General features: G+C 44.7%; 1 protein-coding gene across 1 annotated transcript; it reads right to left on the bottom strand.

Moving 5' to 3' along the window:
• Window positions 1-27,731: 27,731 nt before the first annotated feature.
• On the bottom strand, window positions 27,732-57,975 carry WNT11 (Wnt family member 11). The gene is given in 8 exon segments (XM_062578278.1): window positions 27,732-30,393; window positions 40,651-40,943; window positions 42,475-42,752; window positions 43,463-43,698; window positions 54,246-54,364; window positions 57,634-57,783; window positions 57,786-57,818; window positions 57,937-57,975. Coding segments are annotated over 8 exon segments (1,323 nt in total). The 3' UTR covers window positions 27,732-30,218.
• Between the last annotated feature and the right edge of the window lie 14,114 nt (window positions 57,976-72,089).

Raw genomic sequence — 72,089 nt, 5'->3', positions numbered from 1 at the left:
CCACTGCCAAATTATACAAAATTTGTAATGGGAATGAAAGATGTGGGAGTCTGAATGAAAATGCTCACTTGAGTTACCAACTGTCAGTGTTTTCTCTGGCCTATGCAGTCTTATTATTTCTCCCCAACATGTAGAATTTGGACAGAAATGTGTTTCTGAAATATAAATAGCAGGGGAAGAAGCTGAGGCCACCACCGGACTGAGAGAGGAACAAGTTACCCTCAGCACTGCACCCAGGCCAGGCTATCTGACAGGCATTGCGGCATAACTGAATTTGTCCTGAGCAATGCTAAGCACTGAATCAAAGCACATAGGAGTGCATTGCCTGGAGGATCCCCTTTATGGTCTATGAAAAGAAAGAGTTATTTCCAGAAGTGGACTGAGATGCCTTCTGAAGTTGTCTCCACTGGTTGCAGTGAGTTGAGGGTGGTCTTGACCTCGATACCTTAGGTAACCTAAGCTTAGGCAAAATGAATCCAAGTCTAAAACTCTACATGTTAAGAATTTAGAGGATGTATGGAGGAAGAGTAGAGAAGGTGGAGGTGGGCACTGGGTAGCTGGAGGAAGTGGAGGTCATAAGTGGAAGACAGGATAGAAGAGGTCAAAGGCACAAAAATAAAAGGGTTGGGGAGTGAAGGAGGGAGGAAGTCAAGTTCCTCTGGTGAATTATTTCTGTATAAAGAGAAGAGCAATTCTTTACAGCCATCCCCACTTGCCCAAAGCTGTAAATTGTCAACCCTTGTGCTCCCACAGGAACTCTACCTAGAGCTGTGAGTATAGGGGAAGCTATGTGAGAGAAAGTGCAGATAGACATAACTTTCTCCAGATATCACAAAAAAAAATATGGAAAAGCATGCAGAGAAAAGCATACTCTACCAGCTGGAAATACAGAGATGAGTGAGTTGCATGAGACATAATCAGACAGAAATGCAGCTGAATCGTAACACCCATATTTTAAGGAACAGATGCACTCCCAAGAATATACCAGAAAACTAGAGGTGCCTCATACTGGCCAAACGTGATCAAGGATGTCTGAGGTCTGGTGAGCAGATGTTATATATGCAAGGAAATGCTGGCCAAGCAACAAACAGAGACAGTGAAAATATACAGCGTCCCTAGTAGACTTTGGAACAAACTAGGAAAGGACATTTTCATCGCAAACCACACAAACTACTTCATCACTGCAGACAAGTGTTCAGACTTGAGCGAGGTAGATGAGCTGTCAGATGAAATGCAATAAAGCAAAGAAGCATTGCAGCAGGCACCTTGTTTGACTTGCAGCAACTTTGCATGATTTACCCAGGAAAAGAGATCTCCTCACAGCATGTCGCCCTCTGACCATGACTAAATGGCAGAGCTGGACTAGCAGTTTTATTTGCTAAGACTTTACTGAAGGAAGCAAAGACAGTGCCTGGCAAGTCGTTCTCAAGGGGAGAAATACTTTCACTGAAAGCCAGCAAAATGCTCTGATTCAAGCATCATTGTCCAAATATTTACCCAGCATGACAGAAGCAAAAGGAATAGAAAAAAATGAGATGAGAAGGAAGACAGCCAAAGACTGAATTTAACTTGTTCATAATCTGAAGATCTTTTAGACCACCTTTCTGGGGTCTTTTTCAGGACTGGATTATTTCCCTAGAACAAAATATGAACTTGGAAGAGATCTCCATATACTGAGGAGTCAAGGGCATGTAAGAGTGCATTTCCTTGAAACCACAAATGTATTTGCCCGTTACAGACATGAGCTATGCATACAGATGTAAGAGATTATAATTCCACTGAGACTTGACCAATGGGACACTGAACAAACACAGGCCATGAGCTAGTAAAAGATACTGGAATATATGCAAAATATCACATACCCCCAGAAGAAACATATTCTGGATCTTTTCCTATTCTAAAAACACAGGTCAGCCCAGGTTCCCTGCAAGAGATACATGAGAGTTGAGAAATACTGAAGGCCTTTGGGGCAAAGGATGAGGTCTAGTCTAGACACCTGCTAGACCTTATCTCCGTTCTTACTGTGTAGATCAACTGTGGGCCTTGCGTTACCTACAAATTCAGTAGCTATGTTATAGAGTAAGATGAGAAAGAGAAACCTCTATGAATTAGACACTTCATCCCATAATTCCCCAAAACAAATAAATATTTGGTCATTCTTCCTCCAAAAGGTGTTACTATTAAACTATGGTAAATTATGCATAGCATAAACGCAGATATTAAAAGGAGCATGCTGGAATATTAAATATGGAAAGAGATTTATTACTATTACATATTTGTGTTTTAAATTTTCTTGCTTCAGAAAAACACACGGCCAAGGAGACTTACCAAAGGTAGCATCCCCACAGGGGAAGAGTAACACGATAGTGTGCTTACCAGAGGAGGACTGCAGTGTAAAAGAAAGGGATCAAACCTGAGTATTGAATCTCTCTGTTTGTGCTTGAACTCTGGCATCTGGCACTGCAGATTTGCTGGAGGGTAAATTAAGAGGACTGTGGCACAAAAACAGAGGAAAAATATATGGTCTGGGAGTAATTTCTAGGTATTGTTTAAAGTTCAAGGAGACAGGGCAAATTCGTTCCCTTTTTCCTAGAATCAAATGAAGGTTTTTGGAGGTTAATGTAAGAAAAAGACCCAACTATCCAACTTCCTTCTTTTACCAGAGAACACATCTATCTGTCTGCCTGTCACATGCAGTTTTTGTATCTAAATATTATTTCCTTGTTCACTCAGAAGATGAGGCACATCAGGAAGGTGATCATCACTGAAAGTCCCCACGGCACTGAAAAAGCTCGTTTCTCTCCCTTCGTTCTGCCAGATTCACAGACTGGGAAGGATACATAAACATAAACATAAAACACATTTGGGGCTAGACTTGTTGAGAAATTCCAAAGAAAGTTTCCCTTCAAAGTGTCTCACTTTTGCAAACACCAAAATGCTGCGTGGTGATGAGACTTGAGGAAATTCTCCCTATTGCTTGGCATGAGGGATTACTTGACACAGCTGGGATCAGCTTGATTGATACATACTGCACTCAGAAGGTCCTCCTCTGTAGGACTGTGCATGTTCTGCTAGCAAAGAAAAGAGGACAAGGGCTTTAAACCTGTGACTTCTGATTTTGAATGCTCACTTGAGATATCTTGATTTTCACAAAGTGCAAAGTGAAAATTTGGACTTACGAAACCTGAAGCACCCTACATCACTAGCTCTCCTTTCCTTTTTCATCATTTTGACCTATCTATCTCATTCAACTAATCAAACAACACCATATCTAAAACTTGTCTAGTGAAAATTACCTTCTTGCTTCACTAAATTTTGTAAGTAAAGTATGATCTAGGGCAGCAGACAGTAATGAAGCCTTAGTACTACAGCAGATAGCTGCAAAACCTATTTGATTTCAGTGGGACAAGAATTCAGCCTAAGGTTTCTACCTGCTTCTCAGAAGCTGACTTTGGGCAAATCAGAGTACTTTGGCCCTCTTCCTTCGCTTGTTCACCTTGTCTAGTTGGATGCTATAGAAGAGAGTACATTTTTAGGAAACATTTTCCATTGCCTAAAGATGGATTTCCTACAGTGCCTTTGGACCTTCCCCTTGGTTACCAGATGGACAGGAATATCCCTGCTAGCCTATGTAACTGTCTAAAATTCCCCAAATTATCTCAGATAACAACCAGCTGTAACATTTTGACACATATGCTGTGGAAGTGAATCGACCCCCATGTTTTGAAACATTATTGGACACAAAGAGTCCATGAAACCTATTTTTTACAAAGCTGGAGGGTTCCATCATACATTTTTTTCTGCTTTCCAAAGCCAGAGGGTCATGCTAAAAAGATCCAAGAGTCCATGAGAAATGCACACATGCCCAACTTTGACTTACATGCCATACAACTAAAGGGAGAAATGAAGTTTCTCCTTTGTGGTCCATTCTTGCCCCTGTTATGTTTAAGACAATACCCTGAGGGAGCTTTGATCTTGAAGAAGATGGATGTGGCTACCTGAAGATGTCTGTAGTTGGGCCAAAGTCCCTGCTGATATAAAATGGAAGAACTGGATTGCCACCTATGAAGCTATACACCCTGGAGATAGATACTGTCAGATCTAGTCCTATTTGAATACTTTTTCCTGTCACCTTTGAAGGATTTTATTCTAGTTGCACCTATAAAAAGCCTAACTATTTCATAGCAGGGATAAGCCTCTTTAAATCTTTTATTTAAACAAGTGTAGTAAGGAGCTGCCTGAAAAGCAGTCCCTGGAAAGAAAACTTAGCAGACACTATACTTCACTGTGCTTGTCTGCAGTCTGGACAGAGCTTCACTAAAAGAAAAGAAGTTGTTTCCATCATCACTGAGCTCTCATTTTGCAACTAGGGTGGTGTGAAGCCAATCTGCTATTTTGGAGATCCAGCCTCAGCATCCCACTGTTGGCCAAATCACTTCATTTCTGTTCCCCCACTGGAAAAACAGGAGTAAAAGCAAGGGCTTATGTCATGAAGCGTTCGGTCTCTGCAGAGAAGGGATCGAGTAAATACTTAGCGACATGACTCCAGTGCTTGCCAGAGCCCTTTTTCTAGAGCAGTCTTTGCACCTCTGTGAGGATGGGTGGAGTTGTTCTCCCTCATCTCTGGCTATCCGTCCAAATGAAAGAATGAAGGCATCAGCTAGAGGGGGGCAGGGATGCATCTCGCCTAAGGTTAGCTGCTTGAGAGGTGGATGAGGACTCTAGTGACCGACTTGGGTGCACAGCAAGGCTCAGGCAGACCTGAAAATGCTCTCCATGCTCTCAGTTACCGCCTGATCAGAGAAGCAGCCTGGCCTTTTCCAGAGAGAAACCCAGATTTGCAATGGAAGCATTGGTGCCTTACTGGGAAAGGCGGGTTAGTCATCATAACGTTCAAATGGTTGCTAAGGGTGTCCTGACTCTTTTTGGAGCTGGAGCAGGGATTAAATCAGCATCTGCACCTAACATTAAGCTGTAAGTTCCACCCTTTCAGTTGTTCTTGGTTTCTTCTCTGTTCTTTGCCTTGACCTGCTAGTTTTTCCTGCCCTTATTTAAAAGAAAAAACAAAACAAACAGACAAAAAAACCTCCAGCACGGAAAAATGATGGGTGAGAACAGTATCCTTCCCATATCCAGAGTCATGCCATCATTGCTCCCTCTGCTGAAATGACTCCCCGAGGGGTTCACTTGAATGTTCATGTGGGTTTCTGCTATCCCTCTCCCTTTATTTCCAAAGAAGTCCTTGCCTGACTTGAAGTCCTTGCTGTGCAAGCATTAACCACAGCCATATTAAGACCAACAGTCAGATTGAAGCTAGCAATAACACAGCTGCTCAATGTCTTCTGTGACGAAGGCCCCTTCCCTTATTTCAGATAATGAGCGTATTTTTTATTTATGAATAAGCAATTTTCAAGGAGATGAGAAGCAATGAAACAGCCCAAGCTCAGTCCACTTTCTGGGGACACAAGAATCCGTGCTAAATGGGATCCATCCCACAACTGTTAGCGTAAATTAAGCAGTTTTTGGTTTAAGTGCCCCGAGATGCACATGCTTGTCAGACACTAATAGTTTTAAGTAAACGATGACCCGTATGTGACTCTGTCCAAACCCTTACATGTTTCAGAATCATTCAGGCCTTGATCTAACGTTCACTAATTGGAAGAGTCTTTCTGACAGACTAAATATTTGCAGATTCTCTTTCCCTGGTGGTACAGTCAAACTCAGGAATCTCTAGCACTGACATCCTTCTGGCACTGTGTCTTAGGTACAGTCCCCTGGGAAGGGAACATTGAACTTAGACATTATTTGGAATTGATTAGCATCAGGTCTTCTGGCATCTGTCCCAGTCTTCCTCTCCATATATTTTATGGTCTCCCTTTTCCTATTATTATTATTTTTTAAATAAAAGGAATATTTTTGACTAGCATCAGGTTTTGAGAGAGAGTGATGCACATCAGGGGTTGCTTAAAAGTTTGAAGGCAAAGCTGAGCTTGCTAATTTTTTTCAGGGTTACTTGCTCTCCTGGAGAGAGGTTATTGTGATTTAAATGCAGCAAAGACTCCAGAGTAACAAACCTGCCAGCCATGGCTGTGGGAAGGGGAGGTCAGTGCGTAACTCCACGGAAAGGTGCTATTGGAATAAAAGAGATGTAGTTAGACTTAATGTAATTGTTTAATTGCCCGCTTTGCTACAGCTTTGCTATATAGCACTGAGCTATGTAATTCTTCTGTAACTCAGCTCTCTGGATGCAAAGCAGAATGAATCCACCCTCTTTCCCACTCTTTATTCTGCTCTTCTTACTACATATGTGGAAGTGTTCCCCTGCAGGAAAAGCTGTACTGGGTTAGTCCAGAAATCTCGTTGCCGCCCTGTCCTACCTCTGAGAAGATGCAGGAGCTCAAGAAAGAATGAAAGGAAGAGTCTGAATACAGCAAGACCAGTTTCAGTCATGCCCTCATTCTGTTCCAAGATCTTAAAGACATTTATTTTCCATCTTCCTTCAGTTCCTGGCATTTTTTATGGAGACTGTAGACTCAACATCTGAGGCAACGTCAGTGCTGGGTGTTGCTGTCTGCCCGTTGGACGTGTAACTGAGGATACCAGAGATACCTTCACACCAGGAGCTAGGCAAGGGAGGTGGTTTCTATCCTTGCTAAGCTGGGCACACAGCACCGTGTGTTCCACCCATGCTATTTCTTTCAGGACTGTGTCTGAATCATTTTTCTAGTTGCTGGGCATGAATTGCAACTGCAAGAATATCACTGAAGATCCTAAACAAGAATTTGAGACCACTTCACTTCCATTCCTTTTGATAGTTTAAGAAGAGCACAAGTGCTTCCTCGCACCTCTCTATTCAGAGATTTTTAGAATGGGGGAAACCATTCAAACCCCCTGGTTTGGTCTCCTGCATAGCACAAACCAGAAAATGCCATCCAGTAACTGAACTGAGCCCAGTGACATGGGTTGGTTTAAAGCAGCTCTTCCCGAAGAACCCTAAAGATTGGCCAGCCCTTTAATCATTCCTTGGTAGATTGCCCCAGGCTGTCAACCTCCACCTTCGATTTACAAGACTCACTTGGTCATAACCAGCACTTTTCTGGCTTCAGCTCCCAGTTGTTGGCTCTTGCTATTTTTTCTCTGAGTAGACCCCTTTATTATTCCCTTATGTTAAGCTAATATGATTGTAGCTTTTGCTGGAAACATGGCCTGGTTCCTTCTCCTGAACTTAGGGCAGCTCTTACCCCATACCTACGCTCCCACAAAAGAGCCCTCAGTTAACCAGCAAAAGGGGTAGTCATGAACCAAGTCAAACAAACGTTTTGCAGAAAGAATCTTCCTCTTCTTCCAGAACTATTACCCAGAAATGAAATTGCAGTCAGATTTCTCTCTCTAGAGGCAACGGCTTCAATTTGGGATTCTTACTCAGGGACATATTTCAGCTTCTACCTACTTTACTGTAAAGGGAGTACTTAGGCAATTTTTAAGTATTCTTTATTGAAAGCAGTGAAATTTTGAGGCAAGGCTAAATCCCTGTTGCATCAGAGTAAGGTTACCCAGAAAGCTCTGCAGCGGGAGGAGAAGACAGCTCTAGCAGGATGCAGTGAGGTCCCGCTTTATCAGCTCACTCTGCGCTTCCGTGGCTTCCCAGATGATTTGGCAGTGCCTGTCAGTCAGGCAGCTGAGCGATGTGTTTTTCACTCAATCTGCTGCGTAGCGTGTGTTTTCTGAGTCCCACAGTTCAAGCTTTGTACACGGTCTGGGATCCTCATAACAGGGAGACGTTGAAGGGGTCAGTCCAACCCAGAATGACAGCTCTGTACTGCTGTGTCCTTTTTACTAGCCTCCACCTTAGCTGCACCTCGAGTGCCATCCAAAGCCTAGTGAAGAAAATTTTTCCATCAACTGCAACAGGCTTCAGATCAGGCTCCCAGTGTGTGCACGTCTTACTTCCAAGCACTGCTAGCCTGATTCAGACACGGCGTGTCTGGAGGCTCCTGGCATGCACCGCCTGCAGCTTTTCTATTCAGCTCTGAGCCACATGTCCAAGGACTTCACGCCTTGAGCGTGGGCCATTGCCTGGCTGGACGTGTGGCTAGATCCAAATTGCCAGCACCTTCCCGCCTCCGCGTTAACACCTTGTCCATGTGTAATTTCAGCGCCGAACAGCACGGCTGTGTGGTTGACTTTTCTGGGGGCCCACCTACAGCTCTGCACCATCCCCCCCCTCCTGTCATGCACACATACTCATGCGTACGCGTATGCCGAGCCATGTGCATTTACTGGCTTTGTTTCAACAAGCAGAAAATAAAAAAGTAGAAACCTCTGGTCTAATCTGCAGGGACAGGATTCCTGAATTAATAAGTCACCAACATCTAAATTCACCTCCCTGTCCTTAGCAGCAAACGTAATAATTCCCTCTTTACCTCTAACAAAAGCAATAAAAAGAAAATTTAAAATAGAAAATTCCTGAACAATGCTTTTCTTTTTGCTCTCAATGTCAATAAGTGGGGATATTTTCATGATCTTGAAATTAAAGCAATCCAGACAAACAATATGTCGATCTCTGTCCTGCTTCCTGGTGCAATTATTCCTAATGTTTGGCCTCAGATCAGAGGCAGCAGCAATCTCTATAAATACGACAGTGGAGCGGAGAGCTATTTCCAACAGAAACGCCTCCCGAATCATGTCAGGAATTTATGAGGCTGAGAACAGGCCAAGATTGAAATATGTTCTGGATCAAATGGCATTGCATAGGTGGCTCTGATCAGCTTGGCAGTAGTGGGATGAAGGAGGAATCCTCCAGATGGAGGAGTGGAAGGATATTTATTGATTAAAAAATAAAATAAAATAAAATAAAGCTAAGAGTGACAAGAAAAAGGCAGTGGTATTTTAAAATTTAGGATCTGGCAGACAGGGCCAGCAAAGAAAAGGCTTTAACAAGTCCAGATTCCTCTGAATCTTTTATTTTTTAGTGTTGTTTTTATACTTAAAACTCTCTGTACCACTTTGTGCCTGGTACATAGGAAAAGGCAGTTCCCGTACCTCTACTCTTTTCCCCCTAAATCCTGCCTTCTTCGGGGCATACTTGCAAAATTAGGGCCCTCTCGTTGCAGGCTGTTTGGAGAAGGTGTTGGCTGGTGGTTTTCACTCAGTGCCTGACTATCTTCAAATGTAACATGAAATATCCCGCTGGTCCCTGTCTCCCTGAGACCACAACAGGCTAGTGGTCCCCTCGCCGTCTCTGAAGGTGCAGCCCCATGCGTCACTGAGAAGCAAGGAAAGCCAGAAAAGCAGCATCAGGGTCCATGTTTCAGCAAGCATCTTCACTGTGTTTGCCAAGACTCAGTGTTTTTTCTCCCTTTTCCTAAACCAGGAGGTAACCAGGGCGGCAAGCACGGAGTCTCACCTGTGTGTAAAGACATAGTGACCAGCACTGACTCAGACAGAACCACAGTGTCTTCAGGAAGCAAACTGCTAGCACAAAGCAGCATTGCAGCCTCAACCAGGAGTCACCAGGGGCCAACTCCTGATTCACATCTTAACAAGGCTTTTGGGCAAGGACTGTAAATATGGTGCCAAGTTTTGTGAGTTTTGGCTGGACCCCATGAATACCAGGCTGCTTTTGAAGGAGCTGTGATGTTCTCAAAGGTCCCAATTATTTTTTTTTCCAGTGAAACTACTTCTGGATGTCAGATCCAAAAAGCAATATTGTGTGCACATCAAAGTAGCAACATGTCACTAAACAACCATGATATCCAATGTGCATGAAGGGAGTAGGAAGATTATGGAAAGGTCGTGGCCTCCATGAATTTTTGGCCCAGTTTGCTAATTGTTATGACAAATCAATTTTCATTTGGTATGGAACCATTTACACTGTCTCTGTAGTCAATGGAAAGAGAAAGGCACCCCAAGAGGGCAGTTTATCCACCACAGTCAGATATCAAAGAAAAGATATTGAGGAAACATGGACAGCTATTTTGTCTAGATTCCAACAATTAGGAGTAATGCCTGTCCTTGGCATCACACTCATATGTCAACTCAGAGATGAGATACGACCTTTCTTCTCCATGATGTCTGTTATATGCATGTTGAGGGGAGTCTGAAGGGAAAAGGGAGATGTTATTTTTGAATAAACAGGGACATCCTCGAGCTACTGGGAAGCACCTATACACTGCTAACACGAACATGCCTTAAAGCTGGTGTATCTAACAGAAGAAGACCCGCTGCACAAAAGAGAGTATCAGTTAAAGTGACTCTCATCTCAGGGCCAAACTTTTCTCAGATTCAGCAGAAATTCCCAAGGATGTGATGTATTTGCACTTCAATACAATAAATCAATGGACACATCAGTGTCAGTTGTGAGGGAAGAGCAAAAGATTTGTGACCTGCCTTTTAAAATTCTTTTTGAACATTTGTTTTTCTTTTTAAATGTTTTTAAAATCTTTAAATCTTTTAAAAACATCTTTTAAATCTTTAAATCTTTTTAAACCTTTTATTATTATTATTATTATTATTATTCTTTTCAAACATTTGTTGCTGACTGCTTCTAGGGACAGGACACTGTCTGTGACCCGGGCTGAAGTAGTCAGTCTCATATTGATATGTTTGTAAGGATAAGACATAGGTTCTGCATAGACATCACTTTTTCAAATGTCTCTCCCCAACTTGTGAGGACTGCTGTGGAGGCAGATGAAGTTGTTTTACGAGTAAGATGTTGCCTTGACTCACACCTACACAGCCTGTGGGGTTGTGCCATATTCTTACCTCTTCTCCAGCCCCACTGCACATAAACCACAAATATTTAGGCTTCTTGGCTCTCCCTTGTCAAAGCAAAACTTAAACCCTCATCTGCATGACCCCTGACTTTTGCCTTAAACCTTGCAACTTGTACATCATTACTGAGCTCCTGTCCCGTTGTTCCTGGGCCTCCTTCTGACTTTTCCATCAGCTTCACTGGAGGTGGAGTTCCCATCTTTTTCCAGTATTCTTCCACCCAGAGTTCTCATTCCTGGGGCCAGTCCATAACGTGTAATGTTCCTCTCATGTTCCTGGCAGGTAGATCTTTATTAGTTTTGGTCTATGTGTTGGATCATTGTTTGGATCATTGCATGATTAAGTCCTGGACAATAACAGGATTCTGTGCATTTGCTTGTGTTTCTGTAATTGTTTCCAGGAATGAAATTTCCTCAATTAAAACAAAATAAAATAATAATAAAAAATCCATAAACCTTTCATTGCTACCCTGTACTTGCAAAAGCTATCTCACCAGTGAAACAAGGCCTTCAAAACTTGTCTTTCTATGTTACAACCCAAGATCAGCAACTTTTGTTACCATTGACAGTTTTTTATTGCTGTTTCCTTCAACACTGGTCAATATTTGCATATTAAAGTTTCTCTGATGCTGGAATGCAGCCATGCCTTTGGAAGCAAGCCCTGGCTCTATCGGGAATGTCTCTTAGAATGAAAGAAATATCTGAATTTCCTTAATTTGTGCAGGGATTTCCCGTTCAGTAGCTTGGCCGGCCCTAGTGGAATAACAGCTAAAGGAGATATTGTGCCCTGTTATTTTCTTTGTCCTCTTCATGCTTTGAAGGTCAGGATTATATAACCTGCGGCTCTGCTAAACTGAAGGCAAATTAGATTATCAGTATAGAGGGGCAATAGAAGATGCAGCTGGATTTTTGCAGAGGAAGCAACATTAGAATCTGTTTCGAATGAGTAAGATTTGCAGAATTTCTTAAAGATTAGGAATACCTGTGGCATTCCTACTATAAAATATACCCAGCAGACACAGATCTAGCACCAATGTTTATTATAGCAACACCCCTGGCCTCCAAGAGCAAAGTGCTGTGTGAAAGGAAACATTTGGGGACTTGTAAGTCCACTGTGACACGTTTTGAATGCTGTTTCAAGTCCAGTCTGATTTTGATAGCAGTGAAAAGCAGTGGAAAGTAAATGGACATATGAACTCCTTATAAAAGCCACAGTTGCCTCCTGTGATCTCCTTGTTAGCATCAAGGCGGGCAGTGAAAGAGATACTTTGGACTCAGGTCCAAATTACTCCAGGTAATTTCTGAAGATCTACCAAGCCTCCTGCATTGTTTGACCAAGGCATAACACTGCTACCCAGGCAGATGAGCCAGGATCTCGCAGCTAAGGCCAGCCTGGGAATGCCAGCCTTGTTTGGCCTACCTGACCTGTGACCTGCAGATCTACTTCACACAGCAGTATGGGAAGATAAAACAGTGATAGCTATCTCCTCTGAGGTGGCCCAGACGCAAGATTTGAGGCACCTCCTTCCAACATGTACAGAAATGGGACAGCAAACCCCTTTCCCCACAAGGCTGGTGGTGAATATTCACAGAGCTGACTGCCTGGGAGATGACCTGCTGGCCTTCACATCACTTGAGGATGGCACTCCCAGACCAACAGGAAGGACATTGTATAAAAAGATCCAAGTTCCTGAAGTCAAAGCCAAGATAGCTTTTTCAGGGGTGAACTTCCAGTCACTTGTTCATTTAGCAAAAATGGACCAATGTGTGCCCATGATTTTACAGTAAGTTGTTGCCTGAGGCACCTACTTACCGCTTCCTACCCAGTCAAGTTGTTTATATCTCCACAGGCCACACCCAGGCTATCAAATAGATTTAGACCACAAGCACTTTGGATTTTTTTGTGTGTATAACAACATATCCCTGTTCTTGGTGTGTGGGGACCTAGAGGTTTACTCTAATATCTGCAGCAACGTCAAGATATTCCTGGAATGTCAAACCCATGCATTCTGGATTTAAAGACAATCTGGGTTTTCTTCCTCACAGAGCTGTCAACATCTGCTGTCCCTTCCTTGTAGTGATACAACCTATTGTCTGTGAGCAGCTGGATACCAGGTCTCAAACACATGACCAAATTATGGTGGTTGAACACATTGCCACATGTTGGCTGAGATGCAGTAACTGTCCCAGTGCATATTCTTAGTGCAAGGCAAGCAGAAGTTGAACATTTTTGCATGGTAAGCTGAGCTAACGTGAATTACCTCACATTTGGCTGCCATGGCTTACCTTGCATTTGATAACACTATTAAACTTCTGTAACTTCTTTAACCCTGTTGTACTGAGGACTTAATCAATCAGGAGTATTTATGGATACTTGACTGTACTGAGCCTTGGCTGTTGCCTCACATCTTACCAAAAGAAGATTTCTTTGAGCCACAAATTTTATCACACGAAGGGTAGCTGGGAAGCTGTTCAGATGAATATATATCTCACAAGCTATTTTCAGTGACTGCACTGGCAAAAGTCTTTTTGCCTTCTAAGACCATGGTTGCCCTAAATTCACAATGGAGTTATCATCTGTACTGTTAAATCACAGATGTTTGTGCTCCGACCTAGCCTTAAAGTCCAGTTGCACCACCTGGTCTGTATCCCCACACACAACTCAGGGCTGGCAGCACACTGGCTGGTCCACAGTACGTGTCATTTGGCCTTGAGTCTCCTCTGGGCCTTTTGTAGTGCCCCATGGCCCTGGTTCATAGTAATTATTTTGGGGAGGTTCAGTTCAAAGTGTCTGAAATAGAATGTGGATTGTGCTGCAGCCTGCCAGAGCAATGTTTTTACAGTTTGAAAGGGAGGGTAGATGTTACGAGCTCTGAGATGTGGCATAAAGACTTGTGGGGAAATTTGAAGGTGCAAAGACTGCCAGAATAGTATTGAAGGACGGCACAGGGCAGAGGGAGCCAAATCTGGTGCAGTTGCATCAGCAACACCTACTCTACTAAATAGAGTTGGCTGGGGCTGTTCTCTGGCTCCGAGGCCATGTGTCACAGTGTGGCTTGGGTCCAAACACCTCAACTTTCCTCTCCATGAGAGTAGGTTTGAGAGTGAGTTGATAGTGAAGCAGTGTAGACAACCAATGCTCTAAGACCTGAGCTTTCTCCCTGGACTTCTCTTATTTAGCAGTGAGGATATTCCCTATAATTCCAAGAATAATTTAGACCAGCTCCTCCATATATCTTAGAAACAATAGAGACCACCTTATGGGGACTGCTGGGGATTTATAGCACAACATAGAATAACGTGGCTCTCCATCACTCCTTCATGAAATGCAACAGCAGCAAAATTGTCTACATCCAAGTACAAGGACAGTCCAGAAGAGAAGCCCACCATATTTTTTGTTGTCCCTTTTCATAAGCCATTCACACAGATAACACCATTACCAAATGAGGTTATTATTAAAAAGTGTCATCTGCATGGGAGTGACAGATTCAGCACCCCCAACATGATGATAAATGCATCACTTGATTCATGCCACTAAAAATGAAGCGAACCCTGTCTGTTGGAGGTGTCTGTCTCGTTACTGTCACATCAGAAAGGTTCTCAGGTTGACAGGGAAGTGATGACCTCATTCTGCAGATGAGGAAGAAAGGCAAAGACAGATGAAATGTCCTAAACAAATGTCACGTCAGAAATCTAAGAATTTCATATGAACTATGTCCACAGCAGTGACAATGGGATCACCTTATTAAAAAATATTGTACTGTGTAACTTGATAGTTTTGTAAAACAATAATAATACACTAGTTATATCTTCTCAGGATCTCCCTGCATATGTTATGCAAAAGTTGGCTAATACATTCCAAATGTCCCAGTTGGTTTATGAACAAATAAAAATTAGGCTGGCTAGCAATCACTCAGACAAAGACTTGTTAGGCAGCTCTTTCTTTGCCATTTTTTTTCACTCAGACATTAAACAGCCTCATCCATCTAGACCATAAAATGTCTTCCTACCCTTGCAGACTGTTAAAAAGTGTGCCTGCAGACATTTACTGTCACATCTGGAAAAGCCCATACTATCATAATGATTGTAATACAGATTTCATCAGAAGACATAGGGAAATTAAGCTGGATTCACCAAATCCCTTGCAAGCCATTCCCCATTAGGCACCTAAGTGTTGATTCCCTCTGTTTTGGGGACTGTGTAACAACCACACAAGCTGGAGGTGCTCAGCTTGGGTTGCAGGTAAATATCCAGGAATGGCACTGGATCAGCCTTGCAGGCATTCAGTTAGGTTAGAGTTATGCAACTTTTTCTGATTCAATGACCCTATCTCCAGCTCTTGTGCTATGCTTTTCTTGGATTCCTGACTGCCTCTGGGACCCTGGTGCATGATTCCTCCTCTGAGACTTACTATGTGGCCTGCTGAAGCCACATTTCCTTCTCATGAAAGACTTCTGGAGAAATCCCAGGCTACACTACAAAAACAAATGCTTCTGGTAGGGGACATTATCAGTATTTGCTACAGTGCTAGAAGGGACTGGATGCTTCCTACGTATGTATGAGCTGAGATGCCTCCTAATTCACCCTCTCGTTTCCTAACTGTCTCCACTCTGTGGTATGATACAAGGGCTATAGTGAACGGTCTATGGTCTGGGTCAGGATATAATGATATGGCTAATGAACACTCCCTAAACTCAACTGCACATTCTGTGGGTGGCTCTGATGCTTGTGGGTAGTGGAGAGCAGACACAGCAAATATGTGCAACATGAAATTTTGCACAGTGTAGACACAGAAAGATCCCATAGAAAATCTCCAGTGTCACAAATCCAAGTATTAGAAATCTCTCTGAGAAAAAATCTTTTTCTCTTAGTGAACATATACAGGTTTTACTCCCAAGTTGATTTCAAGCCAGGAAGAACAAAAGTCCTTTCCATGAAAGTTTAAAAAACTAGGAAAGAAATACAAAGTTTACAAATTCCTTTCAATATTCCTCCTTATTTTACCATCATTACTGGAAATCCACTGGGCCTGAAACCTTTCTGGCTTGAAAACCAATCAGGTGTATTTTAAAGACTATATTTTAAAATACAGTCTTGAGAAGCAATCAGTGACTTCATTCCCTGTTTTCTTTGATTGTTGCACTTTCTTTTCTCTTTTCGCCTTGATTCCCAACCTTCTGCACTCCAGCCCACTCTTAAACCAGCTACCTGCCTTTTCACACACGTAAAGGAATCCAATCATGCAAGAATCCTAACTTCCCACTCATTTCTAAAACCAGCTCACAAATGACTACATGTGTTTAGAAACCCTACGCAGACTATGCAACAAACTCTGCTTTGGGTAAACCAGCACTCCTGATTCTCTTTCCAGATACTTTCCCATGTTTGCAAAACAACAATAAAATGGGTATGAATGCCACCATACATACGCTTTTACATCCACTTTTTAGGCCTTTCAGGCTCCAGGGTCTGAGCTGGGCCAAGAAGAGGTGGTCGGTATTTCTGTCCCTTTTCCCAACAGGGAGCTGAGCCAGCTTTTGGAGAAGAGTGCTCGTTCTCTCAGCCCACTGAAGACAAAGTGCCACATCTGCTCTCCAGGGAGGAAGGAAGCCACAGGACAAGGAGCTGGTCTCTTTTCCAACTTGATTTCAAGCCAGAAAAACCAGCTGGTGTTTAGTTTCCCGAGATGATTGTGGAACTTCACTCTTCACCCTCCTATCCATGCATCAGGAACAGAGGATGCTGGACACTGGTGAGGCTTGGCAGTGCCATGAACCTCCTTATGGCCCAATTGCCTGGCTTGCAGCCCAGTGACTCAACACAGGGAGGCCTCTGCTTCCCCAGCAGACCTTGCTTTGTGATACCTGAGCATGTTTCCACAAGCTCAGATATGGTCAAACATGCTCATACAAGCCAGACTAAGGCCTCCAGCTGAAACAGAGTCCTCTGTGACCCAGGTGAGTGTCAAGCAATGAAGTCTTTTGGAAGTTCGTTCTTGAACTCTCATGGCCCAGTGCTAGATAGGCTGGGGAGATAGGGAGGGTGCCAGCTGGCTGAGACATTTTGGGATCAGTCTCTGATCCCCGCTGTGTGCGGCTCTCTCCGAGCAGCTGTGAAAAGGAATTTTATAAAAGGGGGAATAAGTGTAATAGTGGTACAAACATACGGCTGGACAGACCTTCCAACTGTATCTCATCTGTTTGTAGGCTGAGTCCTCGTCATTGTCCCTAGGCCTGTGATCAGGTCTAAGGTCTTGCTCATCTTCTCTGTCTTTCTGCAAAGGGCTATGGATGAAAAGGACAGTAGGCTTTGGAAAACCAGAAGGTAGTAAGAGACCCATCTTTTCTTTCTCAGCCTCTTCTTTCAGCCTCCATTTTATGAAGCAAGAAATATCTGAGTACAAGTAAAAGCAAATGTGACCTGGTATCTCCAAAGAGGATGAATGTGGTTTATTTTCTGTGTTCAAGAGCTCAGTGAATTAAGATTTTTTTTTTAACCAACAAAGTTCCCTTTTCTCTCTACAGGCCCTTCGCCATGTGTCTACAGGCCCAGGAGCACTGTCTGAGCTCTCTACTTCAGGTAAGAAATCTCCTGGAAGGTACCAGGCTGAGAAAAATAAGCAAATGTGAGCTACTTCAAAACGGCCACTATAAAACAGTCCCCTCTCCCCTTCCCCCATCTTCCCCAGGTCTGCCTTGGCTATCCCCAGTGATGGTGGCCTGGATAGACATTATCATGACTCCAGCTCCTCACAGTCAAATATTGCATGTGCCAAGGGCTCTTCTCTGAGGAGGGATAAAAATGGGGTGTTGAAGCCTCTATCATCCAGGTAATAGGATGTATGGATCATTAGGATGCCTAACATAATGGGAAACTATGGAGTTCTGAGATTGAAAGAAGGGAGTCTTTATGCATTTTGAATTAAAGAGCAAGTGGATAAAGCATAACAGGCACCACTGGCAACTCAGACCCTAACCTAGGATCCTTCTTATTACCACCATTACTGCATCCAGTCTTGAAGGACAGTCCCATCCAGCCTGCCATAGGTGAGGGTCCTGGTAACTAGGATCTGTGGGTTTGAACCTCACCAGCTGAGGAGGTCCACAGCTCAGGAATCATTTGACTACTGGTTATAATGCAGCAGGAAACCTTTCTGCCTCTACTGTACCTCTTTGAGGAGGTAGACAGTTAGACAGGATGACAGCTGAACAAAAATGAGAGTGGCATGGAGAGATTGAAGAGGGATCTCCTTCAGTACAGGACCCTTTTCTTGCAGAAGGAGGACTAGCAGACACCAAATGAAGCTGTTAGGAGTCAGGTTCAAAACAAACAAAGGAGTTAGCTCTTCTTCCAGAGAGATGAGCTGTAGGACTCTCTGCAAAAGGATACTGTGGATATAGAAAGGTGACATAAGTTCAAGGAAAACGTACCATTTCAAGAAAGGGAAACCAAAGGGTTACAAAATTCATAAAGCCACATTTCAGTCTCCAAGGCTATGCTTATATTAATGACCCAACTAGAGCCAGAGCAAGGGCTCTCATGGTCTTCCAGACTGTTCAAATGTTAGCTTACTTTCTGTCGTGTTTGAGTCCCATGACAGCTAGTGAGTCCAGACAACATCCAGGCACGGTCATCCTCACAAAGGGCAAGGTCATTCACAAAACTCAGTACAGGTGAAGTCATCTGTTGGAGGATAAGAGCCATCTGTTTTCAAATTCTGTGATGCCACTTGCAATGGGGAACAGTGAACAGGCTCCAGCCTGTTTTATTTACTAGTAAAGCATAGCCAAAGATGCAGGTATCTCAAGGATGTACATAGGTGCTTGAGTCCAAGAAAGAACTGTGATTTCTGATACATCTCTCTGGCAGTGCCTGCTGGCAAGACTGGAACATTCCCCCATGAAACTCTTTAGGCTATTATGAGCCCCGTTCTGAGATGCCAGTGATCCCTATTTAGGGAAAACTGTCTGCCCTTACCCCATTTGATATCAGCGCTGCACCCGCTGGATCAATACCCATTCTTCTGACCCAGGGAATGAAAATAATGTGTGATGCAAGCTGGGTACCAGAAGGACCATGGCATCCACAGTAGGAACACAGTCTCAGAGCTGCCTCACTTCTTCCATAAATAGCAGACCTGTTCTAGTTGAAATAGCTCCCCTGTCTGACAGGGTTTCTGCTAGTGAGAATAATATGGTCCATTTGGTAGCTCCAGAGCTGGGATTTAAGCCCAGCAGCTTGGTCAAAGTCCAAACAAAAGTTTCAGCTGTAGCTGGGACCCCATATTTAAAGGATAATATGGTTTTCCACTCTCTGGCACACTCCTATGAAATCCCAACTATAACTGAGCACAAAGGGGAACAGGAATAAGTGTTTCATAGAGAAGTGTTTTTCTTTGACTCATTGTGTCCATACATTTATCCTATTTAAAGGAAAAATTGGCCAGAATAGAGACAAGAACCCAGCTCCATGGATTTATTATCAATAAATGAATTTACCTAGCTCTGTAAGAACACTTACTTTGTTTTTCTTCCAAGTATATCAAGTATTATCGAGAACTTAGGAGAGTAATGCTAAACTACCCTGGCAGTACATGTTATCTTAATCAAAGAAAGCTTCTGGGCTATCTTACATGAGGATGAGGTGAAACAGGTCCCAGAGTGCCAATTCCAAGTCACTGATTATGAAGGGAGTCAAGGATGAATTAGCTGAGGTGGAGACAGCAACAGAGTTGGCATCTCCGTGCAGATGAGCTATCTCCTACCCTCAACACTTTCAAGACCTGAATCACTGAAATCAGCCTGAACTGAGCACAGAAGGTATCTGAAGGTACAGAGGATGGGCATACAGAGATTCGTAGGAAAAAAAAAGAAAAAAGAAGAAAGAAGAATATGATCCCCAAAGCCTTATATTCTAAGGAAATCAGGTCCCAAATTGCTGTTCTTCCAGCCTGCTAGAACTTGCCACCTCTGCTATAGTTCTCAGCTCTGATGGATAAACTCTGGCAAAGTTTGCTCTGTGATTTAAGACATGACCACTCTTCCCCATTCATTCCTTTCCTAACCCTCCACCAGATGTAAGTGATATGAGCAGACTTTCACCAGCATCTCCAATGCCCCTAATCAGATGCCCACATAGTAATTACCGCTCGTGAATCCATTTACCCCAGGCCATGGCCCTGCCTGCAGTGTCCACAGGAAGAGCTCTGCCAGTCTTCTTGATGAAAGAAAGCACGTTTCTAAAGAAGCTCAAATGCCACTTCCTATTCTCCCCTCCTGCTGCGCTATCCTCCCTGCACAACATTGCCATGGTGGGTAGAGACCTAGTCCCACCTCCTTCCCTCTTGAACAGCCAACCTGTGGGCTGAATCCTTCACCGCTCCAGGTGCCTCTGGAGGCCCCTGAGATCCTTGTAAAGCACTGTGGGCTCCAGTGGGGCTTGTGAGCTGTCAGTACCTCATACAGGATATTCAGCACCTCAACTTCAAGTGACTTGCCCATGATCTAAGAGGGCACTTAAACCATAATCTCCCAATTCCTGGTCTGTTCTGTAACCACAAGGCCATCTTTCCTCTTGTGTTGTTTAACCATGCAAGCAACTTGGGGATATAGTGGATATAAAAAAAAAATATGGCATAAAATACAACTGTATTTTGACAAAATGTTCTTGTAGCTAATATAATACACAGTCTAATGCACTTTACAAGGCAGGCCCTCTAAAACCTGCTACTAAACACCAGAATTCATATGTTCAGCTGGTCACTGCTGCTGATTTACACCAGCTGAGAACTAGGTCACAATGTCCTAATTAAATAGCTTCCTTTTGGGTGAAAAATTAAAAAAAAATGTAACGGTAGATTACTCTATATAGATTACTTTATATAGATTGTCATTGAAAGAAGAGAAGAGAAAAGAAAGAAGAGAGAGTGAAAGAGAGAAGAAGAAGAAAGAAAAAGAGAGGAAGAGAAAGAAAGGGAAAGAGAGAGAGAAAAGAGAAAGAAAAAAGAGAGAAAGAAAGAAAAAAAGAAATGGAAGGGAGAGAGGGCAGGAGAATGAGACAGAGATAGAAAGAGAGAGAGAGAGAGAGATTTGTTGAACTTGAGAGCTTAGTTTTTTTCATTTCAATTTGGGAAGCTCAGACTAAATCACTCACTGTGATAACAGGGTGATACTGAGAGCAGTAAAACTAATTTATTGGGCTGAGTTTATCTGATTCCACGGAAAGTGAGTATTGCTGAACGCAGCTCAGACTGTGGCTGGGTCTGACAAGACACACAGCTCAAATGCAAAATTACATTAAGCAGATGTAGCCCATTAAGAAGCTGAGTCTGAAAATGTACTTTATCCTGTCATGGCAAATCCTAGTTGAAAACTTTGGCCCTTTAAAGAAACTTTGGAAGAAGATGTTCTATTTTGGATTTTATTACTTTAATCTTTTTTGTGTGTCAGTCCTAGTTATGGGATGATGATAAATACAAAATCACCTCCATCGGATTTCTAGCGTATCAGAGTTTTGTTATCCAGCCTCAGCCAGGACTGTGAAAAATCCCTTAGCATGAAACCCAGAAGAACCAATTCTGGATTTGATTATAATCCAGAATTAGGTGAAGTTGGCCGGACCTTGGAAGCAAACTGGGTAAAACACAATTCCCGAGTTGCTATCCCAGACCAGAGTAACAGGCAGAATAAGAGGCTGGATGCAGCCAATTTGTCCTTTCCCTGCATATCCAAGGAGTGGTTGAGCTGAATAATCCCACAGATTCATCTTGTCCTGACAGAAAATTGAATTTTCATCTGAATTTTCATCACACTGGCTTAGCTCAGATGTGGGCATCTCTGCTCAGTCACCAAAAGCTGGATGAGGTGATTCTCACCCCAGTTGCCTGTCTGCACAAAACCACCTCAAGCATCATGGGTTACGGTAAACAATAAAAACTTATTTGGGGTTCAAGCTCTGCCAAATCCTGTTTGGTTGTGCTAAAAGTGTGTGGAACTATTATTTAATAAAAATCTCAGTGAATTCTTGGACTCATTCTTTTATAACAAGTCTCTAGTCAGATTCTTCCCAGGGAGGAACAAGTGCTCTGGACTACAAAGAATTTAATATATATATAGACATACTAGCCACCTAAGGCACTCAAGTCTCCCTGACTATCAGATTTAGATGCCTAAAACTCTTTGCCATTTTGAATTGCCTTCCTCCTAGTACTGAGTTTTTTACTTTGGAGCATTTCAGCTTATTCCCTGGGATTTTTTTCTTCTCATCTATTTCATCCACTACATACACCACAGAAAGAAGAGTCTGAAAGTTTTAGAAGGATATAAGCAACTAAAAAAGAAAATCAATTTCTTTACAATGACTAAAAACATGTTGAGGAGAAAAAAAGATGAAATGAAGTGGATCAGAGTTATTTCTGCACAGCAAGATCTCTCAGCTTGTCAAAGTATCCTAAAGGTAAGCCAGAGCACTTAAGATACTAACAATCAGACTATGTAAAGTAATGGAAAATATTTCACAAGGATAAAATCTGTACTGGTAATTCAACTTTCATCCTAAACACAGTTATTGTATGGCATTAATTTGTGTTTGAACTTTCTTTGTCTACATTTTTATCATCAGGAATAGCCTCTTTGAAGGTTGGGAAAAAATGTTATTTTGTATCAAAGCGATTAACCGTATGGATCAAGTTCAGGGGCCTTGAGTCTGAGATTTTGTTGCGACAGAGAGGTGGACGGTGAGCTTGGACGGTTAATCCAAGCTCCACGAAAAGTACCTCCCTAGTTTCCTCAGAGTTATATGCAAGTCCCAGGATGAAAATGTTCCCTCTAATGGCAGGAAAAAGAAAATACAGATCTGATCAGCTGCATTCAGATGTTTATAATACTTAATTTGATCCACCGAGTTCTGTTGTTTTATTTGGAAGTTTATTTAAGTGATTTATATAGAATAATAGATGCTTGCTGTCATCATCCTGGACATGGGAGTTATATGGGGTCATGCTCTGGTTCTAATAGTCCATTTTGGCTTAACTAATTAACTTGGTCTATAACAAGACCTGCCGTCACAACAGAAGTGTCTATATGCCATGCATTGGAATATGGATAAATCTCACCTGGCTTTCAACATCTGCTATATGCATGTCTATATGGAAAGGGTCACACTAACTCCCAATAGGCACAATTCATGAAATCCTGATCCCTTCTTTGGAGGCAAGCCAAATTTCCTGCACTCTGGAAGTACCTTTTTATTGACAGGGCAGGGAGTTGAAAACAGCTTGCAGGAGGTGATTTCCTCCTGGGGAAATTCATTCAGGAACTTTAGACTTTTCTCTAAAGTCCTAATTAGCTCAGAAACTCCTCAGGGTAATTTGGGGCTCTGAGAATTGGACCTGGGGGTCTGACCCGGCCCAAGCCAGTAGCAGCTATGAGACAGGACTGTCTCGACACTGAGATGTGGCTGGATCACAGATGGCTTTTCAGAGCTCATTTTTGAGTGTCACCCAGATTGTTGGCCTATGATGGATCTTTTGGGGGTTGATGCCTTTATGTCATACCAAGGATTGCTCCTCATATATGAATATGCAGAGAGTTTCTAGTGATCATTTTCCACTCTCCCCAAATACAAAGACACTTCCAGCCCCACGCTTCCTGCAGCTTGCAGGAAACACCTGCAGAGGTGAACAAGGAGGTGATATTTTAATCTTCCCAAGCTAGATGAGGAGAGCAGCTCTGGACAGAACATTCAGTCTATCTGGAGTTTAGAAAAGAAAACTTTTCCTGACTAAGCCTGGCCCTAGTTGACACCAACGGTATAGGTACAGCACTTTGTAAAATTACTTGTATATTAAATGGGTAGCTGATTGGAAAGTAGCCACAGGTACTAAAGAACTTGTAGTTTAGGATAAGAAACGATGGTGCTATGGAGAATCATAGAAGGCTGGGGAAGAAGGAAGGGCCCTGGAATGGTGGATTTTAAATCTCTGTTTCCTCTGAAATTCAATATGAATTTTGAAAATGCAATTAACCCTCAAAGAGATTGGAAGTGAGATGTCACGCACCCCTGAAGCATCCTGGTTAAGATAAATTTGGAGCTGTGAACTCTGGTGAGCAGCCTGACAGGGAGAGATGCAGCTCTCACTCCAACCCTCGATGGTGTCTCCATCACTGTTCCCATATCAATAACGGATATTTAAAAGGCTCGTTTGTTTCTCTGCTTTCCAGCTTTTCATGACTTCTCTTCCTTCTCCTTAAATCAGACCTACCAAGTAAACCGTGATCCCCTGCTGGACTTCACCTGTCGTTACTTTAAAGTACCACCCTAGCTCCAGCCCACATTCATCGCTCATCACCACCTAGCAGATCTGATTCCAGACTGAGTGAATTTGGGGCCCAGGGTTAGCCATAGGAAATCTAAAAGAAATGTGGATCTCCATTTTAAAAAGCCTGTGTTTGTCAGCAGTTACCACTTAGAGAGATCTGAGATATCGATAAGTGGCCTTTATAGGATTCAATTCTCCAAGGTTTTCAGCACTTTGGCCCTGATCCAGAAAAACACTTATACAGATGTTTAGTTTTAAGCCTATGAGCATCCCCCATTTAAGCTGATGCCATATTGTACAAACGGACAGAGCCTCAAAGTAACTCAATCCATGACAATTTCTAAGTGTGAGATTCAGCTCTGTGCGGATGGCAGCACGAGCTCCTCAGCGCAGCGTTACAAGTCTCAAGGGTTTCCCATAAGCTGTGCCACATTTGCAGCCTTTCCCTTCATGTCCCAGCTCCTGGAGTCTCACTGTTATGTGATACCTTTTTCTGACTTTTCTCTCTCTTTTTTTTTAATTGTCTAGCCCATGTGATTCTAGTGAAAAATTTGGAAAATTACACTACCAAAAAGCTCTACACAGCCCAGATAGGATCTTTAATGTCAGAAAAGATCTTTAAGATGACTCATTTGATCATTACAATGCAGCCCAAGTACTGTCCACTTACTCTTAACAAAGCAAATAATAAGAACCCACAATACATGCCATCGTTATTATTTTTATTAATATTCTTATTAGCTGGTAGGATAGAGAATAAAGCAATGCTGCTTTCCTGAGCAGGGGATAACTTTTGCTCTAGATGAATAAACCATAGCACTGCTGAGATATTTAATCAAACTCTGTCTGACTGATGAAACTTGTCCTGAGGGGAAAACAAAGCAAAACAAAACATGTTGTACATGTTAAAGTCATTAATCTCAGGTGGATTTTAAGTTTCCTGCTCTTTCCCCTGTCTCCCAAATCTTGTTTTCTGGTCCATGTCCCACATGTAAAGGACAAAGTCATGCCCACGCTGGATGTGATCAAAGCCCCCGCTCCTGGAAATGAAATGATGGTGTTTCATGACCCTCTTCTCAACCCAGGAAAGGCAAATCCTTCCTGGTGGGGTGCTGAGGACCTGCTATCCAGGGCTGTTGCAGAGTGCGTGGTGAGAAGGGCTGGGTGAGACCAGTTTTTTTTGGGGGGGGGGGGTGGCTCCAGACAGTGCAGGATGGTTTCACTGCACTAAGCTCCATTTCCTGCTTAGATCTTGTCTGATGACATGAATGATCCCATTAGAAAAGCGTCTGCCATCAGCCCCAGAGAGCACAGCCGAGGAGGCGGGGGGGAGGAGGAGGAGCTGGATGTATTTCTGCAGCAGGCAAAGGAAAAGCAGGGGTTGAATTTTCCTGACTTTCCTCGTCCCCGTGTACCTCCAGAGCTTCCATCCCACGTCTTCTCGGAGCAGGTAGCCGGGAGGTGGACAGCACAAAAGCAGTGAACTCGGAGGAAGCTAATGGTTGTCTACAGGGATCTGTTTTCTAACAGGAAACAGGGATGTTCCCTCTGGGACTCCTTTATCACTTTCCTGACAAAGGCGCTGCTAATTGTATTCAGATTTTTGCCTCCTTTTTTTCTCCCTTCCCTCCAGCAAGGCCCTTTGTAGCTGTGCATGAAGCTGCCTGCTTTAGCGTGATTAAGATACTTTTCATTTTATAGACTAAAACAAACAATCTGATGGGAGTTTTCTATAATGAATGTCATCCGTCTACCATGGGGAGCAACCCAAATGATGTAAAACTGGAACAGGATGAGGATGGGAGGGAATTCATCAAAATATACAAAGCCAGATGGATGCACACAAGGTCTAAATCCTCAGATTTTGAAATAAGTACAAACTGTTTTATTAAATCATGAATATTTTTTTTCAAATGAATAAATGCCACAAAGCTGCTGAGATAATACTTTTCAAGGCAGCTTGTTTTTTTTCCCCCCCAGGGGATAATGCTGCAATATTTTGAAATAATAATATTTATGGGAATATATCAGCTGTATTTTCCCAGCTAGCGTAAATCAACAGAGCTGTATAGTAGTACGTGGAGCCAGGCCAAATTACACCAGCTGTTAGGATCTGGCAGGGCACATTATGAGAGAGAGGGAACCGTAGCACCACTGACAGAGATGTTCACAATGACTAAAGCCATCTCATTCAGAAGCTGAAAGACCTCTGTGTTTCCATGCAAAACTTTGAAAGCTGCTTACAGATGATTTGGGGGAGGGAAAGAGACAGGCACATGACGGACTTGTCCTGCTATTCGGGATACATTTTCCTTGCAAAACCCTGTAAAACTGGTTTGTGACAGATTTCCCCCGGTTATCCATCAGGTGGCACAGGCTCAGAAAATTATTCAGCAGCTAAATTTCAGGGAAACTGTGTGGACTACTGTTGCACCAAATGTTACAATTAAGAACAAGAGCACTTGTCTCTTTTGGCCCCACCGTACCTCGCTGCTGATGCCAGGAAAAAAAAAAGCATAAAAATTAGGTTGCAAGAAGCGTGGTATACTTTGAGCCATTGCAGAAATATGGTCTTGGTCTCATGTCACAGACTTGCTATCTTTCAGTTTGTATTAAAAGGGGTGAAAAAAAGAAAAAGAAAAAAAAGAGAGAGAGAAAGAAAGAAACCACTGCTTCCGCCTCATAAAATAACATTTTTGAAAAGGTAGAAAATGATGGACCATCAGGAGGAGGATGACCCTAGTTTGCTGGATGAAGCAGGACTGTGTAACAAGGAAGCTTTTGATTTATTGGGCCTGTATGTGATTGTCCTCTTGGTCATGTCACCCTGGGCATATTGCTAATGCCCTGGTCCAGGGGTGGTCCCTCTAGAGATGAAAAGAGCCTCTGAAATTCGGGAGTTACGGCAAAAGTTGTGTAAGTGTTGATTCACGGGCTAACAGTCAAGGACATGGGCTGGAGCCACACTGACTTTAGGTTGGTAAAACCGAGATTAAGTCAGCGATGGATTGCTAGAGGAGCAAGCAGAGGTTTTGGGCTTGGATCCTTCAGATTGCAAGCCTCCAAGGACTGCAGCCATTTCTTTCTCCATCTTGAGTAACACACTGCTGTCTGGGCAGACACTCAGGGTAATGTGCCCCTTAGCTAATGCTTTCTTAGATATCCCACCTGATGGTCTGAAGAACTGCACATGAGTGGGCTTTTCTTTTCACGCTTTGCAATGACACTGATTCTTCTGACATGGAAAATGCAGCTGAGGAACAATGGTTTGACACCAGAAGAGTGAAATGCAGCTGAAAACAATGTGCATATTAGAGTATTTCTTCCATCTCATTGTGTTTTCACCAAGCTGAAAGACTCAAGACATCAGCAAGGGAGCAAAAAAGAGTCCTTACAGAACAGAATTTAAATGCTTAAGTTTTCCCTCAGTCAGAACATGCTTGCCTCTTTGGCTTCATCAGAAACTGAAATTAAAAAGAAAACACCTTAAAAGAACAAAAATTGACTATGTCTTTGCATATTGAACAAAGCCAAATTCTGGCTTCAGAGAGCAGTGGGATTCCTGCCACCAACCTGTCTTTGTGTCAGCCTAAAGACACCCACTGCTCATCACATCGCACTGCGGAGACATCGGAGTCCACCAGCTTTTATGGGGTGACAATGACACAAACCACTGACAACCTACCAAAGGCTTCCTTTCGCCTGCTCTTGGCAGGACATATTGGGGGAGGGAGGGAGGCGAGGAGATCAGACCTGTTACAGTAGTGTTAAAAGTAGCCAAGGAGAATAAAATATCTCCGGTTTTGCTCGATAGCCTGCAATGCTGGGCATTTTTCTCCCAATTCCTGAGGGCTGTGCAGCAACATGTCAGAGGCACTTGACTCTCAGAGACCGGCTGAGTGAGAATGAAGGGTTCAGAGGAAGACAGCCGTGTTATGGCCGTATTTCCCTCTAGAAAAGTGCCTGCTGTCCCCCACACACTTTAGAGGATGGAAAAGTTGGCTGACTGCACCCAGGAGGCCTCACAGGAAGGGCAGAACTGAGCTGAGGTGCTGCGACATCAGGGGGGAGGGGGTTCAAAAACTGAATTTATGGTAGGCTCCAGAGAGTTCCTCATAGAGATCCACAGGCCTGTCTGTGCATGTCGTCTCTTTATTGTATATATATTTAGTGAGAAAGAAATTCCTCCTGCCCCTAATCATGGCCATGGTGTTCCTCAAAAAGATGACGGGCCACAAGCACATCATGTTTTTCTTCTTTCTGTGTAGTGGTTTTGAGGCAACATTTTATCTTCTAGATCCTCAAAGACCTGGATCCAGGGATCTTTAGGAATACTGGAAGCTTTCAAGTGAACACTGTGGTCAACAAGAAGTTTCATCCACGAAGAGGAGATTTGCTGGCTGCTCATACACGGTCTGTTAAAAAGTCCTGAAATCTTTCACAGGCTCTGTTCCTGGAGCAGGCAACCTTCTCCAGTGCTGCCTTTCACAACGGAGACACAGAGCTGGATGTCCGTGGGAAGCCAACCAGTGGCAAAAACTCCACTACACAGCAACTCTTCTTCTCATGCGCGAACGAGGAACCAACCACTCATGACAAGTATGAGTCACATGTGTTAACACACTGCCTGAGGGAATATTGTAGTGGTGAGGATGATCCTTGATCTAAAGAACAGCATGAGAACGTGACTTACTTTCTCCGAATGCTCCGTTTCATTGCCTCAGCTGTATCTTGGCTAATTCTGCTGAAAACGAACAGGCTGGGGAGATGGGGAATAGTGGAACTTCTCTATTCCATGCCAGCAAATGCCTCTTATCCCTTCTCTGGGAGGGAAATTAGAGTAGCTTTCCAAGTAAGAAACAATGTCCTTGAGCGAAACATAATAATTCTAGGATTTTGCTCTTGCATGAGTAACTTCAGCATTTATTTCATAGTATTGTTAAGGCTTGTTTATAATAGATAGATATATTTATGTATAAGGAGGATAGAGGAAAGCACGAGATATATCTTATAAATATTTCTGTACGTTCGCGTACAAAAGAAAATATGTACAGCCACAGATAATGTGTCAAGGCAGGGCCATGTGAGAGATTTACATGTTCCCACTTCGGTCTACTGAGAATAGCTGTTAACCTTTGTGCCTGCGCTCTCGAGAGCCGGGGCTGGGCAGCGCTGAGGACTCTGGAGTTTCTCGGGGCTCGGTCAATGGCTTCGCTGGCGGAAAAGAGGAGGTGGCAGATTTCAACGGCTTTGGGTGGTCCAACACAGCAGAGCGACAGTGATTAAGGGCATAACACCCACAGGGCAGGAGAGAAAGCAAGCAGGAATTGTTTTTTACTTTCTCTTTGGCTTTATTGCTGCATCCTACCCACTCTGCTACATTCCTGTGGACCCATGCCCACAAAAGCCTCTCTCAGGGTATCCTACCCTCACTGCCTTCAGTATCCAAAGGATTTTTTTGAACAGTTGAGTTTGAAACCAGCTCTGGTAAAATGGGAACAGCTTTGCCCATGGCAGTTGCTTTGAAGTTGCAGACCTGCTTAAAAAAAAAAGGTTAAAATGATTGGTTCATTTCAGGAGAGTAACCTGAAAGTCTTTCCGCCTTTGCCATCCTGAGAGGATGCTTCCAGGCTAAAAATAAAGTCTTTGGCAACAAATAGAGTTAATGCTGAAAAGCTGCAAAGTTTTCCTTTCTGGGATGGTCCTAGTGCAGACCCAATACCCACACTAGAAGGCATAAGCAGGTGTTGGCATTATTTTCCAACAAGAGTTATTGTTCTTCCCCTAAGGAAAGTTTCTACTTTTGTTTCTCAAAATACTAAGGCACTTGATGGCTGGACGTCATTGGCAACCACAGGAAATATTTTGGAAGAAGATACCATCCCAAATGAGTTTTTGTCTTCCCAGAGAGCATTTTATTGGTGGAGAAAACCTTCTGCTTTTTACATTTACTTTTTCTTAAGGGTCCTGTTTTTACTGGTGTTATTGCTTTCTCCTCTACGATCTTTCTTCAAGTTTGTGTCTTTACAAGATAAGCGACATCTAGTTAGGGAAATGTTTTCTCATCTGTGAATAGTGCTTGGGTGCCACTGGCGTCGCAGCTCCTGGTTGGAGCAAGAGGGGGAGTCTCATTTGCACACATATCTCTCGACAGTCCTCTCGCACTTTTTACAGGTCACGTAGCAGCACCAGTGATATTTGCAGTGGCACCGCTCCACCACTTTGTCCATGTAGGGGTTATAGCCTCTGCCGCAGCACATCAAGTCACAGCTGTCGCTCCCGTTGGAGGTCTTGTTGCATTGCCTGGAATAAAGGAAATGCAGTGAGCAAGCGCAAATCCCCACGGAGCTTTGGAAACCAAGGATGGGTCAGTCCCTGCAATGGCATTGAGGCCTGACAGCTCTGCAAGGTGCCAGGTGAGGCCAGCATGTTCAAGCCTCAGCTGCAGCAAGCAGGTAGTAGCTGGGCACCAGGGCAGGTCTGCAAGGGAGATAGAGAGAGCCCTGGGCCTGTATTCAGATCACCTGCTCTGAAACTCCAGATAGGATTCACATCACCTGCTCTGACACTCAAAATAGCATCTAATCTGAATAGCAAGAGAGAGAAGCAATGATGATATCTTCACTGAAACACAAACTCATAGTCCATAGTGCTGTGTATTCCCAGGCTGGCTCCAAAGCTGTTTGAAGGGAGGTGGGAGAAGAGGATCCCTTAAAGGACAAACTCTGATGTTTGCCTTACGTTGCCTAACCTGAAAAGGGGTAGAGGAGGAACCCTGCAGTCAGATAATTTGCACAGACTCCATGCCAAGGATACTAGGTTGGGAAAGCTCCTGAGCAGGCTCTAACAGCCACTATCCAGCCCTGACCATATCAGGGAAATGATTACCAATACTAGCAGGGCAGGACTCTGCGCTTTCTCCTCTAAGTATCTCCCAGCCTGGCACAAGCAGCAAGGGAGCTGGCCGTACACCACCTTGAGTCTCGACCCAGAAGCAGGCAGCATGGCAAGGACACACTGTGGGATGACATGTCACCAAATGTCACACGGACTTTTACTGCTTGTTTTGCTTCTGCTTTTACTTAAAGGGGTAAGTCTGCCATTTTATGAGGTTCCCTCAGTTTGTCTGTTTGGTTGGCAGCTGGCTTGAGTGTTCAGAAGTAACCTGTGAGTTGAGGAATCTCTGCCTTTGATCTCCAGCACTGAGAAACTTTGGAAGGGACTTAACTTTGTAAAATCATATGCTCAACCATTCTCAAAACCCAGCTACCCCATTCTCCTAAGATCTTCAAGTTGGAAGTATCCCAAGTTGGAAATATCCTAAGATACTTAAATAAATGCCACTAGCTGCTTCCGAAAACATAGTCAGCAATGGTAGTGAAAAGCATGCATCCACATGAAAAACTCATTGGCATCAAAGACTGCCCTGATAAAGCGAAAGAGAGGAAAAACTGATCCTATGTTCAAATACTCTCTGCCTTTTTTGGCCTTCCAGAGACTTTGTCCTCTACCCTCTCACCAGGAGGGATTCATCTCCCTAAACCCTAGATGTTAGAGTACATTGCATCACTCTACCCTACAGATGCCCCCACCACAACCTGTCACCCTGGGCTACCTTCCACAGTTGACAGAGATCAACAGGCTTTGACTTTCAGATGCAATGAACCATGTCCTAAAGATGCCATTTCTCCAGCTGCTGTAAAGGTGAATGTTTGGTCAGATGTTTGGCTGCACACTAGCACCTTTAGGTTAAAAGATCTCATTCTGTGCTCAACACAGTGAGGCTGCAAACTTGATGGAGCCTCTTGGTATTATTAATAGAAAGGCAGTTTGGAATTTGTGGAGAATTACTGACATGTCTTCTAAATCTTATTGCATCTAGTTATTTTGGACAGAAACATTTTGAGGCTGGTTTTGGGTAGGGAAAAGAGAGAGGAATATGAGTGGTACTATCAAGCTGAGCACCCCATTAATAGATGGAAACAAATCCATGAGCTTTATAAGAATTCCTCATGAGGTAATGCTTTAGGAGAAGTTATGGGATTAACGAGGTGTTGAGATTTTATTCTTGTTCTTCCCTTATTTATTTCTGACTCAGGCAGGCCTCCTGTTTGTTATTTCTGACTCACATTCCTCTCCATGTTCAGTTTTTAAAGGCTCCCCCCCGCTTCTTCCCCTCTTTCGGGAGTGTGTGTAAATATTTACGAACCTTTGAAAGCCTCTACCGAAGCTGAAGTCTGCAATCTCATTAAGCATGTTTGCCTAACATTGAACCAAAGGCGCTGTTATTACCCCCACGAACCAGAGCCCCTCCGCTAGGAAACCTCAGAATGACTCCTCATAAATGTATTAGTAAATGCATTAAATATTCAGAGCAAAGGTTCAAACACAGGCATGTTGACATTAGGAGAGGGGAGGGTATTTGAAAACCTTACTCAGCTTTACCGGTGGCTGGAAAGGTTGTTGCCCCTAGTTTCACCTAGCGAGGAGCAGGAGTCTGAAGAAGCCCAGCACTGGGTATATGATGCCACCTGGTGCTAAGCAACCGTTTCACCATCAAGGATATTCCCTAGACGTACAAAGCACCCTGCGGTCAAATTTAGTCAATTCAAATACAGAGCAAAACTCTTACACCTGTTGTCTGCGAATTGGGAATCTCTGTCTCCTTACATCCACTCCTGTGATTTGCATACATCATCATCATAATAATAATAATAAAATCTACTGGCTTTCCCACAGCCAAGCCCATCCCACTCAACCTGAAATAAAGGAAAAAAAAAAATTCTAACCAACCCTGCCACTTTTCCCTCAATTTTTGAATAAGGAACAGAGACATTCAGAAGCAGGAGAGCTGCATACCCAGAACAGAGCTTTTGACCTCATTCTGACCGTAACTGTGTTTTTAGAAAACTTTCCTGACAATGCCACTAACTAAACATTCTGTTTTCTGCTTTAAATTGTAGGGATGGATGAATAATCTTTATTTTTTTAAAAAAATAAGCCAAAACAAAGGCATTTTTTTTCAGCTGTAACTATGTGTACAAGGAGCTAGTAGGTAAAGACAAAGAAACCCAAAGACTAGAGTTTACCCACAGAAGCTACCCCTGAGTGTCTGCTTGTCAGAGACCTCGGCTGCAGTATCACCAGGCTCCCTGCTGATGGGTTAAGTTCAGTCTCGTTTGTTTTGGGCCCAGTCCAGCACAATTCCAGCAACTCAGAGAAATGCGCTTCTCCAGAGCCTCAGAGAGAAAATACGAATGCAGCCGACTCCATCTTAACCAAACTTCCAAAAGCATTTGGACAACCAGTGAAAAATGATGCCTCAACCATAATCGTGGACAAGGTCTTGGCTCAGGAATATGCCTTCAGATTGCCACCGTGCTTTTCTCTTTTCTATGCAAGATGGGAGGAGGCTGACCTCACTGACTGGACAAATCCTACTCAATTTGCCTTTCCAGAGTCTCACCCTACCAGCCCTCACTTGCAAAAACATTGCTGTACATCATCCCTCGAGCCCAAGCAGCTATATCACGGGGTGGCCTCCCTGCAGAGATGGGCAAGGTGATATTTGCATTTTTGAGAATCCTGCCCCAGATGGAGAGGCTAAGGAGTCTCACAGTTACTTCACCAGGAATTTTCGTCTTAAGATATCAGTTACAGTCTGCTGCAGAGGAGGGAGAAGCAGAGTTTCTGCATTGTTCTGCAGGGACCTGCAGAAGGATTTCCAGCTGGAAATCTAAGTGCCGCAGATAGGAGCACAAGGCGACAGGCAGTATGTTCTTGCGCTCCTTAAAACCATCTGAGCCCTGTGCTAGCAGAGTTTGAGCAAGAGAGTCTAGTAAGCACAATTAAGGTCATGGACTCCTTCTCGTCCTCCAAATTATTCATATTCTATCATCCCACTTACAAGAGCTCTCTCACATCTCTCAGTAATATGCAAGAAAACAGGCACTCTCTGGTTCATACTGGAGATGATTTCCTATGCAGGACAGAGGAATGGGATGAACTGTGCTCTGGAGGTATCAGCTGACTGTGCAATGAATGTAAACAGTGGCCTACCAGCTTAATTGCCTAACTTCTTAATGCCTAAAGCTAAATAAGATGGTGCTCCACCCCATTAAAAGCTCCTGGGAGATGCTACATGTATTTTCTCTGTGGATCTCAGTTCATTTCTGTCCCATCAGCAGATGTAAGCATAGGGTATTTTTTTTTCTTTCTTTCTTTTTTTTTTTTTTTTTTGGCTGCCCCCAGTTGATAGCTGCTGTTGGAGAGCTAAAGGGAGGTCCACTCTGCCTACTGCACCAGCCACAATAACGACACATGACAACGGGGTGGATGAGATATCTGCTGGGAGCTCCACCAGCCCTGTTGATCTTGTGGAAGCTGCTTACAAAAAAGTAAGAAATGTCCTACTGGGTCCAAGCAATTGCCTACCTGACCCAGGACTCTGTAATGGTGATGGGAGATGCTGTTTAGGGAGAAAAACATGAATCTGGTTGTTTCCTATGGTCCACCCCCTCCTACTCCATCAACATCCAGAACTGTTGTATTACGAATGATAGAAGACACTTTCTTGCCTGAACCTTTCGCTACTCCTTTGTGGGCATGTTGCCCATAGATTTCTCTTTTTGAACTCATTTAACGTATGGAAACTGCCTCCACAAACGCCTGTGGCCATAAGTTCAAGTAGATGCTACTGCTGTATAAAAATAAATACCTTCTTTTTTCTCTTTTAAACCAAATCCCTATTAATTTCTTTAGCACCCCTTGTTTTGGTAATGTCATGACACACAGTGGTATATAAAAGAGAGAGAGGAATAATTCATTTCATTCTCCCAAGAAGCACGTAAAACAACGGGTATGGCCAAAAATACATCAAAGTGCACAACTTTTATATAAGATTTTAAGAGCAGGATCTTAATTATTTTTAAATTGTTTTCTCATCCACAGGGAACAACTAGAGACTGACAGCAAACAATTGTACTAAAGAGAGTTATCAATACTTCATGTCACCAAGGAGGTGTCAAGAGAGATCCTAGAACCAGCCTGTATTTTCATTAATGAAGAAATAGCGAGTGAGCTTCAAAAATATGGGATAATGTTAGGCCAAAAGGCACTGAGAGCATTTTGCAAAAGTGAATTAAAATGCAAAAAAAAAAAAAAAAAAAAAAAAAAAAAAAAAAAAGCATCCTGTTTTGAAAAATAGCCAAATAAATGTTAGAAGATTCTCAGGTGAACCCAAGGAGCAGTAGCAGTTCAGAAACTAGAATAAAAGTTGAAGAAACTGTCTTAGAAAAGTCTAAGAAGAGCTGCCTTTCCACCTATTGAATGTCATGGTAATGAGGAGAGCAAGTGAATGTTCTTCATATCCAGAGGAGGCAGGACAAGAAATGATTGAGCTGATTTTCAAAAAACAACAAGAAAAAAGGAAAATTCAGATTAAGACAAACGTGATAACTCTAAGGATAGGAAAGCTCTGGTATAGGTTGTCTAGGGAAACTGTGGGGACTGTCTAGGGAAACTGTTTTTAAAAACTGATTAGACAAATATCTTCAGCAATGGCCCAGACATTCTCAATTCAGTCTCACTGCAAAAAAGATTAGACTTTGTGAAAAGATCTTTCTGGATCTAATGTTCTCTAACTGCAATGCTGTTTTAATGCAAAGGGAGTGAATATCTTTAGGAGAGCTGGCTTAGGAGCTTTTTTTCTTTTTTTTTTTTTTTCTGTTTCTCCCTCTCTCTCTCTGAATTCACCATCTGCTGCAATTTTCTGTATGAACTTCCTTTTTCCATGTATGAACTTTCTTTTTCCACCAATAACATCATTATTCACAAATGTTTTCAGGAAGCTTTACCATCAAATCTAGGTCTGTCAGAGTGGGACAGGTTCAGACTTCCCTGAATTTGTTATTTGTGGGGTCTCATGAGCGAAGAGTGACATGTCTGATAATGGTTCCAAAATTTCCTAAATCATCATACAAATTTTAACCTAATCAAAGTCAAAGTCCTGCATGTTGTTTCTTGTGTCCTAACTGAGTGATGGGACTTTAATTAAAGAGGTAGTTAAAAAAAAAAAAACCCAAATGCTCTTGTTTACTCAAAACTACCATTCTTCCCCGTATAAATATGAGTGCTTCTGCTAAGAAATTTCATTTACAGTCAGGCACTGCAGCTAAACGAGTTACTGCTGATCAGTACAGGCATGCTCAGTAATTACATGCAGGTTCCTATCCAATAAAATATATCAGTGTAAGACACCTTGGGAGACACTTAGGACTAGTATTTTATATTGAAGGAATGAACAAATATATTAGCAAGAAACAACCTCCAAAGGAATGGTCACGTTCATGGTCAAAGTGAGCCAGCTAAGGAGTGGTGGCAGATCAGCCCAGCTTAGTGTCATGGTTGACTTGCCCCTTGCTGCCCAAAATGTTACAACCCGATTTTTGCAGCCTACAAAAGCTCCTTTCCATCTTCAGCATGGAGGGAGAAGCATTCGCTTGGCTCCAAGGCTGCTCTGGGAAAGATCAGTAATAAACAGCTCAGTAATCTCTGCAAGACTTCAGGAGCTGGAGGCTTTTACACGCATGGTAGAATTTCCCTTTCCTTGGATTCCTTAAGGGACCTTAAACAGCCTTTGAAATATGATACTTTACACCCTACTGATAAAGAAGGTTAATACTTTCGCTTCTTTTCTCACAAAAGAGATCTCAATTTCATAATCTGCTATTATTTATATTTTACTTGAACCTGATAACGAATTTTTCAGGCAGGAAAACTGAACTGCCTTGTTAAAAGATGAGTTATAGGGTGTTTTCTTCCAAGAAAGCTCTGAAATAGGAAAATAATTTTTTTTCCCTCTGCAGTTAGATTAGTTGAATTGAAAATCATACAATTCACATTCTGCTCCACAGATCAGCTTCTTTAGATTTAGTCTCCAGATCATTTTTAATAGCTATGAAACTGCGATGATGGTAAATAAATGCAAGTAGTTTGGCTGGACTCGATGAGGGCTGGGTTTGTAGCAAGCCTATTTGCAGAAGCCTTGGACAACAGTTGCAAAACCTGGCTCCTTAATCAGATTTTGAGCACTTCAAAGAGTTGTGAGGCTTCAAATCTCAGGTTCGATTTAGCTCCCTGGCTTTGAAATCTGGATACACCCCAACCGCTTGGAGGCATGCAGATTTCCAAACTATTCTGAATTTCAACAGAAAGCTAAGAAAAGCTAAAGAGTCTTAAAAAGCATTTCAGATTCATTCCAAAGAAGGCTTTGAAAGCCTTTCAGCAAAGAGCTCTGAACGGCTTTTGAGCAGCCGAGTTCATGTTTTCCGAGTGGAACTTTTCACGCAGTTCCACCACAAGGTAACTCGACTCCCCTTCCTGCCAGAAAAGTGCACAATAAGTCCAAGTAATGCGAGGGATAATTAGAGAGGGTAGAGATGGAAGCGGCTGATTAGATTATCCCTTCCACCTACCTGCCAGTGCAGATTTGTTCCCTACAGCATATGCTGAAACCCAACACTTCCAGGGTGTTGCAACCAAGCCATCAACCTCCGTCCTCTTTCCGCCGTGCTCTGAGTGAGCACAGGACCTTGAGGGGAGAAGGGAGGATGGTGCAAAAGAACTCATTTTCTTTAAGAAAACTAAAAAGAATATGAATTTTAAAATCTTGGGCATAATGGGAAAATGAGTTGTTTAAAAACATCAGCACACCACACCGTGGTTGCGGTCCTGCTTTCCACCTTCCTCCTTTTGCTTTGCCTTATTGATTTCACTAAAATCCTTCCACCAGCAGCACAAATGAATGCCTGTTTCTCCGACTGGGAGCTTGGCAGGTCATTCACAAGATGCAATCTAATATTGCAAGAGCGGGCGCGGGAGGTAGGACCGCTTCAGCATGGGCACTGTGATGTCCCCTGTCCTCCGTACGCCTTTTGGAGCAGAAAGCAGGGCTGAAAAGCTGCCAAAGCTGCCTGGACCCAATGTCTCATGGGATTCAAACTGAGGGACAATCATTTAAAATTTTTTCTTGATTCCATTTGTAGTAAAAGGCCTTAAAAATTAGCCTTGCAGGAAACAACAGGCTCTCCCCAAATTTTTGACGTGCTCAAAGATCAAATGTTAAGACACCCCTGGGATTTGACTTATAAAACAAAAACCTGTTTGGGCTATTTCCTTGTGAGCATTTTACATCTTTGCAGAGCAAGTGCAAACCACATTTTTTCTGCCCTCTCTAACAGCAGCCCTTTTGTGCTCCCGTTCCCCTCATCTCTGTCATTAGGCGCTATCTCTGCAACCCCGTGTCTGGCTGGAACAGAGCCACCACGCTTGAGAAATGTTAAATGTTTTCTCCATGAGAAAAAAAAAATCATGGAGGAAAAATAAGCATTCAGAGGAAAAGGAGGAAGCCAGGGCTAGCTAAGCTCCCCTCCTTCCCCCAGGGAAGAATGGATGGATCTGCAAACACGTTGTGTGGATTTTACACTTATTTCCTCCACTAAATTAATTCAGAAAACGAGCTGCTATGGCCTGCGTTACATGTGCCAAATCTGAGACACCAGGCATCTTCTCAAGAGCTGGCCAGTGAATTACAACAAAAATGACTGTAAGTCCACACAACCTTACCAGGTTGGGAGACTGGGAGACACCTACAACTTAACACAGGACTATATCTCTCTCTTCCCCTTCCATAGCCAACATTTTCTTGCATGTCTGCGAATAAGGAGAATTTCTTGACAGGTTCCTTTTTAAAGTCATCCGCTCCTGCCTTAATATCTTGGTCCTCTAAATCCTCACTCAGTCTCACTTCCTGCGGACCCTTGCCTGGCAGGCTCGCAATCACTGCTGTTGCTCAGCTCAGGATAAACGGACGCCTGGAACACACATTTTCCTATCCTCACACACACACCAAAAAAAAAAAAAAAAAAAAAAAAAAGGAAAAAGGAAAAAAGCATTCAAGACTCTGACATGTTTTTCATCCCTAGCTCAGATAAAAAAGGCAAGACCTGCTTTAAACTGAAATTAGGTGAATAATAAGTCACACCTCTCTCCCTTCTAAAAGCATTTCAGTTCATTGAAAATGTTTCATTTGGCAAATTTGTGATGAATTTATTTTGGTTTTGACACAACTTAACCTTCTGATTTAGTGCAATTCCTATAAAATCAATTTCCAAACAACCTCCCATTTTTTTCATTGCATTACTGAACGGTCCAACAAAGAGGTCTATGGCAAGACACAAATTCATCAAAATCCACACAAATCCACAAAACATTGCTTCCATTAAAATGACATTTTCCCTCAGAAACCAGTTTCAACACATGCTTTTTCGCTACGATCCACAGTGACTCATAAATGTCTTCACTTGCTAATTACTGTTCCACCACTGGACTAACGATGAACAGCAGCCCAGCACTCCCGCCGTGGAGCTGCTAGATAAGTGCTGCTGTACAGAGAAAGTCACCTTCTGCCTCCTGCCATTTAACTACCATCTTCTCCAGGTCAGTTCTGCTAGATAAACACAGATATGTTTTGTACAGGGTTGTGGTTGCTGATTAAATGGCCGTTGCCGAAGAATATCATCTAACGCTTTCTCATCAAGTTGATAGACGGCAACTAATGAGCCAGCCTGAAATCCAGCCATTGCACCTCACTTAACAAATGCCCTGGGGTACTAACAGCCACAGACAGACTAGGCCTTATTTGTGCATGTGATCCAGAGAACTGCCCTTCCTGCAAGGCAAGTCCAACTGCAGAACTGGCTCACTGTTAACTCTGGGCAGATAATGCCACCTGCAAAATTCTGGAAATAGTGCAACTGTTCAGCTGGTGAAGGGTCTGCCACCCACCTAGAGATGCTCAAACTGCTGAAAGGGGAACTGATTTGTCTTGAAGAGAATTAAATGGATCATGGGAAGAGAAAGGCATGTTTCAGTCCTGGGAAAGGGACAGCATTATGCCCAGTGGAAGATTTGGGTGTGATGATCTTAAATGCCTATCATCAACAGGATGAAGAAATCCCTCTGTGGAGGCATTAGCAATGCAAGTACACTTTGATTTTTAAAATGCAATGGAAGCAAAAATCCTAAAGATTCCTCACTATAGCCTGTAGTATTCTTTTAAGGGCTCCTGGGGCTACTGATTCTAATGGAGTTAACACTTGTCTACTTAAGAGTAGCCTCCATCACATGAGTAATGATTGCAAGAAATGACTTAGAGGAACTCAACATGGAAAAAAAATGGTGCTTGATCATTACAAGACCTTTAGAGGCTGCCTACACAACTTTTAGAGGTTGCCTACATGAGTTTCCTGAAGGAAGTACCTTCAAAAGCTACCTTGTGTCTGGCTGTATAATGCAAAAGTCTTCTGCAGCCCTGTCCTGGTGAAGCCACCACTGAAAGGCTTGGGCATCTCTGGACCATACTGTAACTTACAGATTTCCTTTACTTGCATGCATGTACTACCTCCACAGTTACTTGCTTTTTACTTATACATGATCCCCTCTTCCCCTTCCCTCTTTGAGGCTCAGAGTGCCATCAACACCCACTGCAGAAACCCTCACCTGTCCTGGGTCCCGTGTGACCCCACCTTCTCATTCTTCATACAGAAATCAGGTGAGCTCTGCAGGTAAATCAGCTCTGTCTCCTTAACCGGCCTGATATCGATATCCTTTGGCACGAGGTATTTGCGTGTGCCCATGGGCCGGTGAACAACCTTGGTGGCTGATAAATACTTGTTTTTGAGGTCCAGTGCAATGTCTTGCAGCTCTTGAAGGCCTTTCCAACAGGTCTTGATAGAGCATGACCCAGAAACTCCATGGCACTTACATTTCATTTCAAGAGAGGCTTTCAAGACCTGCGAAAAGGAATGCAGGAGTTAAGAAATGCCCTTCTCTTACTTCTAAGCATCCCACCAGCTTGCTAAAGAAAGTACTGTCTTAATGAAAACTGACATAGAAAGAAATTGCTGCTCTGATTTCTGCACAGTTGTGCTAGAGTAATAGCTACTGTGCAAGGGGAATGAAACCCTGCAGCTCCTTGGTGATCACTATCAGCCCAGGACTATTTTCACCAGGGCACCACTGTAGGCAGCAAACAGACAAAACAGTATTATGAATTTTGATCAGATATCTACACAGTGCTGCGTTTACACCCTCTAAATTTCTAAGGAGCTGGAAATCAAAGCAATCCATACATTGATAATTAAAGTACATTACTGCCTCCAGCAGATTTAGGCTTTGGGTAACAGATATGTCAAGGCTCTGAAGTGTTCAGGGCACCCTCACCCTGCCTTTCTGCTGGTCATGGGCCAAATGAGCCTTTTACTTTGGTTTACACTAGACTTTTTTCTGTGGGACATGGCAGGGAACACTGCCAGGAAGGGCTGAATGCACCAGCCATGACGACACTGTGTTCCAAATAGGAATATGCCTGATGCAATTAAAAGAAAAAACTCAAGACATTACATGAATTAAAGCATAGAGAGTGGAAGTGCAGGGAATGGTAGAGAAAGGCACCCAGGGGAAGCAAGTTCGGCATGGTGGTGCTCTGTAAAGGTGAATTCAGCCCATAGCTAGACAGCAAGCTGCCAGTGAGCTCAACATGCTCTAGATTTTGTGTCCCAGATCCAGCCTCTTAGTGCAGGCAGCCCTGTAAGGACTAAGCTGTAGCCCCTGTCCTCCACCTCCACCAGAGGTACCCCCAGAAAGGGACCAGCCTAGGGAACCGCTGCAGCCTCAAGCACAGGTGCAGGGTCCGCCCTTACAATCCCCCTCCCCAATTTCTCCAGCTGTATAAAGGGCTCCAGTGGGGATTTGCTCCTCGGTGCACACCAAGCGCTGTGCACGTGTTAAGCATTATCCCTCCATTGGCACATTGGCTGTGTGCGAACTGTTAAAACCTACCTCTGCCAGACAGAGGAACGTTCACTAGTGAAGCAGTTAAAAAGAAAAAAAAAAAAAAAGAAAGAAATAGTCAGCCCTCCTGGCTGCAGGAATGGCTGGGAGGCAGCTGCAGTTGGATTCGTCTGGCAGATGGTAATCCTCCACGCTTACACAGCACTTCACATATGCAACGCCCTTGGCAGAGCACTGCTGGACCCGTCCCCACCACACCTCCTGGGGTAAGCAGGCCAGAGCCATCCCTGGCTGTGGAGAGGCTGTGGCAATGAGGCATCCCACCCATGGTTATATAGGGCCGATAATAGCGTTCAAGGCCTCCTGAGTCCCAGAGTGAGATACAGCCACAGCCTTCAGCAAGCCAAAGGAATTCAGAGCATCTTGGAGAAACTTTCTCCTTTTGCTAGCTGATAGAGACAGTGAACTTCACAGAGCGACCAACCACTACAGATGATTGTACAATTACAATAACTCTTGTGGATTTGTTACCTGTCTCCCTACTTCACTGTTGTGCAGATGCATCAGTTTATTGGCTTGTGATCCTGATTTTTTCATCTTCATGGGAGCATCTGAAAATTTGGACCCCATGATAAGACCATAGTTGAGGTTGTCTGCACATCCTCCCCATCGATACCCAGGTCCAGGTGTCTCACCTGGGATGGGACCACAGGAACAGCCAGGGAGGTCCCCGGTGGTGCAGGCTCTAGCAATGGTGTGGCTGATGGCAGCAGCAGAAAGCGCATACACAAATGCTGACTCCCTTGTGCCTGGAAGAGAGAAGAACTACAGCTCAGCTCCTGGGACAACCAGAAAGAGACCTGCACAGCTTCTGCCCCACAGAACACCACACACCACAACTAGCTGCAGCTGAAACTTCTCATAGCCTCATCAGCTTAGAGCAAATTTCCCAAGCAAGCTCTTCTTCGGCATATGAGACAGTATTCTAGCAGGGCAGGGAGGCACAGGAGTCTACACTTCAGGCCAGTGAGGAAAACCCCCATGGTTTCTCCTCCCTGTTTTCACAGCTGTGCTGAATGCTGCTTGACAGTAGGGGATAGAGCTGTGGGAAAGGGAGAGAGACCATGCAGCTGCAGTGCACCTTGGTGCACGCAAGGATGGTTTGACCCACAGGGGAGCTGACTGTGCAGCCTCATGCTCAGAGTGCACTGCTTGACAGGTCTCCATGCTCTGAACAACAGTGCCATGGCTGTCAGGGAGCGAGTCGCAACTCCTCGGGAGATGAGCAAACCAGACTGGTGGCATGTGGTCTAAGAGCTGTGGGAGACCGGGTGGTGGATGTGAGAGCTCCTAGGTGTGACAGGTACCACAATGACGAATGTGGTCTCAGAGAACAGAACAACTATGCTACACAACCACTCCATGTCTTCTCATGGCAGCAGGACTGTTCCCAGCCCCCAACACACATGTGGCTGGCTCTACTCACTCACGTCCCAGCTGAGCCAGTAGTGCAGTTTACCTCTCTCTAAGTCCAGCAGGTAGTTAGGAGCCAGATCAATAGAAGAGCAGTTCCACCGCATGTCTGAGAAAGTTTTGCGGCAGGTCTTTATCACTTCCCGTGCTGCCTGGATGATGGTCTGCATTAGCTCCAGGTTGCTTCGACACAGCTGCACCTGGGAAACCACCAGGCCTTCAAGTTGCTTGCAATGCTGGGTTTGATTCAGGGCCAAAGCTGCAGGAGTCTTGGACAGAGCTCTGAGGAGACAAAACACGTGCAAAAAGGCGTTAAAACTTGCAAAAAGTTAATCTTCAGGTCAGCATTAATTTCTCCACTACCTCTGATCTAGCAAACATTTTGGCCAAATTTAATCTAATTTTAGTCCTCTGCAAATTAAGTGCCTACTTTAAGTTAATCCCTATGGTCAATGGAGAAAGATGAACAACTATTAAGAGTGATTTATCTCATCTAAGGTAGGTATTTAAGATAGGTGGGAAGAATCACCCTCTGAAAGTGTCCAGTTCTCTCCATCATCTAGAGAAGCCAGGACAGAGCTCCTGAGGAGCATGCCAAGGTGATTGAATGTGTGAATCCTTGTGGGAAGGCTTTTCACTGAAGAATAAAGGGGATAGACCTCCCAGCAGAGTGAAAAATGACCCATCAGTTCCATGATAACAGAAAGCTGGGTCTTCCAAGACTGTGGTATTCAGAGAAAAAGTGAGATTGGTGTTATCAGTGCTTTGCATTCAGCATCTGTCTCACACACTCTCTAAGGATTATACTAAATGTCAGGTAATTAATTACAGAGAAAAATCCTTGCAAAGCCTAGGAAAAAGCCACCAAGTCTGCAAAACATATGCTTTCCCTTAGAGTTAAAGCCAAGGACTTCACCAATTCCATTGCTGTTGCACTAAGATAAGACTGTTTCCATAGTCTCCAAAAATTAAGTGCAGAAGCAGAACACAAGTGTGTGTTAAGAGGGTATCATGGTCAAATCTGAGAATGGGTCCTCTAGCATCAGAATGTATTTTACCATGTAAGAAACCAACAACACCCCATGAGTTCTTCTAATGTGCAACTTGTGCAACTGCCAGTGTTTCATGCTTCAGGTAAAAGAGAAACAAGCAAATGGTGCCATGCATCATACGGGCCTTGCTATTTTTTCCCAAGCACCCACAGTGATCAGCTGAAGCCTGGTGTGTAATTCCCTCTGTATCTTTATGACCTGCTTAGGGCAGTCATAAATGTTATTCATTCCCATAAAACAACTTTCTAGCTGGCTGCATCAGTAACTGGCATATGATCCTGGCAACACACTGCCTTAACACATATTTCCTTCTCTCCTTATTAAACGTGTTGCTTTTTAGTTTCATCCTAAGCCATCTTGGTTAGTTTGGCTTATTAGACACATTTCTGGGCAAAATTCACTTTATTGCTGTAACATCCATGTCCTTTAGAAGTTACATGAGATGGAAACGGAGCTAAAATTGAGCGCAAACCAAAATTGGGGTATTAGCTCTGATCTCCATTTTTCAGGAAAACACATCTATGCTCCACAGACTCCCTCAAGATTGGCTTGAACCAGCCAGTGTGTATGTTGGCGCTCTCTCTGGGCTGCACAAAACTGCTAACCCCAGCCCCTCTTTGACTAGGGAAAGACTGCGATTCCTGCTAGGGCTGAGTAAGTCTGAACTGAAAAATTCCCAGCGGGTGGAATTTGGCAATTCTGGCACTTGATAATCAGTGGCAAACTTGGAAGTGAAAACACCACTCCACTAGCTATATAAATACATACGTCATGGCCAGTGGATTTCAAGGGAAAGAAAAAAAGTGAAATATTTAATTGGCAAAAAATTCTACCCTGATGTTCGTTTCTGTCTCTTGCACAGCGAGATGGTGGCACAATCCCTGCAATGCTCCCTGTCTGGAGGCAGGCCGTTGAAGGCAACTCACCCCACATTAGATGGGAATCAGTGCTGTGCCTGATTCTGGTAGAGACGTAACTTGATGATACAAAACTTGTGTCCAGTTCTGGGCTCTCCAACACAAGAGAGACATGGAACTCCTGGAACAAGTCCAATGTAGGGCTACTAAGATGATGAAGGGGCTGAAGCATCTTCCATATGAGGGAAGGCTGCAAGAGCTGGGACTCTTTGGTCTGGAGAAGAGCAGGCTGAGAAGGGAGGATGGGGCTAGACTCTTTTCTGTGGTGCCCAGTGACAGGACAAGAGGCAATGAGCACAAAATGAAACACAGGAAGCTCTGTCTGAACATGGGGGAAAACTTCTTTACTGTGAGGGTGACAGAGCACTGGAACAGGTTGCCCGGAGAAGTTACGGAGTCTCCTTCTTTGGAGATACTCAAAAGCCATCTGGACAGGGTCCTGTGCAATGTGCCCTAGGTGACTCTGGTTGAGCAGGGTATCTAACTGAACTAGATGATCTCCAGAGGTGCCTTCCAACCTCAACCCTTCTGTGATTCTGTAATCTGGGTGCTCAGGCAGCTTGGAAGTATTATGTCCTTCATAGAGTCACAAGTCCTGGGAAAGTAGTTATGTCACCTGACTCCAAACTTCCACAGTGGGGCCATCACAATAGTCCTCCATGGTCCTTTTTTAAGTCATGGAAAGGAAAAGCCATGTCTATGGTGCAATTCGTCTGACCTACTTCTGAGCTCTATAGTAGGAGAAGATGACTCAATCCCTGGAAGTAAATCCCATTTTCAGCACCGGTGCAGAGGCACTGCAGTAAACCCAGGCACTGAGCTCAGGCACCAAGTGCGGTGGTGCCTGCACTGTAGAAGTACAGAGTTGAGTGAGATGAATCCAGCCCCTAGCACTTGGCACCAGAAAGTTGTGAAAACTTATCCCAGAAAGCCTATCAGCAAGTCTCAGGAAAGGGCTGAAACACAAATCAGGCAACAGGCCAACACAGCTCGCCACTAATAGAGTAAAGAAGATAAATACCCCAGCGCAGTACATCCTGAGAAGCAAAATAAGCAGACACGGTGAGGCGGGTGCAGTTAAGAGAGCATTGCAATCTGAACTTCAAGCGAACAGGGAACACTCCAGGTCTCTGAGAGAGACTGCACTGTGGGGGAGCAACTCAACTGCCCAGAGGCACCTAGTGACACTTTAGAGGTCTTAGGATGTCCCACATGGGCCCTGGTTGCCCCTCCAGAAGGATGCATGGCTTCTGCAGGTCCTTCATTGTATCTACTAGCCCTGTGTAGACATCTTGAGAATCTTTAAAGGACCTGGAAGTCATTTTCAGGCACCTGCATTTCAGCAGTACAGACAAATCAGGAACAACAGAAAGGCATTCTTCAGGTTGGAATGAAAGCTGAATTTGGCCTGAAGCTAACGCTGGTTGTGAAAAAAGGGAACCATGGAGGTACGAAGAAACCACTGCAGTATGACAGGAAGAGTGTTGCCAGCAGGTCAAGGGAGGTGATCCTGCCCCTCTCCTCAGCCCTGGCGAGGCCTCATCTAGAGTCCTGTGTCCAGTTCTGGGCTCCCCAGGACAAGAGAGACATGGAGCTACTGGAGAGAGTCCAGCGTGGGGCTACGAGGATGATCAGAGGGCTGGAGCACCTGCCCTATGAGGAACGGCTGCGAGAGTTGGGCCTCTTCAGCGTGGGGAAGAGAAGCCTGAGGGGGGATCTTCTCCATGTGTACAAGTACCTGAAGGGAGGGTGTCAAGGGGACGGGGACAAACCCTTCTCAGTTGTCCCATGTGACAGGACAAGAGGCAATGGGCAGAAACTGAAGCACAGGAAGTTCTGCCTGACCATGAGGGGGAATGACGGAGCCCTGGACCAGGTTGCCCAGAGAGGTTGGAGTCTCCTTCTTTGGAGATCTTCAAAGCCCGCCTGGATGCAACCCTATCTAACATGCTCTAGATGACCCTGCTTGAGCAGGGGTGTTGGACTAGATGATCTCCAGAGGTCCCTTCCAACCTCAACCCTTCTGTGATTCTGTGATGGCATTACTGCATAAGGCCTGAGATGATCATCATCAGAGAGAAGCAGATTTGTTACACGACAAGTAAGAGATTCACTTTATGAAAGAGGAGGAAAGATCCGCCAAAAGTCAGGAAAGAAAGTACTGCAGTCCCATCGGGGAAATTCACTAAATGGCAGCAATGGCTGTTTCTTATTGAGTGAGCTGATCTCCAGGGTCTCCACCAAAAATAAAAATTCAGTACACGGGAGGGTGTTTTCTGAACATCTCCCAGGCCTGAACTTCATGACTCTGCTTGTGAGAACCTATAATTGGAAACATCTCCAAGTGTCAGGAGGAAAAAGTAAAGGGTAATGGAGATGGAAAAGAAAACTCAGTTATTGGAGTCGCTTGCTGAGACCAAAAAGTGCATTTATAAATCACAGATCAGGAATGTGAGAGCGGTTAGGTCATCTGGTCCATGCCCTGACAGCCCAGGTTTGCTCGCCCTCTGTCATATATCCACAAATGTCTTCCCCTACCCTCTTGTTGCTTTAAACCCTCCCAATGGAAAGACACCAAGGTCACTTGGAGCAAATGCAGCCCTCCCTGCTCCCCAAATTCTGGGATCATCATGCAGAGACATCCACCTGCCCACAAAGGACATTACTGAGGAGTAAAGTCTATTTGTTGGAATCCCTCTTCCCCTAGAAGGGTCTTATCTATAGCAAGATTTGGTGATGGTGTTGGGGCTCTCCGCCTTCTCCACCCAGTCTCCGTCAGCTGCCAGCACTGGGGAGGGAGACTAGAGCTGAAGGGGCATAATAAAACCAAAATAAAGCAGCCCTCAAGGGCATAGCTGACATAACAGACTTTAGTCATCAAGCTGGGAAAAAGCCCTGAAAAAATATCATCCTTTGGACTCATACACTGCATCAGTGATTGGGCACGTGCAGTTTTACCTGATGCCATCCCATAAATGCTGCTTTTCACACTTGCCTCCTGCTAACATTGTGCTCCCCTCCCTTGACTCTCCTGCCCCATCCTTCATTCTCCAGAAAGCTGAGGACAACTGAGGGGTGGTTGTTTTTTTAAAAATATATATATGTGACCCATCCCTTTAAATAAACAGGTTCCAAACCAAATGTCTCTCACTTTATATATAGCATAGCAAGGCTTTCAATTGAAGTTATGGATACTGACAGAAAACCATAAACATAATTACAGAGGAAATATGATGCATAGATGGATCATGGCTTTCATTTACTCTTTTAATTATCTCGGGCAGTTAATAAATTCATTTGAAAACATGAATGGTCTACAGTGTTTGGTCCTTTGAGAGCTATAGGCCCAGGTCTGCAAATCGGGGCTCCATGAGAAGACTATTCATAGGAGAAGTAGTGTGGCAGAAGTTCCTCTAGAGCTGAGCAAACATGAGTGAAAAACATACACAATTTGTTTTACAGGACCACTGGGCATAGGTCCCATAAGTCCTAGTCAAACCAAAGGGAGAAATACTCATTGAATTGAACGGTACAGGGCTAGTACCCTTTAAAACATCCTTAAAGCATGGAAAGATTTTCTCTTTCTGATATGTACCCTCTCTGGAGCACATCTTCCCCTTCCTTCCTTGTGTGATGTAATCCAAGAAGGCATCACAGAAGGACTGCTGATGAAACCGAGAACTTCTGCCCCAAATTTTCTGCTTTGCTTTCTCTTGTTTCTATACTTACTCTTAACCTTCCAGAGATTTGGGTGAAACAAAAAGGTTTACACAAAATGACATGGCTGTGGAGATTGAAATGTAAAGATATTTCAATAAATAATTTTGATAAATTATTCTGATAAATTTTAATAAAGAGAGGCAATGATTGGCGGGGGAGGGGTGTCATTAGATCTCATTTAAGAATCTAAATCTGCAGAAGCATTGTTTTCTCAGGTTTTCAATTGGAAAAGACTTGCAGGACTGTTATGACCACTCCGTCTAACATTCTGGAAGTCAAGGCCAGGGAGCCTCATGCCATCCCCCTGAAGCCTCGCCCATCACTGCTGTTTGAGAGAGGAAAGGGCTGCTTCAGCTTTGGAACTCTGAGCAGTAGGAAGGCCACCACGTCCCCTAGGAAGTTGTTCCAGTGGTTCAGTGAATACCTAAATCCTTTTCAAACAGAGGAACGGGATTAATATAGAAGAAAAAAAATAGGTGGAAAGGAAGAAGGAGAGGAGGAAAAAAAAGCTCTGAAGTAAAAGCTTAAAATAAGAGTTGCTTTCAGATATGGTGCCAAATCCAGCACTGGCAGCAGTGGGCACAAGGCCACTGACTTCCAGCCCAAGCTCTGACTGAAGTTGATGCCAGCTACAAGCTGGCTCACCCACTGCCGAAGAAGGCTGTGGAGCTTTGTCCAATTTTCTTGAGCTGCCTACAGAGTAAGGAAGGAAGAGCACACTTCAAAGTAATGTCCTATCACTACCACTCTTCTCCCCTCCTGTTCTCCTGATCCTTTCATGGCAGCTCATCATATAGCCCCTTTACCAGGCAGAGCTGTCTCCTTGCAAGCTCCTGTGACCTGCTGTCCCGGTCCCACCTCAGTATAAAGAAAGATGCAGGCACTACTAACAGAAAGCACAAAGTCTTTACTTTTTTCTCCTGCCTTCTGAAAGCAAGTGATCTGAAGCTGAGGGAACAAAGTGCTGGCTTCAGGAAGGCCTTGATACTGCAGGCAGGCTTGAGGTCAGCGAGCTAGTGGAAATCTTAAGGTCACTGAAATGCACAGCAGATATGCTATTTGCTTCCAAAGGGCCTGGATTTAACTGCAGAAACTGTGCAGTGGCCACTGCTGGAAAACTAACCTCGTACCCAGCAACGGCCTGCAGAAGGGCCTGAAAATGGTGCTCAGGCAGGAATTGCTCCAGTGGGTTTGGGATACCAGACCAGCGACAGGCAGAGACTGCCCTAAGTGACCCAGCTCCACCTCAAAATGTTCAGTTACTTAATGCCATGACTTACTGTCAAGGCTGATCTTGCCCTGAGTGTAAAGCTCCACAAAAAGTCACTGCTCCCTTCTACCTCTTTACAATGCTCTTGCATTGAGGACGAAATTCAAACATGAAACTCTTCTACTTTGGTTTTCCAGGCAGAAGAGATGCACTCCTGGGAAGTGTAAATGCTTCTAAAACCTACCCATGCCTGAATGTCCCATCATGGAGAGACCCATGCAATGTTCCTCTGGCCGGAGCTCCCTCTAGTGCTCACCTATTTTTCAGCACTACCGTGAACAAGTCGATCCAGCAACCAGCTTGGCCAACCCCACACAAATTCAGAGAGATAAAAGGCCATGGTAAAGCAGGGGGTGGGTAAAACCAAGTAGGTAAAGTAGGAGAGCCCCTACATGCTCTGGCTCTGAGACATCGCCCATTGAAACTGATGGTGACCCCTTGCCTCCTCATCCACCACGATGTTACCTGCACCACAAAGCAGCGTGAAAAAGGCCTGCTCTCAGGTGGTGACAGCATTTGCGAAAAACAGCTTGCGAAAGTAAGACTCAGGGGGTTGTACGCATTGAATGAGAAAGCTGCCTCTCTTTGACAGCCCTGATCCAGCAAACGGTCTGTCTGCACCCGTGACTACGCCCGCGTAACTCTCCGGAGCTCAGACGGAAGAGGTCAAAAATATGAAGTTTCTCCCACTGCAAGAGCAGGTTTACAAGACGCTGACCTTCCACGTACCGCGCACGATGCTTGGCGGTGGAAGCCTCTGCTGCAGGGAAGGGAACGGTGCCGATTTACAACAGCTGGGGATCTGGACCACAGAACTCGTAAAAAATAAGCCAAATAAAATAAAACAAATAGCTACATTTTATGCTCTCCCTGTTTTTACTAATTTACGGGGGATATTCGTGTTACAGGGAAGTCCTAAATAGCTGAAAATGGTGTTTTTCTTCTCTCTTTCCTCCTGCAATTACATCACATGTTAAATCAAAATTGAATTTCCTATCGCCCCTCATATCAGTGGCTCCTTCTTCTTCAGACTTCCAAACACAGCCCGCCAGGCTTTCTGCCACGGCGCCCTCCATGCTCAGGAGGGGCCTGTAAACATCTGGCAAAACCACCTCCTTATCTTTTTTTTTTTTTTTTTTTTTTTTTTTTTTTTTTTTCCTATTTCTCTTTGAAGCTTGCCTTTGGCACCATGCCTACAACAACGGCCCAGCGGAGAGACCTCCAAGACAAACCCACTGCCGAAAATGCCTTGAGCTTTCCTCTCTAGCACTTTCCTCTCTCTTTGTACCTTCCTTTTTCCTCCCAACCCACGAGTCTTGCAGGCTGACCACAAGCACACGCAGCAGAGGGAAGGTCCAGGAGTTTTTTGCATGGCACCAGCACATGGGAGTCCTGGGCTGCGATAGCAGCTCCAAGGCAATGGGCGCAATTTGCCGAGGGTTTACCCTTTCCACAAATGGTCCCTTAGCCCAAATGCTGGCAACAGCCTAAGTCTGGTGTAACCTAATGGATACACTAGGAGAAATACAGCTAGGGGGAAAAAATGGCCCATGGCTCCATAGGAAAACGAGGATGAGGAAGGGAGGAGAACCACTGAATGCGAAAAATAGTGCTTTGCAAAATCCTAGCTGGTAACATCCTGGTTATGAAAAACAGGGACAGGGACTCAGGGAGTGCAGCTTTCTACCAGGTTTTAAACAGGTGTGAATCGAGCCCGGCAGTGCATCTGGATGTCATTCATACTTCAAATGCCACTTTAATCTGAGCTTTCATCTTCCCCACTCAGTTTGCGATAGGAGGCTATGTCTGTTGGGAAGGGGAGGAGTGGCAAGACCACTGAGTCTTTCCATCAGCTGCCCCCCCCCCACTCTCCAAAAAAGGAAAAAAAATAAAATAAAAGCCTCACCCCTTAACCATTTCCAGGACAAAAGGCTTCATTTGCCAGCGACGCTATTATGAACCTTGCCCTGCCTTCCAGCCTTTCTTCACAGCTATATCTTGTCACTGAGCGATCAGATTCCCTCTGAAGTTAACCTAGCTCCTGCCTTCCGGAGAAGCCCATCCTTCCAGGATTGCCTGTCCTCTCCTCAATGACACGCCATGTCCGAACTACAAGCCTCATCGCTCAGGATTTAGCGCCTTGCTTGAACGGGTCCCTAGAGTCAAGCCCGTGAGCAATCCCTTGGACAAGCAGAGCTCTGGGCTGCACGTCCACGCTAAGTGCTCTGCCGCGTCAGGGAGCCATGAAGGAGCTGGAGAGCTGTGCTGAGCACAAGTAAGGGCTGCAAAGGAATCTGGGCTCTGCTGGGCCCACACACGTGTTGCTAAACGTGATTACAGCAGAGATGTTCCCCATGCAAGGTGCTGGATATACACAAAGCCAACAGGCTAAATATTCAAGAAAACTGGCAGAAGAAAAAGTCAGTATTTCAGGTAGGAGCTGGAGGCAAAGGCTACTCAACGAGGAGGATGTAATTTAGCTGTGATGGCTGCTACAGGGCATAATGCCAATACAGTGAAGTGTAAATCCGATCCTAACTCCCCTCTACCATGGTCTTGACAGTATGGACATGGTGCATTAAAGGTGCCCTAAAGTAGGTGACCACTTCTTTTCCTGACCCCATGCATTTAAACACCTTCTAGCGGGATTCATCCTGCTTCTGCATAAAAGTTGGACGTCTTGTCTCAACTGGCATCTCCAGAGGGCATTCCCAGACTCTTGCGTAGGATGTCTATCTTTGGAGAGGGCAAACAACCATCTGAAAGTGCCTCTCTCCACTGACTGCATACCGGGCAGTGAAGCAATTGGCTCAGGCAAGAAGCCCAACTTTTAGGCTTCCAAAAATTGAGAGAGAGAAATCCCACCTCTATAATAGGTGGTGGGAGCATAACCTCAAGAGACAATGACTAGGGCACTGAAATGAGAATTAGACATACTGTGGGGTCTGTGGCAGGAAAAGTAATGAAATAGGAACCTCTTGGCCCCCTTTTCCTGCCTAATCCCAAGATCCTCACCTCAAAACACAATGTCCTAATGCAACAGACTCATCCTGGCATCTCATTTTACTTTCTCTTTTCTTCCATAAAAGATGCAGATTTGGGGCTAACCCACATTTTGGTATTTATTTTGTGCCCAATTTCAAACCAAAGTAGAAGAGACTCATCACTCATCAAGGACGTGAAACCAGAGGGGTGCTGGAGGGGGCTTGTTTGTTTATTTTGCAGTAAGCAACTAATTGATTGCTTGCTTAAGCCAAGAAATAAGTCAGTGATGTTTTCACTTTGTAAATGCTGCAGTGACATTACCCCCACGGAAACTCGATCCAGACTTGACCACACTCCCTGGTATTTCTTCACCCTCCTCCCCCGCCTCTTTTTTTAACACCCTTCACAAAATCCAAAGGTTAAAAGGTCCACAAAAAAAACATGTTATCTGTCAAGGATCCCCTGTGCCTGGAGATTGGCGGCGTTATCTTAACTGCAGCCCCTATTGCTCTCAGCTCGTACTCAGCATGATCAGTGCTCCCAGCGGGAGAGTTTCCCAGCGTGGTAGGAGCTAACGTTAGAAACTTCATTAAGTGGCTCATGTGAGCGTTCAAGTGTGTGCCTTTCCCTCGGTATCAATGAGGGGAAGAAAAAGCAAGCCTAAATCATGCATATTCGGGGAAGAAGCTCGAGGCATACTGTTAGCACAAGCTCCTAGCACACACACTCGAAACCAATGAATGCCCTGAGAAATGCAGGGCTGCTCTTTAAACGGCTTTGCAGCGCGCCTCAAATAGCAGTGCCGCGCTGGAAGTCGCATAAATTTGTAGCAGAACAGTAACGACTACAAAGATGGAAAATGCAGAGAGATAGACAGCTACTTACATCCATTTTATTCCATAGCAAATCCGCATCTGCAGAATCAAAGACAGAAAAGCAGCTAACAAAAATTGCGGGCTCAGCTTCATTTTCTCCACTGTCGTCCGCTTTCAGAAGGCAAGCAGCTTTTCCAAAGGAAAAAAAATATATGTATACTTATATATATATATATATATATATAAAGGAGTCCTCCTGATTTTCTGAGCGAGGTATTTCCTTCTGTTTGGATGCCGTTCCTCCTTGGAGATGAACAACCTGAAAGCGGAGAGAGAGCACCGGCTATGGTTAACTCCGAGGCTTAGCGAGTTGTCGCGCGAGGGAGATGTATTATCCGAATTGCAAAGGAGTGGTTTATGAATCGCGAAAAAAGCCTGGATTCCCCCCACCCTCGCAGTCCCCTCCCTCGCCGGCTCCTGACAGAACCCTTGGAGTCAACAGACAGACACAACGTATGGCTTGAATTACACCCTGAGTTATGGTCTGATTGTGTGTTTCCATTTAACCCTGCATATGGTAGGGATTCATTCGCTGTTTCACTTTTTTCCCCCCCTTCTTCCTCAAAAAAAAAAAAAAAAAAAAAAAAAATCGTGCAACTACTCGGGAAAAAGAACGGAAAAAAAATCCAGACGAGCCCAAATCTTTAAATCTTTAGCTATTCATCTCTCCCTATCTTCTCTCCAGTAGTACAGATTTCTTCCCCCCCCTCCCCCCGCCCCCAGAAAAGACAAATTATAAAAATTTCTGGACTAAAGCAGGTGCCCGAGCCCTGCAGATGTTTCAGTCTGTCTGATCTGTTACAACAAATAGGTTTTGCTCTTCCCCTTCTGCTTTCCTTCTCACGTCATTAACTCTGCTTCTCACTTCTTCCAAGTCCTCAGGCACCTGGAGCTCGAGGAAAGGGCTGCAACTTAGTAAACACACAACCCCGGTTTGGTCTCCGGGGAGCAGCCAGGAGGGGACAACAGCTGTCAAGGATCCCTCTTTTTCTTTCTTTCTTTCTTTCTTTCTTTCTTTCTTTTTTTCTCCCCCCCCCCCCGCCTTCTCCAGTCCAAACAAATAAACAAACCAGCAAACAAACCAGGTGCAGGACTCAAAGTCTTAGAGAGGTTCTCTCTGTCCCCTGGGCAAGGTTTGCTTATTTTAACAACAGTATTAATAGCAGTAAATGGGTTTCCCTTTAGTTACTCCTTTCAAACGCCACTCTGGGCTTTTCTCTGTGGTCTTTTGCGGAGGTTTTCCCGAGTGCAGCCCACCCCAAAAGCAACCCAACAGCAAAACAAACAGAAAAACATGCCGGGCAAATTCCGCTCCTTGCTAAAACCTTCGCGTTTCTGCGGTCCTAAAGTTCAGGACAAGTCTGGGAAAGGCTGGTATCGCTTCGGGAAATCCCTTTGCGAGACCTTAACCCGGAGCAAACTGATTCTACCTGATCCCCAACCCCGAGCCTGGCTGGATTTGTCCCTTTCTGCATCTTTCTGCCTTAATTCTCTTGTTTAGGTAGTAATTAATTGGAAGGAGATGGAGTATTTCTGGGGGTGTTTTCTGCGATCTGCTGGGTACTTTTTTTTCTTCCACGCTGCTCTTTGGCTATCACAACCTCAGCGCCCGGTGTAAAGGGTTACTAGAGAAGTGCTGTTATTACAAAGGATTTTAGTAACCTCTAGGGGTGAGTTCCCGGCTCCCTTGAAGTCCGAGACGAAACTCCGACGGACTGCAAGGGAGGCAGGATTTCTTCTCCACGGGCTGCTTTTTTTTTTTTTTTTTTTTTTTTTTTCCTTTAATGCCCTCTGGGATATATTTTCTGTGTGTCCCGTGAAGGGGTAGCCAATGCTCCCACGAGCATCCAGGCTTGTTTCAGGCTATTCCCGCATCTATTCGCCTTTGGCAACTCTCCCCCCACCCCGCCACCAAACATCTCTCAGGAAGACACTGGAAACCTTCAGCCCTTAATCCTATCCATGCCTTTTAGTGTCCATTTAGATATTTCAAACTCCCTTATCTGTCTCCCCCGAATTGCTGAACAACACGGACTTAGGTGTAAAATGTTTCTAACGCTCGGAATAACCCCCGATCAGCTGACACCATTCTCTGTTTTGCCTCCCCCAGGAAAAACATCATTTTTTTTCCCCCGGGGGAGGGGGTCTAACCTCTCACCCCCACCCCAGGAGCTCCAGGTTTGGCCTGCGATCGCACCCCTGTTATTTGGGGAGGTAATAATGCCTTTTTTCCACTCGCTCCAGCACAGGTTACATTTGCAAGAGGAATTTGCAAGAGGAGGGAAGGAGGGAGACTTTTTAGGGGGTGGGGGCAGACGTGCTGTTTGCAGCTCTGGAGAGCTCTGGGTCACTGATCAAACTCGCAGCAAGTAGCCTGCGGACTCCTAAGAAACAGATTTTTTTTTTTTTTTTTTTCCCTCAAAGCTCCCTTTTCCTTTCACCCTGAGGTCGTTTGCAGCCAGAGCCACATTGGCATCCCCAAAAAGCTCCCATCTGACACCTCCGAGAGTCCGATCCCGGGGAGAGCAGTAAGCTCCGTGAACTATATCAGTGTGTGAGTGTCCATCGCACTTCCCCCCCCCCCCAATTTTCCCATCCGAGGAGGAAAGACATCCACCTGAGCCCGCTGCCAGGCTGCTGCTGTCGCTAGGAGCACATTTGGCTCTTTTTGAGGGGGTCTAATGCGAACCCCCAGGTCTTGCAGCGGGCACAGGGAGCAGGGACAGGGAGCAGAGGGTGCCTGCAGCCTCCGGGTCTCCTCTCTCCCCTGACGCTCCCAGGGTCTCCCCTGTCCCCTGAAGCCCTTGGGTCTCCCCTTCTCCTCTGCATCTCCTCTGATGCTCCCAGGATCTTCCCTTTCCTTGGCAGTTCCCTGTGTCTCTCCTCTCCCCTGCAGCCCCCGGGTTTCCCCTCTCCCCTGATACCCCAGGAATCTCCCCTTTCCCTTGCAGTTTCTTCGGTCTCCCCTGATGCTCCCGGGATCTCCCCTTTCCCTTGCAGCTCTGGGATCTCCCCTCTCCCCTGCAGCCTCCCCCTCCCGCCCCGGGTTTCCCCCTGTCCCTCGCAGGCTCTTAAATCTCCCCTCTCCCCGACACCCCCAGGATCTTCCCTCTCCCCTTTCGGCTCCGTGTCTCCCCTCTCCCTTGCAGGCTCAGAGATCTCCCCTGCAGCCCCCTCCCCCGGCCCTGCTCCATCCTCTCCCTCGCACCTTTGGCATTTCAGAGGGCTCCTGCTGAGCCCGGGCACTGCCCCCGCGCACCGATGCGGTGCCGGCCCCGCACCGCTCCGCGCAGCCGAGCCGCCCCCAGCGCCGCCCCCCGCTCCTCTCCGCTTACCTCCGCTGGGCTACGCGGGGGCGGCGGGGCCGAGCCGGGCCGAGCCGAGCCGAGCCGGGCCACGCCGGGCCGGGCTGGGCAGCAGCGCGGGGGCCGGGGCGCCTCTGCCGCGGCGGCCCGCGGAGCCTCCTTATATGCGGCCCCCGCGGCTTTGATATGCGGCGTGATGTCAGCCCGCATTAGCATAACAAAAGGCTCCGCGGGGAGGGCTGCGCGCCCCGCGGATCCCCCCGCGGCCGGGGGCGGGCGGCCGGGCTCCGCGGGGCGCGCTCGCGCAGAGAGGCGGCGGCGGGCGGGGAAAACGCCCCCGCAGGCCCCTTCCCTTTTCCCTTTTCCCTTTTCCCTTTTCCCTTTTCCCTTTTCCCTTTCCTTTTTTCCTCTTGCTTTTCCCTCCCCCCTTTCCATTTCCCTTTCCCTGGACCCCCGCGGAGCCGCGGCGCGGCGGCGGGGTCGCAAAATCAGTGCGAGCGAATAGCCCGTATCCCTTGAAAATCTGCGATTTGGGTGTCGCGCACTTCCCTCCTCCCTCGTGGTGCCCGGACCTTCCGCAGGGTTTTTCTTCGGGCTTTGGGGGGCTGCAAGGGACGCGGTTGCGGCTGGGCTGCAGCGGAGGGCCAGCGCTCGCATTGCTGTTGCATTATTCTAATGAGCAGTTAATGATTCGCAAAAAAAAATGGCCAGTTAATATTTTCGCCGGAAACTTTAAATGTTACCTCTCCAGAGGATGATTAGAGTTTGCCTGGCCGTGCGACTGACTTGCCGAAGGACAAAGACACTTTTCATGCACAGGTCTGTCAGGTGGATTTCCTTTTCCTCCGAGGCTAAGAAATCACTGCACGGCAGTCGTAACGCTGAACACAAATACACGTCCTGCCTCATTGAATCCTGTTGTCAGCTGTCGATTTTCACAACTGCATTTTCTTTGATCATTCCTTAACCAGTGGAAAGTTCTGTTTTTGAAATCTGTTTCTTTTTTTCTTTTCTTTTCCTTCTCTTCTCTTCTCTTCTCTTCTCTTCTCTTCTCTTCTCTTCTCTTCTCTTCTCTTCTCTTCTCTTCTCTTCTCTTCTCTTCTCTTCTTTCTTCTTCTTCTTCTTCTTCTTCCTTTCATGCCAGTCTTAGTGATGGAGGCTTGATGTTCCATGCTTCCCCCTAAAGAAAAAGAAAAAGTAATAAAAAGAGAAAGAAAAGTGTGGCTGTCTAGTCAGCTCTAAACCCCACAAGTCTGAATTTAAGGCTCCTATGGCAGCCACGGATTGTGAACAAACTGGTGCCATTTTGCTCAGTCAGTTTAACTGTGGGTTTCAGGTGGAAGAAGAGAAGACTATAGACACTATATTGTTAGGATCTATTCTTCAGAACAAATTTCCTAGAGGTCTCCTTTCAGAAAAGCTATTTATATGGGCTAATATTTTTATCTGTCGGTCCCCATGCTGGAAAGATTGTATTCATATACACAGGTCACTAATGGACTTTCCAATGTGAACTGCAAAGAACCCTGAATACACAATCCCAAATTCCCCAAGCCACTATACTATTTGTTTAAGACCCACTTTTGCCAGCAGCTTTGCACAGTGTGTCCATTTTTCTTTGTGTGACATTTGCACATAAGTGCTCAAACCGTTTGAGATTCCCATTTCTCCAGGCCTCTTCCACCCTGCTGTCCCCCAGGGATGTGTGGCTCCTCAGAGGAGGTTTTGTCAGGGTTCTCCAAGGAGGACTTATTTACATGAGGAAGTTGCCTGGAATATCTATTGCAGTCTCTCCTCCTGTGCTAATGCCCTGATTTCAGTATGAATAACCTTTTTTTTTTTTTTTTTTTTTTTTTCAAATGAGCTTAATCTTTAAAGAACCATCGGGAAAGTGCTGTGGTTATTAATCAGTAATAGTAGAAGTCTTAGTAGCACTGGTTATAATGCTCATGTTATTGCAGTAGGACCCTAGGGTGCTTGGAGCTGCACAAACAACATATTAAGGCACGCCATACCACAAGGGCTGTCCTGCACCCAACCCATTCATTAAGTTTTCTTGAAAACAGTGCCAGGAGGACACGCATTGAGTCTCTATGTCGTTCATGAGAGCTGTTTGTCAGCTGTGCTCTCAAGGATGTGACAGAGGTGCCAGACATACACATCCACATGAGGAGATGGCTCCCAGGCATCCTTCTGGTTACCACTGTAGAGGTGTTCCTTGCAAAGCCTGAATCCTCCTTCACATGCCATGGACATGAAGAACAGATCCTTCTTTTTCCCTTTGCAATGGCCATATTTCAAGGCTGTTATCCTGCACTGTCTGGTCTTCTTTTCTCTAGACTCAGTAGCCTCAGTTTGTTCAGTGCAACCTGCAGAAGGAACTGGAAGTGCAGGGGAACAGAAACAAGTATCCTGGGCTGAAGCAGGAGTTAGCAGGTGGGATACAGAGCAAGGAACCAGGAGAAGAATGATGAGAAAGATGCTGGACTAACCACAGGCGTATAAGGATTAATTCAGGAAGTGCTTAGGGGACTTTAAAACCACCCCAAGCCTTTAATCTGGGACACTTTCTCGTGTAGACAAGCCCACAGGGCCAGAAATGCCAAAACATTTCAGCATGTGTTTAAATCCTCCTAATCTCTATGTGACACATTGTGCTCCAAGAGCTTTGCTGGATCAGGAACATCATTGCTGAAATATTGAAGGTCTTTTGTCTCCTGCTTCTCACACAAACATCTGGGCCTGGGTTTGGCTGGTTGCAGTGGCAAAGCCTGGATGCCCTTTGGGCGTGTGGGGAGTGAGCTGCTGTCTTGGTGGGCAAACGGAGTTTTACTTCACAGGCACCAAGTGCTGGACCAAGGGGTCTGAATCTAAAAGCTTAGCAATCATTAGGATTCTTGGTGCTTCTGTAGGCCAGAATAATTACCATTTTCATCAGTAGGAGATAACATTTTCCATGGGGTTTTCATGAAAGAGAAGTGGCTGCATTAATGTGACAATAAATAAATCAGAGCTGGGACTTTACAAAAGCATTTAAGCCAGTCAGCTGAACAAGCCCCCTGGGAAGTAAATGGCTGTTGAGCAAATAACCCTCTTCAGAGCTGAGCCTGCAAAGACACTCTGTCTATGCAAGGAATGAATGTAGCCACCCACTACTAGAATTGGAGACAGTGGAACAGTATTTTCTGGATTGCATTCCTTAATTGATCTAATTATTAAACTAAAAAAAAAATTTGGAAAATCAAATTGTGAATCTTTAAAAATATTTTGGGGGGTAGTAAAAAGAAATTAGCAAGTCACAATGGTACTGGAAAATATGGATTTACTGTCGTAGGTATAACTTTCTGTAAATAAAACTTGAACCCATCCAAATCTGCCAGCCAGTCCTCACTGGGGCATACAGAGCTGAGACATCAGTCTTCAGAGCAACCTTAGGCAAGGCAGGGGAGCCTCACTTCACCTGGACTGCGGTTGCACCTGCCTACATCCTCAGACGTTAAGTTTCCTCAGAGGTGAGTGGGGAAGAGTTCTGGATCCCCCCTGCTAAAATCCTAATTATGTGGCAGACTGACCTCACCAGACTCATGCTACATAAACCATACACTGCCATTTTGATAGGGACACTATTTAGATGCAGAGGAGCTCAACTGGACTTGAACCAACAGCACTGGTGCAAAAAAAAGGCATATTCCCTTACCAATGCCCTAGGCCCACCCATGCTGCCTTTGGGAGTGTTATTTATCATTCATTTTTATGCATGTGTCTCTTCACTGTCTCTTCTTCTTCCATCCCTCACCCAAAGAAAGAAGACCCTCCATGGATGACTCACGATAACATTAAACATATGCAGAACCAGGACCCGAGTATAAACTCTCCTAGAGAAGGGGAGCATGTTCCTTTATTTAAAAATCTCTGAAGCACTGTGCCAAGTCGGGGCACTCTGCAAATATTTATTAATATGACATAGTTATGTATACTGTGGGGTGTGGTATTACGGTTTTATCAGTGAGTTTCGAGATGCTGTGTGCTATGAATGAGCTATGCAAGTCATCACACAGGCGGGAGGAGGGGGTGAGGATAACACTCTGCCCAACGTTAGGGTATGTTCTGCATGGGACATTAAAAAGAGCCATTTACAAATGTTCTACGGAGGTTTTAACTATTTCGCTGGCACTGGTTGTTGGAAGGTGTTTGGGTATGTGACAGGATGCCATTCCTCCATTTATGTGAGTATACTGGCAATCCTCAGACGTGGGCTCCAGGCTCTATCTTTAAGTATAAATAACATGGGCTAGCAACTATTTAGTGGCCTATCGCAACCGGCTCAGCACGGCTGGGGTATACAAAGCCGATCTCTCTTACCCATAGCAGGGTCAGCATATCCAAACTCTATATTGGGAAACATCTCTGAGCCTTATATCCCTCAAGCCCTGCCCAGACTTTGGAGAATGTTTTCTGGCAAGCAATGCCAATTAACAATAAATTATAGATGAGTGGCCCAGTTTGTGCCCTTGCAGTTACTAATTTAGGCAAACACAGGCTTTTTACTGGACCTCTAGGATTCTATTTCAAGCACCGAGGGGGTCTATTTTTAATGTTCCTCCACCTATTAAAAAAGCCTACATGAGCAAATTGGGTTTAAATATTCACCCAAATGTTTTGTCTTCTGATGGAGAGAACAACAAGAGTTAGATGCTAAAACCTTCTGCAAAATGCTGGAAAGCAGGACCGTAGATGAAAGGAAGAACTCAGTCCCTGAGATTGCTTCAAATTAAAAGCAAGAATAATAAAAATACTCAAGGAATCTTCTCTCTAGCCTGCAATGTAGCAAGGTTTGATGCTCCTGAGGGACAGCCAAGTGAGGCAGAAGATCAGGGACTCTTCCTCAGCCCCTTGTGTAGCATCCGGACCAGGCAACAGTGGACAGACCCCATAAAGACCATATGTGAACTGCTTGGTGCCTAACACAGAGATATTTTTGTGCACTAATATTCAGTTTGCCTGCCTGGAAGAAGCAGGATTTGGAGCTGTACCCTCAACTCACCTTCCCCAAATTTTGATAGCATTTGTCTTCTTCACCTCGTCTTTAGTATCATCACTCACAAGCTACACTGCAGGAGCGCAGGATAGCCCTAGTGAGAAAACAGTCCTATATTGCCCTTGGTGCTGGAAAAATACATAACAAAACCAAACTTTTTTCCCTAGAGCTCCCACAAGAAAGAGCACAGTGAAAGTGAGAGTGGAGGAATATAAAGGAACAAGAAGACTGCAGTTATTCACCAAAGCTTTTGCATCCAGAAAAGCCTGTGTAGCACTTTTGCTGATGTATCCTGACATCAGGAGATGGTTTCAACCCCTGTCTGCACCACAAATGGTGACGTTGGGAAAGCATATAGTTTCTCTGTGCCTCAGTTTACCCAGACTGGCAATAATTTCTCTATCTAGAGGAAAAGAAGGGCAGCAAATGCAATCATTGTATTTTGCATTTAGCAATTAGCTGTTAAATCAAACTCCTGCACAGATGCTGGTAGGTTTTTTTTATTTTTTTATTTTTTTTATTACCAGCCGAGATGTTGTGCCATCCCCACATCAGACAGAGCCCTCTGCATCCAGAGAATCTGGGAAAGGCAGGAATGGATCTTAAAAAGATGGTCCCCAGGAGGATCCCCCACTGTGCCTGCTGGTTGGGAGGACTTGCAACCCTCCAGCACACTTCTTCCTTGCTCCAGAGCACAGTGGAGGCCAGCTCCTTTCTCCTATGCACCACTACCTCATATCCCTCAAATCCCATCACCAGCCAGGGGAAAACCAAAGGCAGAGTCTCTTGACCCTCATGCCATTTGGATGGAGACCATGCATGCACAATCTTGCAGCTGGGGGACCAAGCAGAGCATGCTTCTCCCCCAAATCAAAGGTCCCACCCCTGCCCCAAATGCTGCCTTGTAAAAGCTTCCATCCTAATAAAAACCAGCTGTCAACTCCTCTCTCCAAAGCTGACAGGGTGCATGATCCCTTCAGGGTGGGGTAGCTCTTTCTCTTCCATACAAAGAAATCCAGTAACCCCACCCTTGCTGAGGTGCGGGACTGGGAGGCCTCCTCGCAGGGGGCTTAGCAATGGATGTGTAATCAAAAACAGAGATTTGTGGAAGTGGAGAGATGGAGACCAACTGGAAGGGACAAAATGCCTCAATAACCTTTCTGGAATAGGAGGAGCAATGTAAACTGTTTAGTGAAATGTCTCCCATTGTGATTGCAGCCTTGCAAATGCTGGCTGAGAGTCAAAACACCTCGTCTGGGATCAAGACATTCGTTAGACATCCCTATTTCTGCCCATTTTTAATTTAGTCCCTGATTCGAAAACTTGGTCTGTCTCTGTGATGAGATGTGTAGACCAGGAGAGAGCATTCCCAACTTTTGCTCTGACAGAACAGGTCTTGAGATCATCTTATGCAGACAGCATTAGGGCCAGGTTTTTCAAAGAGCTTTGGGAGAGGTTTTTAGATAAGACTGGCTTGCTGGATTTTTGGCACTGCTCAAGGCAGCCATCCCTGCTGTCAGAGATGCAGATATTTCTGTGTTGCACATGAGAGCACCCTTTGAAAATCTAATTTTTTGTTCCCTAAGCGGGAGCTAACCATCTCTGCGAACCCAGCCATGGGTTTAACAGTCCACGCCAAGATGAAACGAACAAACAAAACCCCCCCGAAGATATGGCATAGGCATGTGCCACCTCCGTGAGCTGAAAGGAAGAGACTTGACCTTGTTCCCTCCTCCTCCCTTGGCCCTGTGGGAAGCCCATGCCCTTGGATAGAGAACATACAGTCCCAAACCTAGGGAAGAATCCAAAGGTGACCCACAGCACCCCATCTCAGTCACGCATTTTTTATCTGTCACCTTGAGGAAAAGCCACATTTCTTGGTTTGGGTCAGCGAGGGGATTAATGGTAGCAGCACATAATCATCTTATAACTTAACATGACAAGAGCTGCTAGAAATACAGGCAAGATGTCATAATTTGAAACTCAGTTTGGAACCATTTGGATGAGGAAATCCTGATACATAACAAATCAGGCTTTTACATTCTTATTTAAAATTTTCTTGCATTTCTTAGGAGTCATTTTATACATCAGCCTCACTGAGCCTTTCTCCAGCTCTTGGAGGTGTAGGCTTGAAGCTCCCCAGCTCCTCTGTTGAGGCCTCCCTTTGACCTGGGGTTGATTTGCAAGCATCTGCCCCTCATTTAGTCCCTACCTACATATATGGCTGTTATCTCAACACAGGGTGCTGGTTTCTTCTGAAAAGGTGTCCAGAAGGATCACAGCTGCTGGCACTGGGAGATGTCCGTCTGCTTGGTCTGCTGGGAGCCCAGCTTCTGAAACCCTGGTCTCTGACTTTCTTTTAAAGCCTTAAGGCATCTGACTTTTGAGTCATCTTCTTTTTCTCTAGGTTTTATTACAGAAAGGTCTTCCAGGAGATACTGAGAAAACCCTTCCTCCTTTCCAAGAAACATTGAGGTTGGATGTTTCACTGTCATATAAAACTATCTGGAAAATGTTGGAGAGAAATTGGCAACAGTGATTTTTTTTCTTGAGTGTGGTGTACTTTCTCTCCGATTCCACTTTGACTATTTAGTCAAGGTTTCTGTTTCCTTGCAAAAAGCTGGTTATGCTGTTTGGTTCCTCCTACAGATGTCAGGATTACACAACAGAGTATGTATGGAACCATAAAAAAACTCCTCAGTTCATTCATCTTTCATGTATGTGTATATGTCCCACACACATGCAAAAACACACACATCTCCCTAAACAAGCTGCATAATCTTTGTTTTACTTCAGTGAAATTGAATATTGACGTTTACGTCCATCCATGATGTCATGACACCACTTCCAACAATTTGAGCCTCACTGACATGGACTTCAGTATTTTTACAGTTGCTTCATGTGCCAAAATGACCCGACCAAGACCTGACCAAGATGAAGCTTTCTGGAGGACATAGTGTGGTTTCAGAGCTTGATTCACCATTGAGTTACATGAAGGTTATTCCAGAGATATCCCAGGAGTAAATTATAGAATGGCACAGTACCAAAGCCAGGCATTTTTTCCAGTTGCCTCCTTGCTACACTATCGCTTGGATGCTGTCCTGCACTTGGAAAACAGAGGCCATTATGTATCAATTTATTCACTTAATTGCATGGAATCTGCAGAACAAATATTCATGAAGATATTTTAATTGAGGAAATCTGTAGGGTAAATATTCATAAAGCCCAATCTCTCTTGAAAGAAGTGCAAGATATACTCAAAATCCACTTTTTGCTTTGTTCAGAAAGATGAGGGCTTGAGAGGGAAATTTTAGGTAGTTCATTAAGGTGAGATTCTGGCGAAGAGAAATATGGGTCTTATTTAATCCACCGTGCAGGGGCATATCCCACAGCCCGCTCAGAGTTGTCATGAGTGAGCTAGCAGCTGTGGAGGGAATGAGGCCTCATGCAAGGGAAAAGGAGGGGGGAGGGAGAAAAGAGTCCCAAGATTTGTCAAAAGTGAAGAAAAAACACAAAATAACAATGTGCTTTTCTCATGCTGAACTCCACATGCAGCAGCTGCAAGTCTCGGGATGGAATACAAAATCCCCTCTTGGGTCCCCATCTCCATCCCTGGTCCCACCAAGCCCTGTGAGACATGACCAAGAAGGCTTTGCTGCATTCATGGGAGCCTCTGGAGGACATGACCAGTGGAAGGTAACTCCTGCTGGAGTTATCCACCTGCAGCCACGGGCTCTCTAAAGCAGTTGGGATGACCAACTAGGACAGAAATGGAGGGACTGATTAATTTGAGGACTCTCCCAATTCCCCATCCTGTTGTGGGCAGACTTTCATTTCTCTTCTCTCCCACAGTCTTCTCCCTACAGGGCTGGTAGATTCTCATGGGCACAAAACCCTTCCTACTATGTGTGCACAAGCTGCCTGGCACAGAGCAAGGCAGCCTGCTGGGCTCCCAAGCCCTGCCGGTGCAATATAAATAGTATCCTTTATTTTTAAATATGGACTAGAATGGATACAAAGGCATCAGGCCTCCTAGAATTACCTTGATTTGTTAGATTGCCAACTTCCTAACACCGCCGAGACATAAATATCATGTCTGAGTGTGCGTGTGCTTGAACGCATCGGGTTTGTAGCAGCTTTCTCTGTCATGTGCTGCCTGTAAGCCTGGAGAGCCTGGATGCCTTCCCAAAAGAAACGCTTGTGCTCACCCAGAAGTCAGAGGCATATTGCAGTAGTAACCATTTGGGTGAGATTCTCTGGCTTGTTTTGTGTTGGGGGTCTCTCCGAACGGTCTCTCCTTGCCTTTAAGCTTCTAAATCCAGTCCCCACTGAACGCGGTGGAAAAGGTCTATTAATATCGGCAGGACACGATCAGACGGGAAAAGCCAGAGCCTCGGTGAACTATAACAGATCATGTTCATGGAGGAACTGATCCTACTGCTTGTTTCTCCTTTTATCCCTCCCGTGGCTGCGATAACAGTAAGACTTTATGCTACAATGACAATCCAAAACTGGCTATATCCATGTGCAAAAACAACAGCTTCAATTACTGACTCATCCTAATACTTTGCAGGACAACTCCCATATTTTTCCACTTTTTCACCGTTTGCATTGCCCCTTTCTTCTGATCTTATTCTCCACAGCACAAAAGGAGCACGTAAATGTTCTTAGGTTGCTTGGATGTTGTTTTGTTTGCCTGCTTTGCTTTTTTTCCTTTTGACCAGAAGTGAAATATAGGGGCATGGTGAAGACGTATACCTGAATGTGTTAAGGTAGAAACTGGATGGCAAGCCAGCAGCTCTCCAAGTACATGTGGCAGAAGGTATCTCTGAATAAATAATAATAATAATAAAATAATAACAACAAAAGCAGCAGAAAGCTCTTTCTGTCCAACCAGCCAAAAAAATAAAAGTTTGGCAAGGAACAATCTGAGAAAGTGTCTAAAAAGTTGGAAGTAGGTTCTGTTTCATACATGGGAGCCAAAAATGTGTTTGGACACAAACAGTGCATGATGCATCGCAAAATGTTTCGCGAGGAGATATTTAGAGGGTGGGATGGCTGGCATGGAGAGGAAAGGGGACGAAGCCTCACTGGAGGAATATCTTCAGCCTTCAAACAACAGCCACTAAAATATCCTGCATGCTCTGCCTCCCCAGAGGTGCCAAGGGTTGAAGTTTTTGTGCAGAATGACTTTTGTGGGATAATGTAATCTCATTGAAAATTACTTTTCAGCCGCCCCTTTCTTGGTACGCAGGGAAAGAGCACAGATAGGGCCTGACACAGTGATGTCAGTAGGCTTCGGATTAATGGGTTTTGGATTGGACCCATCGTGCAAAAGACAGGACTCAAATTTAGCCGTAAATAAAGCAGCTTCCATTAACGTTTATATTTTCTTTAATTTATTTAACCAAGAAAGTCAGCAGAGGCCCATAGGTCTCAGTATTAAGAATGAGCTGGCCAAGACAGCAGCAGATAAAGCTTGCACCAGCGTAAATCAAAGCTTCCATAAGTCATGCTCGTGAATCCATGGGCGAGTAAGGCAATAAAATGTGACCATTGTTTTTTTATTGGATCATTCTCGGTTTTCACTTTCTGTCGGAGCCAAACATAATTTCTGCTCTGTGCTTTTTAAGAGATCGTGGAGCGGATGGGCTGAACTCATTGCAAACTTAGAACCTAGAGCAGAATTTCAGAACTGGGGAAGCTCACAAATGCTTTCCTTCTCTTTATGGCCAGATAATAATAAAGATGAGATCCAGAAGCTTGTTTTCTCCTGAAATGTTGGAAAAGCCACAACTTTTGAGTTAGACCAGCACCTTGAAAAATTACTGTGTCTAGTACTGCTTTGCCCAGTATAATTTGGGCTACGCTGCATTTAGCTGGTGCTGTCTGTCCCGAAAATGAATACGTCTAGTTTTTCCCCTTTTGAGGGGACAGAGGGACGGGGCTGGCCCAGGGGGAGTTCTGCAGGTGGACACTGTCCTGTCCTTCTCCGAAGAGTCCTGCCACAAGCCAGCTTTGCCAGCAGTGGCATCAACCTCCCCAGACCTGCTGGGGAGAGCACTTCAGATGTCTCTCTCTCTCCTTTTTTTTTTTTTTTTTCTGCTTTTATAATACCCTGCAGGACAGTACCAGTTTATGACTGTATTATGGTGATGTTGTTCCTGCTATCACAGTGATGTTGCTCCTGCTACTACAATCATGGCTCTGTCATGATTTTCATTATAAACCTTGGACTGACTTTTTGGTGTTCTTTCTTTTTTCTTCTTTTTCTGGGGTCTATAATTTGATCATAAAAAACTCACTCTGGGCTGAAATTCAGCCTCCAGGTCTTGGTTGGATACCAAATGTGATTTAACCCTCAGGATGCCGAGCTGCTTTTGGGTGGATGAGGGCTTTGAGGAGCCGAGCATGCCGAGGTCCACAAGATCAGCCCTTTGGGGCAGCAAGGATGGACGTGAGCAGAGTGGTCATGCTGCCATTTTTTGGGGCAAAACTCATACCTTCAGCGTCCCGGATTTTACCACCACTCAGAGAGCTCTCCAGCCTCCTCCTCAAGGAAAAAAAAAAGAAAACAAAAAAACCAACCAAACAAAAAAAAAAAAAAAACAAGGCAAGAAATCGATAGAACTGAGCATGTTAGTGATTTACTGGGAAAAAAATAGCAGCCAGCAGGACCCATTGCGTCAGAGGAAGCGTCAGCTGCCCATGGATACCCCATCCCAGTAAATGTGAAAAAAAAATGTAATGAGAGTGACACCATCTTGCACTTATTTTGGGACAGAGTAAGTAAGTTGCTTCCAGTTTCTTTTGTCTTCTTTAGGTACCTTCCCGAGACTGGAATAAACTGTTCCTTCTTGGTGTCTCTTTTTTCTGCAGACAGCTCTTTATACCTAGGCACCTGGCTTTTAAACTCAGCTTTTAAATATAGTTAAAGTTATGCGAGATGGATTTTGAAGCCAGGACATGAGCTTTGCTCCCTGGGACGCTGCTGCCCTGGAGTGGTTTGTAGGTCACCCACTGATGCAGTGGTGCCAAAAAAAACCGTGTGGCGTAGACAAGCTTCAAAGAGAAAAGCGAGCAGTTCAGGGGCTGCGACGCTGCGGGACACCTTTGGCAAAGCTTCCAGACCCAGATCCTTCCCTGCTAACAGATCCAGACCAGAGAACGGGCCCTTTCCCTATAGACCTGCTTATCTTTCCCCATTGACAAAAAAGAGCAGAGGGAGAAAACGCTCTTAATTAAAGCACTGTAGCGTGAATCAGGACCAGTGTTTCCCTGTACGTAAAGTCAGTGCAATAGCACTTTTCCAGCCCGTGGGAGCGTGCTGAAGATGATGCCATTAAAGGCTGTTGCATTGATCGGATACCCACAAAAGCTCTACTGAGACCTTAAAATTGATGGGATGAAGTATCAGGGTTGCACAACCCCCTAATCTATCAAAGCAATAATCTGCAGAAGAAAGATACTTTGCAACACACTTACACAACAGATGGTAAGTGACTTATGATGTATTCTACCTATAACTTGCAGGAAAACAGTATTAATAAAATATGCTAACATGACAGATTAATAGCTCAGAACTGTGATCCAGAAGAGGTTAGGACTAGCATATTCTTCCTCTGGGGTTTTTAACAATAAAGAATTAAGTAAATGTTACATACTGGAGATTATGTGGACGCAATATTAAAGCGAGGCTTTGCTCTGAACAGAGCCTATAAAACCGGCATTGTGGGATTCGATGCTTATTGCGCTTTGGTGACATCATTGTAACTTTGCTCCGTTTACAAATAAAACGTGGCTCTTTCTCGCCGCCAGGGCTGCGAGCCCGTCCCAGGATCTGCGAATCCAGACGTGCTCGCGCTGGCTCTGGTGCCATCTCTGGGAGCATCACGGGCCTGAGCTGGCGTGTGCCCCGCACGACGTTATCGTGATTCTTCTCAACCTGAAAGGAAACCCAAGGAGGGCTGATATTTGGCTTTATTTTTTTTCCCTTATTTATTTATTTATTTTTTTATTATTTTTGGAAGCAAAGCACAAAGCGTTGCTGGAGTTTCTCTCTGCCAAGTGGTCTGGAGGGCTTGGCACTAGTTGAGGAAGGGAGATGCTGGGGCTGCAGCCTGTCCTCCAGCAGGACTTTGCTGAGGTGTTGCAAAACCCACAGTTTCACCCCATGTCGCTATTCCCTCTCCTTGACCTTTCACTCCTGACTCTCGCTCTTGCAGGACGGTGAAAGGAGAGGGGTTATCCGCCTTGGCTAAATTTAGGCACTTAATATTCATTGTCTGAGATCTGTCCGATCTTCCACAGCTGGAGAGGGAGAGAGGATTCTCTAAGGGGTATTTCGGAGCCGAGGTCCTGCTGGTTTCTGCCGAGCCTCAGCTCCTCGTGCCAGCTCAGCCAGCGGTCCTGCCTGCCCTTGGGCCATGCTTGTCTGGACAGTAAGGTTGCCCATGGGGAGGCTCTTTTGCTACACTTCTATGCCAGCAAAATGTGCAAAATACCACAAGTATGCCCTTTCACTGATTTCGCTCTCTTGACAGCTGCCAGCTTTGCGGTGGCTAATAGGACCAGTTATTCCTTATCAGTGCAGGCTTGGTACCAGCTCAGACCTGTGCAGTTTCTAGCGCATGGGAACTGGCATTTTGTCTACGACCTGCTGCATTCCAGGTGATGGCTGATACAGTCTTATTCGTCCAAAAACCATCAAATACAGGACTGGATTTGCCTCCAGCCTTCTCGAAGGTGGTTGTTCGATCTAGCCAGCTCTGGATCCCTCGAAGGTGGTGGACACCACAGTTGGTCCCTACCAAACCCTGCTTTGTAGGGGGTTTGACTTGGACTAGCAGACATAACCACCGATGCTGAAGTGTGCTTTTGGAAAAATGTCTCTCTGATTAGGAAAACCAGAGGAATCTGGAATGACTTTTGTATCTGTGATCTGTCATGCTGATTTAGGACTCTGTCTCATGTATCAGTACGTGTTGGAGAGAAATGCAGCATAAACATAAAATCCTAATAATGTAAGCTTTTTCTTCTTCTATTGTCAAGCTACTTTTACCAATATAAGTGAATCCTGATTAGAATGACTGACTGATCTGCTTTCAACATACAAAGAAGGAAGGAAGGAAAAGAGAAAGAGAAAGAGAGAAAGAGAAAGAGAAGGAGAGGAGAGGAGGGAGAAAAAAAGCTAGCTTTGTTCTTTGCTAGATTAAATTTAAAACATCACACTGGTAGTAAATATATTGGCTTCATTGCACACTGTAAAGTCCAGGTAGCTCATAATTTCACCAATAAAGATCTTGATTTGCCAATAAAATTTAGGGCAGCCACCGATCCATAGTCTAGATTTCCTGCCTGGGAACTGAATTGGAAAAAAAAGGTGATCAAGTTTGGTACAAAACAGCACAATTGTGCAAAGGAAGCTAAATAAGGGTATTTTCTTCTTGTTGCCACTGCCCTACATACCCACATAAGACCAGGTCCTCCAGCAGAACACCTCCAACCGACC

This window comes from Rhea pennata, chromosome 1, assembly GCF_028389875.1.
Source record: "Rhea pennata isolate bPtePen1 chromosome 1, bPtePen1.pri, whole genome shotgun sequence".
Taxonomy (NCBI): domain Eukaryota; kingdom Metazoa; phylum Chordata; class Aves; order Rheiformes; family Rheidae; genus Rhea; species Rhea pennata.
This window is presented reverse-complemented; position numbering and strand designations above follow the sequence as displayed.